We start from the raw sequence: 72,089 nt of genomic DNA, 5'->3' as shown, positions 1-72,089 counted from the left end.
AGTTTGGAATAGTTTTGAGAGTTTGGAATAGTTTTAGATTTTTTGAATAGTTTTAGATTTTTAGAGTTTTTGAATAGTTTTGAGAGATGGGAATAGTTTTAGAGTTTTGTAATAGTTTTAGAGTATGAGTTTTGTAATAGTTTCAGAGTTAGAGTTTTAGAGTTTTGATGACTGATGACGACTTCATGTCCTGTCCTTGTAACTTGATAATAAGACAAAATGTTTTCATCTTGAACTCAGATCTGATTGGGAGATTTAAACATTGACAGTCTGGTTGCTGTAACACGTGATGTTGTTCAGAGTTTAGTTTATTACTTCAGCTGCTAGCCACGTTACACAACGCTGAACAAAGACACAAGTTGTATAAGTAATCTCAATGGAATGATTCACAGAAAACAAAACTGAAAGTGTGTTTTAGTTCAGGAGCTTTAGTTAAAAAATATTTTATTTTAGGGGATTTTCCTCAGTCATTCTGCAGTTTGAAGAAAAACTCTGACTATAAAGAAGGTGAAGCAGGAAAGAGGAAGCAGCAGCCATCTTCACTGATCAGACAAACACACAGACAGAGAGAGAGAGCACTGACTGACCTCAGTCTACTTTATGAACTCTTTCTTCTCTGCACCGACTATTTGTTCACTATTTGTTCTCTTGTTAAGTTACAGAAACACTTTGACTTGTATAGGCACGTTCTATGTGTCATAAACACTGTACATATACATGTACACGCTGTATTTGTCACTAATATTTATACAGTATATATATTTATTTGTTGGTCATTGTTACTATTCATATAGTGTATGTATATGCAGCTATATTTGGTTCCTAATAGTTAACCCTCCTGTTATCCTCAAAAATACTAACATCCGTTATCCTTGGGGTCAATTTGACCCCAGGATTTTAAACCTCCAGAAAATGTTGGTAATTAAAAGACTTTTACAAAATTTTTATGTTGATAGCCTAAACTGGCAACTAGAAAATGTTGACTATTTCATATGTTTCAACGTGACTATTGAAACATATGAAAATCACTACAAAATCTCCCTGATTAAACATAAATTGAAAAGAAATGCAACCAGACCTTCATCCACAGTCACATGGGTGCCTGTATTGTAGAGAAAGGGTAATCGCTGCGCCCACTTGTCCAATACATCCTGTATTGCTGCCAATTTGACACAAATACATTGAATGTTTTCAGAGACATAATGGCTGGAAATATTGCCCTTCCAGTTTCAGCATTCCAAAGGCTTGCTGTTGCTTCACTTTTTGACTTGTATACTCCTGCCAAAATGAGCAACCCAATGTAGGCATGGAGGTCTGTCACATCCACATCTTTCCAACTGTCCACATACACATGACTTCCCTCTAAATTTGTCATCTCAAGTATATCTTTTTCAACTGATGGTGTCATGTAAAGCTCAAATGCTGATTTTATGTCGTGGACATGGCTGACAACATATCTGGTAGGGCCTGGAATCATTTTTATCACATTAGCATCACTAAGTCTACCCTGTCGTTCAAGTGGGGAGAGGGACAATAATAATTTCCAGTTTTTGGAAGGTAACGTGTCTGCTGGTGGTTGAGAGACAAGAGAAGGGTCAACCCCAAGAGTCTCATTGTCTTCAGAGGAGGATGCCTCATAATCAGGGTCCTCCTCAACATTATTCTCAGTCTCGGACACATTCTCCTCTGCCACTTTCAGTGTCAAAGAGCTGTGACAAAACTTTGCTGACAGAAAACCTTTTCTTGCAGGCCATTTTCAAATGAAAGTGAGTGTACAGAGAGAGCACATCGCACACCAAGAGAAATGGTTTAGAAGGCAGCGATGCCTGCGTGTGAGCTTTTATATGTTCGCCCCTCCCCTGTGTATCATGTGATACAAACCATCCCTGCGAGAACCATATTTTCCCTCCCTCAGAGTGCGGGAACAATATCTTCCCTCTCTCAGAGTGCAGGAACAATATTTTTCCTCCCTTACAAAAGGTGGGTGGGTGCGTGTGTGCGTGTGTGGGGTGGGGGTAGGGGAATTGAAGATTGTGAAATTGCAACAAGATGCATGTGAAAGTGACCTCAATATCAGCCAAAACAATCTCAGCAAATTTGTGTAAAATGTTCATATTTTCTATGTTTTTTACAGCTAAAACAGCCTGGGGTCAAATTGACCCCAAGGAACACTGTTGCGTACGAAATGCATACAGGACATTGAAAATATATCATCATGTTAATTTTATGTTTACCCAGTTGTCCCCATTAAATTAGGAAAAGTCATTCAATATGAAGCAAAAAAATGATGTCAAGCACTTTTTTAGAGATGTTAAACATTGAATGGGGTCAAATTGACCCCAAGGATAACAGGAGGGTTAAATGTGTATGTAGATGTCTCTGTGTTCAGCTTTATGTCTGATTCTGACTTCCTGAAAACCCATTTTTGTAGGATGGTGAAGACATGTCCCACCGTACTCTGTCTCTGATTGGCTTACCCTGGTATTCTCACCCTAACCCTAACCAATCTCCCTCCTCATGCCTAAACCTAACCAATCCAACTGACGAAGGGAACGAGAACTTGCCAATCAAGAGGCCGAGTGGGGCCGGACATTCCTTCACCATCCTGGGAAACCAAAACCAAGGAAGAGGAACCTAAATGTATTCCTGTGTGAGTCTGTCTATGTGCGTTCACATATTTGGGATTCTGACTGCTACACTCAGTGAGCCACTCTGCTGCCTGTCTTCATTCATTTGTAATTTCAAATGTAAAGCATAAAGTTGTGTTTTATGACACGGTATAACCCATAGTTAAAGTGTCGGAAATAAAAAATGAAATAAAAGTCAGATCAGGTCAAAAAGATAATGATGTTATAATGGATTTTACAAATGCTATTGGACATTGTAGGAGCCATTTACTGAGTTTATCATATATTTTACATTTACATTATTGCTTTACCAAATCTTTGATTAGATTAGATTCAACTTTATTGTCATTGTGCAGAGTACAAAGACAATGAAATGCAGTTTGTTAAGGATAACAGGGGGGTTCAGATGGATGTTACCTTTTTAACACTGGGGTTACGGTTAGGGTGCTGATGCACACATACACACACACACACACACACACACACACACAAACAGACAAAGACACACACACACACACACACACATACACACACAGTGTTAATAAATGCAGATGCCAATCATGCAGTCAGACAGCCAGCAGGGGGCAGCACAATAGCTTCTCTCTGTTCTCCAGAGGATCAATTTACGGGAAAGCCTTTCACTTCCAGGAAGTCTGAAGGAAGATCAGCTCAGACACTGAGAGGTACAACAGGTCCAGTGGACGGACAGAAACATGGAACTGTATTCATCATCAAGCTGGGAAAAGAGTTCATTTTTATCTGACAAACAAAATAATGCATTAAAGCAACCAGACTGTCATTGTTGAATCTCCTCATTAGCTCTGTGTTCAGGTTGAAATACTTTGACTCAAAACATGTTCAAACAGGTTAATTATTTTTTTATTTTTTTATTATATTGAGACATTGGAAATCCCCCAAAAACCCAACAATGCAGGCGTGGAAACTCCCCATGAGTGAGACAGCATCAAATGAGTTTATGTTGGCTAGCAGCCAGGGACACTGGGGATCTGGGATTACTTCATGGTCCACCTGACTAACTAGTAGCCTGATTATGAGATTGTAATCAGATTTATTTTTTTATGCCATATTTATCTAATTTACATGTATTTTGTTTGACTGTTTTATTTAACTAATACTACTGTACTTTTTGTCTGATCAGCTTGTACATTTTTCATTTTTCACATTACTTGGCACCAGGATAACTTATGCTTTGACTGAAATGTTATTTCACTATCTGACCTCGTCTTATTTGGCTTCTGTAAGCTGTACCATATGTACCATATGTTGTTGCAAATAAAAATTTAAATTACAAAAAAAATGTGATCAAAACAGTGTTGTCATTGAGTCCCAGGGATAAGACATGCAGTATTTATCAGTGAGGCAGGAGGAGTTTAGAGCTCAGGGCTCTCAGGTATTTTAATTAGCAGCTTATCACTTCTCAGAAAGTATACGGGCAAATGTCAATCATGTTTTATGGTCTGGTGGACATCTTTGGTTCCAAGTTATAAACAGCTGAGGTTTCTTATTAACACCTGGTGTAAAATGACCTCAGAACATTTACTTTTTTACTGTACCTAAGCAGGATTATCAGGAATTTTACTTGAGTATTTCTATTTCATGTTACTTAATACTGCAACACATTAATCTAAAGAAAAAAACCTATTGGGTTAGAATCTCTATACATTTCACTCATGCTATGTCTTATAAAACACCATATGGACATGTTAATAAGGTAAAAAAGACTTTATTCAAAGATAAACATTTATATTTTGTACAAATTTGAGAACATCTGAAATCCTCACATCATTACATTACTCATTGCTAACATTTCAAATCATGTTACCTCAGTGGGCGATTGTTAGTCAAGTAATATTCTAGTCAGTGACTTTAACTTCTACTAAAGTTATTTTCTGGTAAGATACTTGTACTTTTACTCATTGCTGTGAGCTGAACTGAGCATGTGTAAAGAAAGAGAAGGTGCTGTGCTGCCACCTGCTGGCTGTCTGACTCAACTGACTTGATGCCTTCATTCAAAGACATTTTTACAATGTGCATCTCACTCACACTTGTTTTTTAAGGCCCCGGCGTATTTGGCCGACATTTTAACCCTTGCACATTGCACATTCATATTTTGACTGCACCAAAACCTCAAGGCAAATGCCTTCACATGGAAACCTGCTTGGCAATAAAGCTGGTTGGTTTTTGGTATGCAGCTACACAGTCTAGTTTAGTCCATTTCTTAGGGATGGCTGACGCGAAACTGACGTTTCAAAGCTTTGTTGAGATCCCGAAGCGCAGATGTTTCGAAACACTGATCCGAAGCGTGATTCAAAACACCCATGTCACGTGACTATGGCTAAATGAAGCATCGGAGTGTTTCACGAGGGTTTCGACAGGTGGCATGGTCCGCCGAATCACAGTTTGATTGACAGGGTCTGGAACAGACCACACAATCTCTTGGGGTTTTGTGAGAGGAGTTTGATTTTGAGATAGCGGATTTTTGGTGATATAGTGACAGTTATAGTGCGATTTGTTTAGTTATATTTAGGCTTACATTTAAATTTACACATTGCCTGATAGGCTAGAGACAGACAGAGTATACATACAGTGACACATTAGTAAATGGATACATATATAGCTAGCTAGCTAGATTAAGATATATATATATATATATATATATATATATATATATATATATAGATAGATAGATAGATAGATAGATAGATAGACAGATTAAGATAGATAGATAGAAATGGAAGCTCCGTTTTCATTCAGAGCCACAAATGTCAACATCAGGCCCATCATAATCAACATCAACACCAGTAGAAGCACAGGACAGTTTATGGGAACGTTTTGATGATCGTATCCGTGAAACCAAGATGATACACGATGCTACAGCTGATGCCACAGTGGAAGTGAAGAAATACCTCAACTATGCGTTTTTGCCCAGAACTCATGATCCTCTAACTTACTCGAAAGAGAGAGCAGTAATCTTTCCTCATTTGTATGTCCTTGCTAAAAAATATCTTTGCATGTCAGCAACAAGTGTCCCTTGTAAGAGGATTTTTTCGAAGGCTGGAGAAATTATCTGTAAAAAAAGAAGTAGACTAAGTCCTTCCACAGCAGAGAAATTAATATTTTGGAATAAAAATCTATAAAAAAGTGAGACATTGTGGCTTGATTTCTTTTATTAATATTCATTTATTTCCATGACCAAAATAACATTATGCACAGTGAGGAGCCTACAAGCTTCACATATTTTTTTTAATGGCTCGTTGTCATGGTTGTTTCAGAGCAACACCTGCAAGTGACCACTAGGTGTCATCGTTGAGACGGGTGTCGGATTGTTTCGAAGCCTCGACACAATATGGCACATTTGCTTCAACTGTTTCATTGTTTCACGAAGCCTCGATCTGCCCACCACTACCATTTCTGACCACATTTCAGTGGTTACACAGAGGCAAGGTGTTGTTGTGTTCACTTCACCCCCCACACCTTGGGTAGTTGGGAGGACGCTGCACCTACAAAGAGATGGCTCGTTTGTTTCAAGATTAAAAGAAGCTGCCTAGGCCAAGATTTAAATTTACTTGCACATCTTCAGTTCTAATCCGTACTTATGCACACATCCCTCATGCTCACGTTATGTTATATGATGTGTACGTATGTATGAATGCATGAGAGTATGCATGCATGTGCAACTGAAGAATTCAACTTTGGCCGAGGCGGCTTCTCATCAACCACACTGTAGGTCACATAGGAAGAAGGAGGGGGGCTTAGTTGATGCGACTATAAAGTGAACAAAGTGCAGACATCATTTGGCCAAATGTCAGGATGGAGGAAACATCTCTGCTGCGGCTGATTTGTAAGAAAACTATCTGTGCATTTATAATAACAAAAAATAAAACATATTAAATGAAATGCAAGAAAACTGATGAATTTAAATTCTAGGTTATACAGCAATGTTTGACTTAAAACAATGCTTCTGGACCGTTAACATTATGAGAATTTTGAAAGGTTGTGTAAATGTTTCATAGGGTTATTTTTATTATTTAAACTTTGAACCGAACCAAACTCCAACTAACCTGAATGTCTTATCTCTTCAGTTCTGATCTCACTGCTGAGCTGCCCAACAGACCAAGGTCAGTACACTTCTTCTCTAGATACAAAGTCCTGTTCAGAGCACTTTTAAAATGTGTAGAGGGTTATTGTGTGTATTCAAATTACAGATTTGTTTATTTTTGAAAGGTTTATGACTGAGAAGCCAGAGGCCTCATTTATCAAAGGATGAGTAAAACAATATGTCAGTGTGTGTGTTTGTACAAACAATAAGTTTGGTATTTATCAAACCTGAACGTGACCAACGATACATCACACATACATCTACATCCGCTGGCTTGTTCACACTTTGAAATCCCCCAGAATACCAGATATAGTTAACCACATCCCTTTGAAACTCTGAGTAGCTTCAATGTAGAGATACATGTTATGGTCAAAAGTAGAATATGCGAAAGATAAAGATGAAAAACATCACACACAATTAGATTAAGATAAGCAAACTTGAAGGAAGGTTTCCCAGCTTAGATCAATTATTGCATGTGTAAAGAAATGAGCTGATTCCTAGGTATTCCTCATGGTTTGGTTTGAAATGTGCGGGACAAAGAGACGCATTTGGCATTGCGCCAGTCAAGTGCTAGGTACAATGACATATTCATTTATTTTTTTTTCTTTTGCGCAGGTCTTGTTTTGAAAGACGCTGTCCTGTAGCTTACTAATGTAAATTAATGAAATGTATTCAAAAATGTGATGTCGTCCGATACGTTTTATGAAGAAGAAGCCTTAAGTTTTCAAAAACCATTAGACAGGCATTCTAAAACATGGTTTAATGCAGGGTGCGAACTACGGGGGAGCTAGGGGGAGCGCGGCTCCCCTTAATAAGACACGGGCTGCCCTAAAACGTGATTTGTGAAATTTTTGGGGGTCTCTAAAAATATTGACAATGTGTCATTTTGACGTTCAATCTGAGTTTTGTGTAATGTGATCATCGTGGATTTTTAAGTGTAACATTGCAAAAATATTCATTCGTGCATGATGGCGATTTAAACCTAATCCACAAGCTATTCGTGTCATGAGCATCAAGGCGTGCAAACTCATGTTTATTACATGTTAACTCAAAGATTCATAGGAAAAATATAAACGTTGGAGGACATTAATTAGGACGCAAAGTCTTTGAAATCCATTCTTCAGTAGGCATCATATAACCAAGGCAAAAAGAAAACAAGGCAGTTTAATTAATTTTGTTTTTACTAAAAATTGTGTAGCGATGACATTAATAGCACAACCAATTCACTTGCTGCAAGCCCTGTTAGCACACCTCTCGCAAGAAGAAGCTGAAGAAATAATGTCCTCTCTGGCTGAAGATGGTGGTGGTAACAGCTCGTCAGAGGCCGGTCCATCCTAACACCTCTTGCTCCTCTCTCTCCCGTTAAATTGGAACAGCCAGCAGTGGAGAGACTGGAAGAGCCCATATACATGGCTCTGACATTAAGCGTTTCTGCTTCACATTTTCAGCAGGGCAGCAGAGCGGCTGTGGGTTGACTCCCCACGGTTCTCATATGTCCTATAAGGTCAGCAGCAGGGTCTGTCTGTTCCTGTCCTGTGGGGATAGAGCTTTATGTGGATTTGTTGGCATCTGTCGCTCAAGAATTATATGTGTTATGAACTTTATTTTTTTAACTAAATTGTGATCGAGGTTTTAAAAAAAAAGTGGTGGGTACAAAATGACTCATGACGAAATGTGGTGGGGACGCGTACCCACTGTCCCCACCGAAATCGACGCCTATGAGTGTCCTAGAGAATCAATGTGAAGTATCAGAGGCCAGTCACGCTTTGTCCAAAGCAGCGATTGTCACAGTAGCAGTAATAATCAACTAGTTTTCACTAAACCCTCCTCCCTTCAGCCTCTCTGACTGTGAGTCCCAGCAGCTCTCAGATGTTTGAAGGACAGTCTGTCTCTCTGAGCTGTGAGGAGGACGACAGCTCTGCTGGATGGACTCTGAGGAAGAACACAAACAGAGAAACCAGGACTCAGTGTGGAGATGACTGGGCAACAACTACTGGTTCCTTGTGTACAATCAGCTACTGTACATGGCCCTGTGGTGGCTGGTGTCTGTATGACTCATTAGTTATTAGTTAATTAGTTATTATTGGCTGATGACTCAGCTCAAACTCTTTTTCAGTTGGCTAAAAAAATTAATGGAAAACAAAGTAGACAGCTCAGAGGTAGACGTGTCTCCTCACCACCATTTGAAATAATCCTTACAGCGCCAGAAGTTAAAAGTAACAATTAGGCTACATTTACTCACTTTACTGTAAATGTCGACATTAAACAGTAAATGTTTCCATCTGGACGACTCACACTATCAAGAGTCTCTGCAATAACTGTCTGCTTTCTGTTTCTTCTTGTTCAGACACAAAGAATATCACAGCAGGAATGTAGCCCTGCTCCTCACAATTTGGCTTATGTGCACTGCTGCGCCAGTGGTGCCGATTGAAGTCAGGTGTGGTCAGATTGGACGAATTGGTCAATTGGACCAGGTGGTCCAGATTGGTCAGGGTGGACGGGTGGTCAGAATTGGACGGGTGGTCAGATTGGATCACCCACCAGAACCTGTCTGCTGTCTGTGGTGGTGTGTGTGCAGCCTGTTAAAAAGCTGTAAAGCCCAGTTTATATACATGGCCACAGCTCACATGGTAAACTAGGTTGCAGCATTGCTCCTTTAAAGAGCTTTCCATGAATTGCAAAAGTTCTGGTTCGGAGAATGATTTATTTCCCTATATATATATGCATATACATTTCAAATGTGAGTATAATGTTTCAGCTAATTGAAAACCGCCTGCCTCATCGGCAGCAGGCTGCTCTGGTTATGGTTCATAGATCTTTGGTCCAAAGAGATAATCCATGGTTTCCCTGCTCTTGGCTAAACTTCATGTCATACGTCAGTGAAAATGTTGTTACAGTTTGCTTTGGTCCAGGAGTGTCCTGCTGTGACCAGCTTCAATGTCAGTAAAATGATTATTTACATTTCTTTGGTCGGGGTGATGAGTGTGTCCTGCTGTCGGCAACTTCTTCATCAACAGAATTATTATTCTGAGGGTCTTTTGCATGTACCAGAGGATAAAAGAAACTAAAACAGTTATTACAACCATAAATACTTTAGCTGCTATCAGTCCATAATGTCGTTGGTGTTTTTCCTCCATCCTTGTCCTCCATCCTTGTCTCCTTCATCCTTGTCTCCTTCATGTCTCCAGCTGAGTGACCTGCAGAGCAGAAAGAGTTGAGAGGAATCAGCTGTTAGGAGAAGACTGAAGAACCCAACAGAATCTGTTTCCTCTTCAGTCTGATGTCAGACATTATCTGCTGACTCACAGCAGCTGTTCTCTACAAAGTCTCATCAGAAACATATTCAGAGAACACAAATGATGCATAAACACAGAGACTCAACTCTACACACTCACCTGAGACTGGGACGGTCAGCTTATTGGTGCTGTAGACTTTAGGTTCTTCTCCCTTCTTGATTCCAACTCGACATTCATATGTTCCGGTGTCGTTGACGCTGACGTTCTTCAGAACAACAGAAACATCTCCATCCTTCATCTCTGGGTCACTCAGGGTCACTCGACCACGATATGAGGGGAGCTGGTAGATCCCATTTGTGTGGTTTCCATTGCGGGCGAAGACATATTTGTTTGACTTCAGGTCATTTCTGATCCACACTATCGCTTTGATGTCAGCACCTCTGGGAGCCTGACAGTGAAGAAGGACGTCCTCTCCAGGCTTTGCTGTGACATTCTTTATGTCTGAACAAGAAGAAACAGAAAGCAGACAGTTCTTACAGAGACTCTTGAGTGTGTGAGTCGTCCAGATGGAAACATTTACTGTTTAATGTCGACATTTAGAATAAAGTGAGTAAATGTAGCCTAATTGTTACTTCTGGCGCTGTAAGAATTATTTCAAATGGTGGTGAGGAGACACGCCTATTTCAGAGCCGTCTACTTTGTTTTTTTCCCCTCCTTTTCTAGCCAAATGAAAAACCCTGAGTCATCAACCGATACCAGCCGCGCGCTTAATGGCTTTCCATTCCCACCACACCCACACTCTGTTACGTTTTTTGTAAAACCCATTAATACTTCCTCATCATCAGAGGGTGTAAGCAGGATTGGCCAGTACACGTTGCATGACATGAGGAGGAGGGACATTGGTTGAGGTTAGGTAAGCCAGAAGCAGAGTAAGGTGGGACATTTTAAGAAGGAAGGGACGAGGGGCGAGCCACAGACGGACACTAACAGACACGGAGTATCTGGTTTTCCTCTTTTACCTGCTGACTGTGTTCTTAGTTAGTTCCTGGACTTAACTTATCTGAGCTCTGCTTTAACTTATTTGTAAAAACAATTTGTGTGTTTTTTTCTTCCATTTGTAACTAATCTACATTTACAATAAAATATATATTTTTTTTAAATAATTTAAGCTGTCGTCTTTTGAAAGCCTGAACTACTCTGACATGGATTATCATCGTTCCCTTTGACGTTTTTTGTTTTTTTTCTGGTTTGTCAGAGAGACCATGAACTGTCCCTGCAGTTTGAGTATTTATACAGCATAACCTTTTAGATAAATTTTAGGCTGTTGGTGGACGTGAAAGAGCTGAAATGATTATTGGTATCGGTAGAAGTTAGCCAGGAAAAACTGAGGATATCAACTTAAATGTATCTTGCTGAAATCGGTTGATTAAATGTTATTTTGTTGTTGTTGTAAAGTGTTTGAAACGCTCTCCATTGATCAGAGTTTTGATGACGAGCTGAGAATATGTACATTCTCCCTCTGATTCATAACTAGGTAAATATTCTTTAACAAACCATCAGATGTAGTGCTGGCAGCCACTGCCCAGAGCAGCACGAGACACACAACTGCTGCAGCTGATGCCATGGCAACAATGAACAAGGAACCCGGAAGACGGCCTCCATATAAAGAAAATTTCGGTTACACTTTACTTGGAAATTTCGGTTACAGTTTACCTGAAAAGTTCGGTTACACTTTACTTTAATATTTCGGTTACACTTTACTTAAAGAAGAGTTTGGAATAGTTTTAGAGTTTTGATGACTGATGACGACTGCATGTCTGTCCCTGTAACTCCATAATAAGACAAAATGTTTTCATCTATAACTCAGATCTGATCAGGAGATTACAACATTGACGGTCTGGTTGCTGTAACACGTGATGTTGTTCACAGTTTAGTTTATTACTTTGGGGTGTGTCTCGCCAAGCAAGCGGTGCTACACAACGCTGAACAAAGGAAACGCATCTTACTTTAATAAATAATCTCTCTGGAATGATTTGTAGAAAACTAAAACTGTGAATGTGTAGCAGGGAAAGAGGAAGCAGCAGCCATCTTTACTGATCACACACACACACACACACACACACACACAGAGCACTGACTGACCTCAGTCTACTTTACTAACTCTTTCCTCTCTGCACCGTCACACTATTTATACTCTTGTTAGGTTACAGAAACACTTTGACTTTTATAGGCACGCTCCATGTGTCATTATATATATATATATATATATATATATATATATATATATATATATATATATACACACCTTTATTTGTTTCATAATAGTTAAATGTGTATGTAGATCTCTCTCTGTGTTCAGCTTCATGTCTGATTCTGTCTCCCTGTAAGAGTTTGGGTTTCCTAAAATGGTGAGGTCATCCCATGTGTTTCGGGATGTTGTTTTTTTTATCTCAGAATCATGTTCATCTCAGCAACAAATATTAGAGAATGAGAACTTGTTAAAGCCAGAAGCTCCAAAGTTTAAATGTACATAAAAGACTCAAAATCACATCTTTATTTTTCAACGGTCCTGTTGTGTTTCTTTACCCTGAATACCCACCACAATCTATGTCTGTGTTCTCAGAGGAAGCGTCTCTAACCATGTTTACTAGTTTCATGATCAATAACTGCTGCATATCAGGATCTAACTCATCTGATGTGTAAATAAAGTCTTAGTTCCTGAACAGGGACATCAGAGACCTTTAAGACACAGAAACAGAACACATTCAGAGAAGACATCATTCAAGACATTGAACTTTCTTTTATATCAACGGCCTTTTAATTTATAAAGCTCTTTTCATAACACATCATGCTTTACATTAAAAGGGACGAAATATATTGTAAAAATCTATTAGCAAAAACAATGTAAACACACACAGTGTGTTTGTACATTACATACATACATTCAAGAGTCTCAATGAATCAATTTAGAAAATAGTTTCACATATATCTTCTATGTAACATCCTTCACAAAATAAAATCCTTTTACATTACATTCAAAATTTAAATATTTAAAAATATTTGTCCGAACTCTGACACACACATTCATTAAGACAAGTAATGATTCATCAAAAGTTGATCGGGCATCTCTTGATCTTATACAGGGAAAATCATGACATCAATAAACACCATGATACACAGGGAACATATCAGACTCCCTAAGCCTCATATTCGCTTCAGATAGACTTTAAAATTCACTTTTGCGTGGAAAGACAGCTGTGCATTCGGTCTTCCATTACATACTGCATTAAGTGCATTAAAAAGGGATCTTTTAATAGGCAGTATAAATCATCCACTGTTAGAAAAGTCTGTAAAAATACAGGCTAATATACTGTCTGTTGTAAAGAGCTCTGTGAGTTGTCAGACTAGCGTATCGCCCAATGCTTCATCATCATCATCATCAGCAGCAGGTTGTCCTGATCTCTTGTTCTTATGTCTTTTATACATCAGGACACCAACCACTGCAACAGCTACAAGAATCAGTCCAACTGGAACACCTGCTGCCAGTCCATGGTATCGGCCTACAGGAGAGGAGTTTTGAACCTGCAGACGGATGGTTCTGATTGGCTCAGAGTCGATGATGGCTCTCTTTTTCCGTCTTGAACTATCTAGTTTAACTCGACACTCGTATGTCCCATTGTCGTTGCTGCTCACATTCTTCAGAATTAAAGACACGTCTCCGTCCTTCAGATCTCTGTCCACCAGGTCCACCCTGTCCTTAAAGGATGGATGCTGGTGGGTTGGATCACAGTGTCCATCGCTGCAATAGAGGACGTACTTTGGTGGCTCCAGGTCAGGTCTGGTCCACTCTACAGCTATGATGGAGGAATCATTGGCCTGACATGGCAGAATGACATCATCTCCAGGATGCGCTGTTACCACAGTCAGGTCTGAAAAACAATAATAATAAATCTTCTTGTTATTTCAAAAGACCTCAACAGCCAGGACTGTGTAAAAAAAATAATTTCACAAAAGCAATAGTTTGAAAACTCATTGAGTTGTAAAATGTCATCACTTTTCACAATTCTATTCAAGGCTAGACTTAATTCAAAGCCACATTGTGCCCTATTTATCTAAAAGTATTAAATAGTCACACTGTGTCTAGTCTATGTCCTCGACGTTTCACTTCTGGGATTGTTCCGGTCCCGCAGGAAGTTCCACCAGATTACCTTTTAGATTTAGGCTACATGTTTGGATGTTGGTGGACGTGTGAGAGCTGAAATTACTACCGGTATCGGTAAAAGTTGGCAAGGAAAAACCGAGTAGGCCATCAACTTAAATGTATGTTGCTTAAATCAGTTGATTAAATGTTATTTTGTTATCGCCATGGATCCGTAGATCTGACGTGGACCTTTGAGTGATACGTTGAGTTGTAAAGTGTTTGAAACGGTCTCCATTGATCAGAGTTTTGATGATGAGTTGAGAATTTGTGCATTCTCCCTCTGATTCATAACTAGGTAAATATTCTTTAACAAACCACATCTAAGGGTATTACAAATGAAGTCAATTCATTCATAAATGAGGAGGGAGAGAGAGAGAGACAGAGAGATAAAGACTGAGAGAGAGTTTACCATCAGCTGCAGTGCCTGAGGCCACTGGCCAGAGCAGCAGGAGACACACTGCTGCTGTTGATGGCATGGTGAGAATGAACATGGAACCCAGAAGGCAACCTCTAGAAAAGAAATTTCAAAATGAGAGTTTGGAATAGTGAATGAACAGGGAACCCATTAGGCAGCCTTTATATAGAAAGAAATTTCGGTCTTAACTGAAAGAGGGAAAGCCCAGTCAGCTGATGACGCACACAAGTGTTATCCCTCTCTCTTTCTCACTACCCAATCAGCTGCATCATCATCAGCTGCAGGCTATATATATAAATAACTGCCAACAAAAAAAATGTGAAGCGTATAAATCTAACTGAATGAAGGTACGTTACGCTTCCTAACAACCTGCCATTTAGGATGACAGCTTCTACCTTTGTGGTACATTTTAATGTAAATGACTGTGTACTTTTGCTTAAAGTACGTCAACCTCAGGACTTTTCCTAGAGAAGAGGTGGTTTTATATAGAGGTAATGTTGCTATTTCAAAGGTGGATTCTGTGATTCTGCAGAAAGATGGCTGATATTTCAACTCAACACCCAAACATATGTAAAAGAAAAAAAAAAGTATCGGGTGAGAATGTCAGAAAAATACATTCTCGGCCATAGCACTGACTGCCTATTACACTCTTTATGATATGTCTTATAAAACACCATATAGACATTTTAATAAGGTACAAAACTTTATTTAAATACATATATATATATTTACATTTTGTACAAATTTGAGAACAACTGAGATCATCATTATCAATGAGTGAGACCTCAAAGAATTCTGAGATTTCAAAATAAAGGTTCAATTTCCTCAGCAATGGGATTAGGAATGTAGCCCTGCTCCTCTGGTGGCTTATGTGCACTGCTCCGCCAGTGGTCGGTGGTCAGGTGGTCAGGTGGTCATGTGGTCAGGTGGTCAGGTGGTCAGGTGGTCAGGTGGTCATGTGGTCAGGTGGTCAGGTGGTCAGGTGGATCACCCACCAGAACCTGTCTGCTGTCTGTGGTGGTGTGTGCAGCCTGTTAAAAGCTGTATCGCCCAGTTTATATACATGGCCACAGCTCACATGGTAAACTAGGTTACTGGATGTATTGCTCCTTTAAAAGCATTTCAACGGGTAAAAAGTTCTGGTTGGAGAATGATTTATTTCTCTCTATATATATATGCATATACATTTCTTATGAAATGTACATGGTATAATGTTTCAGCTAATCTTGTTAACCTGCCTCATCAGCAGCAGGCTGCTCTGAGTTATGGTTCATAGATCTTTGGTCCAAGATGTAAATGGAGGTTTCCTGCTGTGGGCCAGCTTCATTGTCAGTAAAATGATTATTTACATTTCTTTGGTCCAGGAAGATGATGCGTGTGTCCTGCTGTCGGCCAGCTTCTTCATCAGCAGAATTATTATTCTGAGGTCTTTTATGTACCCAGAGGATAAAAACTAAAACAGTTATTACAACAAATAGCACAGCTGCTATCAGTCCATAATGTCTGTTGGTGTTTCCTCCATCCTTGTCTCCTCCATCCTTGTCTCCTTCATCCTTGTCTCCTTCATCTCCATCTGTGTGACCTGCAGAGCAGAAAGAGTTGAGAGGAATCAGCTGTCAGGAGAAGACTGAAGAACCCAACAGAATCTGTTTCCTCTTCAGTCTGATGTCAGACATTATCTGCTGACTCACAGCAGCTGTTCTCTACAAAGTCTCATCAGAAACATATTCAGAGAACACAAATGATGCCTAAACACAGAGACTCAACTCTACACACTCACCTGAGACTGAGACATTTAGCTGGATGGTGCTGTAGACTTTAGGTTCTTCTCCCTTCTTGATTCCAACTCGACATTCATATGTTCCGGTGTCGTTGATGCTGACGTTCTTCAGAACAACAGAAACATCTCCATCCTTCATCTCCGGATCACTCAGGGTCACTCGACCACGATATGAGGGGAGCTGGTAGTTCCCATTTGTGTGGTTTCCATTGCGAGAGAAGACATATTTGTTTGACTTCAGGTCAGGTCTGCTCCACTTTACCAGTGTGATGTCAGCACCTCTGGGAGCCTGACAGTGAAGAAGGACGTCCTCTCCAGGCTTTGCTGTGATATTCTTTGTGTCTGAACAAGAAGAAACAGAAAGCAGACAGTTCTTGCAGAGACTCTTGATAGTGTGAGTCGTCCAGATGGAAACATTTACTGTTTAATGTCGACATTTACAGTAAAGTGAGTAAATGTAGCCTAATTGTTACTTTTACTTCTATCGCTGTAAGGATTATTTCAGATGGTGGTGAGGAGACACGTCTACCTCCGAGCCGTCTACTTTGTTTTCCGTTAATTTTTTTAGCCAACTGAAAAACCCTGAGTCATCAACTTTTTTTTTTTTTTTCGATAAAAAAAAAAAAAAAAAAAAAAAAAAAAAAACGTTGCATGACATGAGGAGGAGGGACATTGGTTGAGGTTAGGTAAGCCCAAAGCAGAGTAAGGGGGGACATATTAAGAAGGAAGGGACGAGGGGCGAGCCACAGACGGACACTAACAGACACGGAGTATCTGGTTTTCCTCTTTTACCTGCTGACTGTGTTCTTAGTTAGTTCCTGGACTTAACTTATCTGAGCTCTGCTTTAACTTATTTGTAAAAACAATTTGTGTGTTTTTTTCTTCCATTTGTAACTAATCTACATTTACAATAAAATATATGTTTTTTTTAAATAATTTAAGCTGTCGTCTTTTGAAAGCCTGAACTACTCTGACATGGATTATCATCGTTCCCTTTGACGTTTTTGGTTTTTTTCTGGTTTGTCGAGAGACCATGAACTGTCCCTGCAGTTTGAGTATTTATACAGCATAACCTTTTAGATAAATTTTAGGCTGTTGGTGGACGGTAAGAGCTGAAATGATTATTGGTATCGGTAGAAGTTAGCCAGGAAAAACTGAGGATATCAACTTAAATGTATCTTGCTGAAATCGGTTGATTAAATGTTATTTTGTTGTTGTTGTAAAGTGTTTGAAACGCTCTCCATTGATCAGAGTTTTGATGACGAGCTGAGAATATGTACATTCTCCCTCTGATTCATAACTAGGTAAATATTCTTTAACAAACCATCAGATGTAGTGCTGGCAGCCACTGCCCAGAGCAGCACGAGACACACAACTGCTGCTGCTGATGCCATGGCAACAATGAACAAGGAACCCGGAAGACGGCCTCCATATAAAGAAAATTTCGGTTACACTTTACTTGGAAATTTCGGTTACAGTTTACCTGAAAAGTTCGGTTACACTTTACTTTAATATTTCGGTTACACTTTACTTAAAGAAGAGTTTGGAATAGTTTTAGAGTTTTGATGACTGATGACGACTGCATGTCTGTCCCTGTAACTCCATAATAAGACAAAATGTTTTCATCTATAACTCAGATCTGATCAGGAGATTACAACATTGACGGTCTGGTTGCTGTAACACGTGATGTTGTTCACAGTTTAGTTTATTACTTTGGGGTGTGTCTGGCTGCGAGCCAAGTTACACAACGCTGAACAAAGGAAACGCATCTTACTTTAATAAATAATCTCTCTGGAATGATTTGTAGAAAACTAAAACTGTGAATGTGTTAGTCAGGGCTTTTAACTAAAAACTGATAAAAGAAGGTGCAGCAGCCATCTTTACTGATCACACACACACACACACACACACACACACACACACACACACACACACACACTACACACACACACACACACACTACAGAAACACTTTGACTTTTTATATATAAATAGTAACATATACAAATACACACTATATTTGGTTCCTAATAGTTAAATGTGTATGTAGATCTTCTCTGTGTTCAGCTTCATGTCTGATTCTGTCTTCCTGTAAGAGTTTGGGTTTCCTAGAATGGTGAAGAAATGTCCCTCCTTACTCTGCCTCTGATTGGCTTATCCGGTATGTTACCCTAACCATAATCAATCTCTACCTCATGTCTAAATCTAACCAATCCTACCGAAGGGGAACGAGTACTAGCCAATCAAGAGGCCGAGGGAGCGGGACGTTCCTTCACCTTCCTGGGAAACCAAACCAAGGAAGAACAACCTAAATGCATTCCTTAAAGTGTTCTGTGTGTGAGTCAGCGTCTTTCTATGTGCACACACACAAACACACACACACACACACACACACACACGCACACATCGTTAATTACTAAAGATGCCAATCATGCAGTCAGACAGCCAGCAGGGGCAGCACACAGCTTCTCTGTTCTCCAGAGGATCAATTTACTGGAAAGCCTTTCACTTCCAGGAAGTCTGAAGGAAGATCAGCTCAGACACTGAGAGGTACAAAAGGTCCAGTGGACGGACAGAAACATGGAACTGTATTCATCATCAACAAGCTGTGAAAAGAGTTCAATTTTATCTGATAAACAAAATAATGCTTTAAAGCAACCAGGCTGTCATTGTTGAATCTCCTCATTAGCTCTGAGTTCAATCTGAAATACTTTGACTCAAAACATGTCCAAACAGGTTGGGATAGCCTCTGCTGCCAGAGTTATATTGTGACATTGGAATCCTCCATAAACCCAACAACAGGAGTGGAAACTCCCCATGAGTGAGACAGCATCATATGAGGTTATGCTGGCTAGCAGCCAGGTACACTGGGGATCTGGGATTACTTCATGGTCCACCTGACTAACTAGTAGCCTGATTATGAGATTGTAATCAGATTTTTTTTATGCCATATTTATCTAATTTACATGTATTTTGTTTGACTGTTTTATTTAACTAATACTACTGTACTTTTGTCTGATCAGCTTGTACATTTTTCATTTTCACATTACTTGGCACCAGGATAACTTATGCTTTGACTGAAATGTTATTTCACTATATGTACCATATGTTGTTGCAAATAAAAATTTAAATTACAAAAATAATGTGACAAAACAGTGTTGTCATTGAGTCCCAGGGATAAGACATGCAGTGTTTATCAGTGAGGCAGGAGGAGTTTAGGCCAGGGCCTCGGTATTTAATTAGCAGCTTATCACTTCTCAGAAAGTATACGGGCAAATGTCAATCATGTTTTATGGTCTGGTGGACATCTTTGGTTCCAAGTTATAAACAGCTGAGGTTTCTGATAAACACCTGGTGTAAAATGACTCTTTACTGACCTAAGCAGGGTTATCAGGAACTTTACTTGAGTATTTCTATTTCACGTTACTTAATACTGAGACATTACTAAAGAAAAACCTATTGGGTTAGAATCTCTATACATTTCACTCATGCTGTGTCTTATAAAACACCATATGGACAAAAAACTTTATTTAAAGAAAATTTATATTTTGTACAAATTTGAGAACACTGAGATCCTCACATCATTACATTACTCATTGCTGACATTTCAAATTATGTTACCAATTGTTTTCGTTTATACAATGTTACACTTACGGTTTGATTTAACACCTATAGGCCAGACACTGGCAATGACAAGGCCATCATACGTTAAGCACAGCAAAATATAAGTTAGAATCAATCTGTATTCATATTGTGGGGCAATTCCTTCTCAAAATAACAAATAAGCAACAACAGAGACTTGTAGCCCCCCCGTATACAGCCTCAAGCTAACGTTAGCGGAGGGATCGCAACTCCTACACTGAGTAGATATTGGATGTAGAAACACAACCTGGCCTTGCAAGCCCTATCTAGTTATAACTAAGCCCCGTCGTCTGGAAATCACATCTAGCAGCAATGTTTAACAAGATTCAACCGCGCATGTAGTGATATTTTCAAATCATGGCTCTGGGTGTGCTGTCAAGTTGATTTGAGTCTCGTTGACCAAGATTCAAGATTCAAAATTCTTTATTAATCCAACAATGGGGAAATTCACACTGTTGCAGCAGCATGGGATGAGAGCAAAAGTAGAAGACACGTTAACACACAGTAATAAATATAATTAAAGAAAGTAAAATTAAATAGTTAATAGTAAAATGTATTTACAGTAATTGCACAGTCACATGTTTTATTGTATGTCTTATGTTTGTGGTCTACTGGGGTCAGTGCTGATTGTAGCGTCTGACAGCAGCATGCAGGAAAAGACCTGCGGTATCTCTGCGTGACGCAGCCTGTCACTGAAGGGGCGGTTCAGTACTGACAGAGTGTCCTGCATGGGGTGGGAGGGGTCATCCATCATGGAGGATAATTTGGCAACTATCCTCCTGCCTCCCACCACATCCACGCGGCGTCAAGGGGCAACCAAGAACAGAGCTGGCCTTCTTAATCAGCCTGTCCAGTCTTTTTCTGTCTGCCACCACAATGCCACTGCCCCAGCAGACCACTCCATAGAGTATGGCTGATGCCACCACAGAGTCATAGAATGTCCTCAGGAGTGCCCCCTGCACCCCAAAGGACCTGAGTCTCCTCAGCAGATACGGTCTGCTCTGGCCTTTTGTAAAGTGATGTGGTGTTGTCAGTCCAGTCCAGTTTATTGTTCAGGTGAACACCCAGGTACTTATATGATTTTAAACCATATCGATGTCCGTATCCAGGACGTTCACCGGCAGAGGTGGAGAGTGTTTGCTCCTGCGAAATCCACCACCAGCTCCTTGGTTTTCCCAGCATTGATGTGGAGGTGGCTCCGCTGGCACCAGTCCACAAAGTCTTTGTTAAGTTCTCTGTAACCCCTGTCGTCCCCATCTGTGGGTGAGGCTAACAGCCGGAGTCATCAGAGAACAATCAGATTGCCTAGTCGGATCTAATAGTACAGTGTTGTGTAATGAGTATTATGTATTTGTTTTGTGTTTGATTTGTTTCTCGCATCTTTGCATCATTAAAAACGAGTGAGACCTCAATGATTTCTGAGATTTCAAAATAAAGGTTAAATTTACTCAGCAATGGGATTGGGAATGTAGCCCATGTAGCCCTGCTACTCTGGTGGAGAGGGTACCAGCAGCCAGAACCTGTCTGCCGTCTGTGGTGCGTATGTGCAGCCTGTAGCTTCCAGCGTCAGTAAAATTATTATTTATAGGTCTTTGGTCCGAGGAGTGTGTCCTGCTGTGGGCCAGATTCTTCATCAGCAGGATTAGTATTTTGAGGTCTTTTACGCACAGAGAATGAACAAAACTATCATCCCAACAACAACAACAACAACTGCTGCTATCAGTCCATAATGTCTGTTAATGTCTCCTCCATCCTTGTCTCCTTTGTCTCCAGCTGTGTGACAGAGTTTTTGTGAGGAATCAGGAGAAGACTGAAGAACCCAACAGAATCTGTTTCCTCTTCAGTCTCACGTCAGACATTATCTGCCGACTCACAGCAGCTGTTCTCTACAAAGTTCTCTACAAATGTCGCATAAACACAGAGACTCAACGCTACGAACTCACCTGAGACTGGGACATTTAGCTGGATGGTGCTGTAGAGTTTAGGTACCCTTCCCCATCTCATTATAACTCGACACTCATATGTTCCGGTGTCGTTGACGCTGACGTTCTTCAGAACAACGTCTCCATCCTTCATCTCCGGATCACTCAGGGTCACTCGACCACGATATGAGGGGAGCAGGTACTTTTCATTCAGGCGGTTTTCTCGGAGGAAGAAGACATATTTCCTTGACTCCAGGTCAGGTCTGCTCCACTCTATCAGTCCGATGTCAGCACCTCTGGGAGCCTGACAGTGAAGAAGGACGTCTTCTCCAGGCTTTGCTGTGATATTCTTTGTGTCTGAACAAGAAGAAGCAGAAAGCAGACAGTTATACAGAAACTCTGTCAGTGTGAGTCGTCCTCATGCTTTCCAAAAACAGCTGACATCTTGGAGCTTAGAGCTGTAAAGCCTACCCTAAAATATTGACAAAGGATTACAGGTATTTATGATGGTGGCGATGGGACATCCCTGGCTTCTAACTGTCTACCTCAAAGCGTCTGCTATGCAGCTAATCCATCTGATTTAGAAGAGGGCGAGAGTAGAGTCTATTTGGCCTGACTCTATTTGACTCTATTAAGTGAGCCCACCTTTGAGCTAAAAGACTGAGTCTTCGAAGAAAACGTACGACCCTCATACAATGTCCCGAATGATCCCAGAGCAGAGCCTGTATATTTTGTTCCAAATATCACAATGAAAACTACGGCTGCACAATATATTTTTAATATGTTTTTATATCGTCATCGCAATATCAACTGGCAAGAAAATATCCAGAAAACTGCACTTTAAAATGTAACTTCATTCTTTTAGTGCTGCTTTTATGTTCAATTCAATGTTGAATTTGTTAAAAAAAAAAATTGTAAATTATTTCCTTTCATTTGTTTTAAACTCCACAATCAGTTTGTTGTATTTTAGCAGAATACTGAAAGCCGGAGAACTGAGAACACTTTAATGTTTATTTATGTCAAGTTATATCGTTACCAAGATATTCAACAGCATCAGCATATTTTCCTTACATTGTGCAGAACTAATGAAAATACAACAATCCTTTGACATCAGCAAGGAAAAATGAGATTAAGTCAGCTTAGACTCTCAGAAACCCAAAAACGTGATAAAGATGGAGATTAGAGCTGGACTGTGGCACAAAGTCCCTGAACGCCTCAAACTGTCTGCTCCTTTAAATCAGGCCTGAAAACATTAGTGTTTATAAATTAATTCATTCTAGTCCTTAAATGGAATTCGCTGGCTTATTTGAATGATTTAAACAGAATACTTCGTTGATCCCCTCAGGAACCATGTTTAGTTGCAGATGCTCACGGTCATATTTAAGAGCGAGTCAAGAAGTGTATAAAAGTAACATGAAGTAACATCACTACGATAAGAAATAGACGAGTCAAGTAGAAGGTTGGAAAGATTGTTAGATACTTAGTGCAGTGTGAACATGAATAACTACAGTGATTAATATATATTTAATATCTATATATTTTTTTTATATATTGTTTTAATTTGAACTATATTGTTCCTCTTGTTGTAATTGTCCTTTTGTCTCCTGGATTTACATGTATTCTTTATGATTACAATGTGTTTCTATGCCTCTGAAAGCACGTTAACTTGCCCTGTGTATGAGTTGTGCTATCCAAATAAACTTGCCTTGCCTTCCCATTCGCACCACCCCCCCCACTCTGTTTGTAAAGCCCATTACTACTTCCTCATCAGAGGGGAGCTGGCTGCTACACGTCAACTTCTTTGGTTGGATTGAACAGGTTTAGATATGAGGAGGAGGGACATAGGGTGAGGTTAGGTAAGCCAATCAGACGCAGAGTAGGGCGGGACATGCAAAGTGGTGACGTGTCCAACTCTTCTGCTCATGTGTGCAACGGATCCTCTCTATAAGGAGGCTACCCTGGGAAGCTTTCGGAGTTCACATTCGCACGGGGTAAAATAGAGTTTTATGGAGGAATTTTCTGTCGAGTCATGGACACAACACGGGGGAAGACACAAACTACGGGACTCTAGAAACTTCTACCAAGACCTCGGGTGGGACACTAATGTCTGTTTTCCCCTCTTTTACCTGCTTCCTGTGTTCTTATTTAGTTCCCTGGACTTAATCTTATCTGAGCTCTGCCTGATTTTAATTGTAAAAACGATTTGTGTGTGTTTTTGAAACCATTTTTACCTAGGCCTACATTTACAATAAAAACCTATTTTTGAATAATTTAAGCTGTTGTTTTGAAAGCCGAATGAAATGGATTATCATCATTCCCTTTCATGGTTTGGGATTTTTTGCTGATTTGTTATAGAATCTGTCCCTTCAGTTGAGTATTGAGGAGTTTATAATAGTATATTCACTTTGTAGATATATTTTAGGCTGGTTGTGGACGTGTGAGAGCTGAAATTACTACCTACAAAAAGTTGACCAGGAAAACCGAGTAGGCTATTAACTTAAATGTATGTTGCTGAAAAGTAAAAACAGTTGATAAAATGTTATTTTGTTATCGCCATGGAGCCGTACATGATGTGGACCTTTGCAGTGATACGTTGAGTCTCCATTGATCAGAGTTTTGATGGCGAGCTGAGAATTTATACATTCTCCCTTTAATTCATGACTAGGTAAATGTTCTTTAGCAAACCACATCTAGTCATTCAAAAATAAATAAAGACAAAGAGATAGTTTACCGTTAGATGCGGTGGCGGTGGTCAGTGCCCAGAGCAGCAGGAGAGACCCAGCTGGTGCCATGGTGATGAACAGGGAAGCCGGCCTGCACCATCTTGTAAGGGCACGAAGTGCGGGATCTCTCCCGGAGTGCGGGACATGTCCTCGGTACCAAACGGCGGCGGTGAGACTCTCGGTCTTTTTCACCGACATCCTTCATTCTGCCGTGAGCCCAGCTCCTTCAACTGTCCCTTAACAATCCCGCGTTTAGTTTTTACACGTTTAGTGACATGAATTCATCCCTTTTTTATGATTGATTTAGTGATTCAATGTGTCATTTTTAACTTCTTTTCTGTATCAGTTTGACACTCTTTTTCCAACGTTTTTGTCGCTTTATTTGACTTTATTGTCACCTTTTATTTTCCTTTTTCTTTTTTGGACATTATTGTCACTTTTTTTTAATATTTTTGGACATTATTGTCACTTTTTTTTTACGTTATTTACAGTAAAATGTACCACAAAGGTAAAAGCTGTCATCCAACATGATCGCATTCAGGTTGTTAAGAAGCTTATTCATTTAGATTCATTCTCTCTCTTTCTCTCTCTCTCTCTCTCTCTCTCTCTCTCTCTCTCTCTCTCTGAAGTGAGTCAAACATGAACTTATCTTTTAAATATTTGTCCAGTGCAAAGTCCAGCCCTGAACAGGTTGTATAACCCAACCCCAAACACAGTTTGAGCTCTTAGATAGATAGATAGATAGATAGATAGATAGATAGATAGATAGATAGATAGATAGATAGATAATTTATTGATGCCAAAGGCGAAATTCAAGGTCACCGTAGCTTACAGACATCACACACAACATACACACATTACAGCCGGTGAGACACTCAGAATTTTTATGTTAGTTGAAGGAATCAGCAGAAACTGCACATTAAAATGTAACTGTCATTCCTTTTAGTGCTGCCTTTATATTTAATTAAATGTTCAATTTGTTCAGTAAAAGAAAGTTGGAAATTATTTCCTTTCATTTCTTTTAAACTCAACAAGCAGTTAGTCAGAATAGTGAGAGCAGCAGAACTGACAACACTTTAATATCTGTTTATTTATCGCAAGTTATATCGTTATCACATATTTCCCTTACATCGTGCAGCCCTAATGAAAATACAACAATCCTTGTACATCATCAAGGAAAATAAGATAGTCAGCTCAAAGTCTCAGAAACTCCAAAATGTAATAAAGATGGAGATTAGAGCTGGACTGTGGCACAAAGTCCCTGAACGCCTCAAACTGTCTGCTCCTTTAAATCAGGCCTGAAAACATTAGTGTTTATAAATTAATTCATTCTAGTCCTTAAATGGAATTCGCTGGCTTATTTGAATGATTTAAACAGAATACTTCGTTGATCCCCTCAGGGAAATTCAAGGTCCCAGTAGCTTACAGACATCACACACAACATACACATACATCTTAAACAGGATGATAATATAACAATTAACAACAAAAAACTAATCCACATGAATAATATGGACAATAAAAGAAAAGATACTAAATAAATATGGATATGAGCCTTTGCTCTAATAGTATGAGACGGCCTACCTACATTAAGAGTGTCATTATTTAGATACATATTTAGGTTCTTTAACTCCCTTGATTATTTTTGTTGACACCCCCTAGTTTATTATTTCCAGCATTTGTCATGTCTTGTAGCAGGGAAGGGTGGGGGTGGGGTAGCTATACCAGTTTAACCACTGGCACTGACACAGTTATTTTGCATCGCTGTACCTGAAATGGAAATAAATGGACTTTTAAAATGGATTTTCGTTTCGGACTTGTTTTTTCTTGTGTTGAAATCATACAGCTATCTTGGTAAGTGACTCTGGGAGGATTTTAATGTAAGTGTAGATCAGATTGATTAGTGGATATATCTAACTGTATAATGTCTCTGATTAAGTTGAGTCAAAGAGGACCTTTAAGTGTGAAAGAGGCCCAGAAGCAGGAGGTGAAGGTGGATGTTGAGAGGTGGTGTTTGAGCGCCACCTGCTGCTCACTGATCAGACAGGACAGACAGTCAGAGAGCAGCTCTCCTCTCCTCTCCTCTCCTCTCCTCTCCTCTCCTCTCTCTCTCCTCTCATCTCCTCTCTCTCCTCTCCTCTCATCTCCTCTCCTCTCTTCTCTTCTCATTCTTTCTCTCCTTCTCCTCTCCTCTCCTCTCCCTCCTCTCTGGATGTTACATCATCAACCTGTCTTCAGTTCTCAGAGGAACAACTGCTGCCCAGATTACACTAAATTAATACACAATAAATATCTTAGAACACAACAGCAAAAAGTGTCAAATAAAATGACTGGAATAGAAACTAGGACATGGGAGTCACTACAACATGTATTTGAAATCAAGGTCATTTAAATTACTAAAAACCATGGGCGTCGGAAGCACAAAAAGGGTCATTCCTAGCTAGTCAGTGAAGATTACTATACTGTAGCAGCTTGGCTTTAATATCAACACACAGCACCGGTACAACAACTAGCTTCTGTCATTGAACAGGATTCAAAGAGCTGCTGACACTTGGTCGATTGATGTTAACATTACTGTACCTAGCAAACATGTCGGATCACTTTTAGCTTTTCTAACAACATGTGGAAGTGTACTGTCATTCAACTCTGCAACAAAGACTACATGATGCCTTTATCACATTCGACCACAAAGTCCAGTTCATTTGATTAGTATGAACAGTATGAACAAGTGATGGTGAGTTCATGTCCAGGAAAACTGAAACACACAAAGCAGAAGAAGTGCTTAGGTTTTTTTTTTATCTCAGAATCATGTTCATCTCAGCAACAAATATTAGAGAATGAGAACTTGTTAAAGCCAGAAGCTCCAAAGTTTAAATCTACATAAAAGACGTAAAATCACATCTTTATTTTCAACGCTCCTGTTGTGTTTCTTTACCCGGCATCCCCACCGAAATCTAGGTCTATTTCTCAGAGGAAGCGTCTGTAACCATGTTTACTAGTTTCATGATCAATAACTGCTGCATATCAGGATTTCTGTTCATTTTCTCCCCCCCCTTTTCCTCCCCCCGATCTAACTCATCTGATGTGTAAATAAAGTCTTAGTTCCTGAACAGGGACATCAGAGACCTTTAAGACAAAAGACACTTTCAGAGAAGACATCATTCAAGACATTGAACTTTTTTTTATGGCAATGGCCCTTTTATTTATGAAGCTCTTTTCATAACACATCATGCTATACATTAAAAGGGATGAAATATATTTTAAAAATTCTATTAGCAAAACAATGTAAACACACACAGTGTGTTTGTACATTACATACATACATTCAAGAGTCTCAATGAATCGATTTAGAAAATAGTTTCACATATGGCTTCTATGTAACATCCTTCACAAAATAAAATCCATTTACATTACATTCAAAATTTAAATATTTAAAAATATTTCTCCAAACTCTGACACACACACATTCATTAACACAGGATACAATTCGTCAAAAGTTGATCGAGCATCTCTTGATCTTATAGAGGGGAAATCATGACATCAATAAACAACGTAATACACAGGAAACATATCAGACTCCCTAAGCCTCATATTAGTTTCAGATAGACAGGACAGCTGTGGAATTGGTCCTCCATTACGTACTGCATTAAGTGCATTAAAAAGGGATCTTTTAATAGGCAGTATAAATCATCCACTGGTAGAAAAGTCTGTAGAAATACGAGCTAATATACTGTCTGTTGTAAAGAGCTCTGTGAGTTGTCAGACTAGTGTATCGCCCAATGCTTCATCATCATCATCATCATCAGCAGCAGGTTGTCCTGATCTCTTGTTCTTTTGTCTTTTATACATCAGGACACCAACCACTGCAACAACAGCTACAAGAATCAGTCCACGTGGAACACCTGCTGCCAGTCCATAGTATCGGCCTACAGGAGAGGAGGTTCCATCCTCAGGGACAACATTCATTGCGTTTTCATCCTTGGAGTTTCCACTGTTTGAACCTGAAGATAGAAAACAAACATGAGTCAGTAAATGTGTGATAGTGGAGCAGCTTTCATCCTCTCTGATGTTAGAAACTGCAGCTACAACCTGATACTCAGAAAAACTCACTAAGAGAGACTCACTCACCTGCTGGCTCTGGAACCTGCAGACGGATGGTTCTGATTGGCTCAGAGTCGATGATGGCTCTCTTTTTCCGTCTTGAACTATCTAGTTTAACTCGACACTCGTATGTCCCATTGTCGATGCTGCTCACATTCTTCAGAATTAAAGACACGTCTCCGTCCTTCAGATCTCTGTCCACCAGCTCCACCCTGTCCTTAAAGGATGGATGCTGGTGGGTTGGATCACAGTGTCCATCGCTGCAATAGAGGACGTACACTTGGGTGCTCCAGGTCAGGTCTGGTCCACTCTACAGCTATGATGGAGGAATCATTGGCCTGACATGGCAGAATGACATCATCTCCAGGATGTGCTGTTACCACAGTCAGGTCTGAAAAACAACAATTATAAAACTTCATGTTATTTCAAAAGACCTCAACAGACAGGACACTGTAGGAAAACTAATTTCACAAAATCAATAGTTTCAAAACTAACCGATCTGTAAAATGTCTTCTATTCAAGGCAAGACTTAATTCAGAGCAGCATTGTGCCCTATTTATCTAAAAGCATTAAATAGTCACACTGTGTCTAGTCTATGTCCTCGACGTTTCACTTCTGGGATTGTTCCGGTCCCGCAGGAAGTTCCGACAGATTATTAGGCTACATGAATTTTCCGTTTCTTCCGCTTTCTTTGTGTTGGAGTTTTAAATTTGGTGGATTTCTGAGGACTATGGATAACTGCTCCTCAGATCTCTGCAGGGTAAATCCAGACAGCTAGCTAGACTATCTGTCCAATCTGAGTTTTCTCGCGCACAACTATTTTGCAGCAGCTCGTGCGGAGCTTTGCACTGAAGAGGGACGTCCTCTCCAGGCTCTGCTGTGACACGCTTTGTGTCTGAACAAGAAGAAACAGAAAAAGCTGAAAGTTCTTAGAGAAACTATGTCAGTGTGAGTCCAAAACAGCCAACATCTTGGAGCTTAGAGCTGCAAAGCCTAACCTAAAATATTGACAAAGGATGACTGGTATTTATGATGGTTCCAAATATCACCGTGAAAACTAGGGCTGCAGAGTAAATCGAGTTTTAGACATGAGGAGGAGGGAACATGGGGTGAGGTTAGGTAAGCCAGAGGCGTAACGTAGGGAGAGGGACATGCAAAGTACACGTCCAACTGTACTGAGCATGTGTGCAACGGATCATGACTATGAGAAGAGTCCCTGGGAAGCTTTTCGGTGTTCCTAAATCGAAAACTAACTACAACTACAGTGACTAATATATATTTAATGTCTATGTTTGTTAATATAATGGTTTCCTTTGAACTATATTGTTCTCTTGATGTAATGGTCCTTTTTCTCCAGGATTTACATTTATTGTTGATTCCAATGTCTTTCTATGCCTCTGCAGAGCAAATTAACTTGCTTTGTGTATGAGTTGGCATAAGCTTGCCTTCCCTTTCCATTCGCACCACCACCAAAAACAGTAATACTTCCTCATGAGTGGTTTAGACATGAGGAGGAGGGAACATAGGGTAAGCCAATCAGAAGCAGAGTAGGGCGGGGCAACGCATCCTCAGTATAAGTAGCATGCAAGTCCATGCGATTCGAAATATCGGCGATCTCCAACGACAAAAAGAGAACGGCTCAGATGGACGGAGTTTTTCGCCGTCGAGTCCAGGGACGGACGAAGTTTACCTTTAAATGCAGTGTCCGCGATTAATGCCGAGAGCAGGAGAGGGAGCAGGGGACACACAACCTGTGCTGCTGATGCCATGGAGAGAAGAACAGAGGCCGCTAGTCGGCCTATTTATGAACATTTTTCGTGAACGTTTTTCGTTGACAATATGTCCCTGGTTTTTTCTGACGTTCAAAGTCGCGGGACTCACAGCTGCATCACCTTTCACTTACCAATCCTGTATTTAGTGTCCTGAAGGTTTTGTGGCTTAAAATCCGGTCACTACTTTATTTTATAATCTCCATTAAAAAATGACTCCCTGTGTGTGTGTGTGTGTTCCCATGTCTGAATTGTAGCCTACATTTTAATAAAACATATATAATACTAACGATAATATTATTCAATGTGTGAATGGATCCGTTATCATTTTCTCCCTCTACTCTAAATATTGTACTTTAGTTGCTCCACTACATTCATCTGTTAAAGCTTTAGTTACTAGTTATTTTACACATTAAGATTTTTGAAATATATATATATATATAAAATATATGAATAGTGACAATGGCTAACAAAAAAATATATATATATATAAAAAAAAAAACAATGGCCAACATATATATATATATATATATATATAAAAAAAAAAAATATATATATATATATATATATATATATATATTGATGACACATAGACGTGCCTATAAAAGTCAATGTGTTTCTGTAACCTAACAAGAGTATAAATAGTGTGACGGTGCATAGAGGAAAGAGATAATAAAGTAGACTGAGGTCAGTCAGTGCTCTGTGTGTGTGTGTGTGTGATCAGTAAAGATGGCTGCTGCTTCCTCTTTCCTGCTTCACCTTCTTTATAGTCCTAGTTTTTATTCACACTGCAGAATAACTTTGAATAAAATCCCCTGAAATGAAATCATTTTAAACTAAAGCTCCTGAACTAAAACACATTCACAGTTTTTGTTTTCTACAAATCATTCCAGAGAATTATTTAATAATAAGTACGTTTTTTTTCTTGTTCAGCGTTGTGTAACTTGGCTCGCAGCCAGACACGCCCCAAAGTAATAAACTAAACTCTGAACAACATCACGTGTTACAGCAACCAGACCGTCAATGTTGTAATCTCCTGATCAGATCTGAGTTATAGATGAAAACATTTTGTCTTATTATGGAGTTACAGGGACAGACATGCAGTCCTCATCAGTCATCAAACTCTAAAACTATTCCAAACTCTTCTTTAAGTAAAGTGTAACCGAAATATTAAAGTAAAGTGTAACACGAACTTTTCAGGTAAACTGTAACCGAAAGTAAAGTGTAACCCGAAAATTTTCTTTATATGGAGGCCGTCTTCCGGGTTCCTTGTTCATTGTTGCCATGGCATCAGCAGCAGCTGTTGTGTGTCTCGTGCTGCTCTGGGCAGTGGCTGCCAGCACTACATCTGATGGTTTGTTGAAGAATATTTACCTAGTTATGAATCAGAGGGAGAATGTACATATTCTCAGCGCTCTCATCAAAACTCTGATCAATGGAGAGCTTTTCAAACACTTTACAACAACAACAAAATAACATTTAATCAACCGATTTCAGCAAGATACATTTAAGTTGATATCCTCAGTTTTTCCTGGCTAACTTCTACCGATACCAATAATCATTTCACCTTCTTTACGTCCACCAACAGCCTAAAATTTATCTAAAAGGTTATGCTGTATAAATACTCAAACTGCAGGGACAGTTCATGGTCTCTCTGACAAACCAGAAAAAAAACAAAAACGTCAAAGAGGAACGATGATAATCCGTCAGAGTAGTTCAGGCTTTCAAAAGACGACAGCTTAAATTATTTAAAAAAAATATATATTTTATTGTAAATGTAGATTAGTTAAAAATGGAAGAAAAAAAACACACAAATTGTTTTTACAAAAATAAGTTAAAGCAGAGCTCAGATAAGTTAAGTCCAGGAACTAACTAAGAACACAGTCAGCAGGTAAAAGAGGAAAACCAGATACTCCGTGTCTGTTAGTGTCCGTCTGTGCCGCGCCCTCGTCCCTTCCTTCTTAAAATGTCCCACCTTACTCTGCTTCATATCGGTGGTCGAGGTGACCCTGGGTGATCCGGAAGGATGGAAATGTTTCTGTTGTTCTGAAGAACGTCAGCATCAACGACACCGGAACATATGAGTGTCGAGTTGGAATCAAGAAGGGAGAAGAACCTAAAGTCTACAGCACCATCCAGCTAAATGTCTCAGTCTCAGGTGAGTGTGTAGAGTTGAGTCTCTGTGTTTAGGCATCATTTGTGTTCTCTGAATATGTTTCTGATGAGACTTTGTAGAGAACAGCTGCTGTGAGTCAGCAGATAATGTCTGACATCAGACTGAAGAGGAAACAGATTCTGTTGGGTTCTTCAGTCTTCTCCTGACAGCTGATTCCTCTCAACTCTTTCTGCTCTGCAGGTCACACAGATGGAGACGAAGGAGACAAGGATGGAGGAGACAAGGATGGAGGAGACAAGGATGGAGGAGACATCAACAGACATTATGGACTGATAGCAGCTCTGCTGCTTTTTGTTGTTGTAATAACTGTTTTAGTTTTTATCCTCTGGGTACATAAAAGACCTCAGAATAATAATTCTGCTGATGAAGAAGCTGGCCCACAGCAGGACACACGCATCATCTTCCTGGACCAAAGAACTATAAATAATCATTTTACTGACAATGAAGCTGGCCCACAGCAGGAAACCCCCACGAACATCTTGGACCAAAGATCTATGAACCATAACTCAGAGCAGCCTGCTGCTGATGAGGCAGGTTAACAAGATTAGCTGAAACATTATACCATGTACATTTCATATGAACATTTCAAATATTGACTTCATAAACTGACTTCAAATATCACTACATCATTTCCATGTCACTTCACAGGTTTGAATCTGGGTAAACACTGCTGCTAGATGTGAATTTTGTAGACGTGCTGTACAGGGGCTTAGTTATAACAAGATAGGGCAGTTTGTGTTTCTACGTGCACCATTTAATCCGTGTAGGAGATCCTAAGAAGCTAACGTTAGCTTGAGATGGCTGGCTGACTACTCTGGGAGGGACTACAAACCATTCTGTTGCTTATTTATCTCTTTTGAGAGTGAATTGCCGACAATATGAATACAGTTTGATTCTAACTTATTTTGCTGGTAGCTGTTGTGACTTAACATGATATTGCCAGTGATGCTTGTGGACCTATAGGCGATATATAAACCCTCGAGTGTAACATTGTATAAATGAAAACAATCGCCACTGAGGTAAATGACTTGAAATGTCAGCGATGAGTAATGTATTGATGTGAGGATCTCAGTTGTTCTCAAATTTGTACAAAATGTAAATATGTATATGTAAATAAAGTTTGTAATTTATTAACATGTCTATATGGTGTTTTATAAACGTATATGAGTGAAATAAGCAGTCAGCTGGATATATTTCTCCCAATTCTAACCCTATACATATGTTTGGGTGTTGAGTTGAAATATCAGCCATCTTTCTGCAGAATCACAGACTCCACCTTTAAAATAGCAACATTACCTCTATATAAAACCACAGTTTTACTGGGAAAAGTCCTGAGGTTTACCTAATGTAAAAGTACACAGTTATTAAGAGTAAAATGTACTACAAAGTCAAAGCTGTCATCCAAAATGGCCGCATTCAGCTTGTTAGGACGCTCATTCAGTTAGATTTATACACTACATTCTTTTTCTCTTCTCCCTCTTTTTTTTTTCTCTCTCCTCTTTTTTTTCTTTCTCTCTCTCTCCTCTTTCTCTCACCCTCTCTCTCTGTCTCTCCCCCCCATCCTTTCTCTCTCTCTCCATCTTTTTCTCCCTCTTCTCTCTCCCTCTCTCTCTCCCTCTCCCTTCCTCCCTCTCGCTGCCCCTCCTCTTCTCTCTGTCTCTCTGTCCTCTCTCCTCCCTCTCTCTCCGTTTTCTCTCCCTCTCTCTACCCCTTTCTCTCTCCCTCTCTCTCCTCCCTCTCTCTCCCTCCTCTGTCTCCCTCTCCCCTCTCTCTCTCGTCTCTCTGGCTCTCTCTCTCTGTCTGTCTTTCTCTCCTCTGCAGTAGGGTAGGTATTTGCTTTTCTCCAAAGCAAATATTCAAGGTTTTAGAATTTAAAAAGTTTGCAAAACACAAATGAACGTTATCTCGGCTGACCAAAGATGGCTGAGCGTGGAAGAGGAAGATTGATGAAGAGCTGGGCCATATGGAAAAAATCTATCACCACATTGTTGACAAAATACCTCGATATCGATATTGCTGTGATATTGTAGGGTTGACAAGTGCTTACAAAAAAGTATTTACACAATGAGATTTGTGATAAATAATCATCATTAATGTGTATATAATAAATAAGTGGGGTAAAGGCAAATAATAGAAAAGCCAGTTCAAAGTTCACAAAATGACATCACTTTACTGTTATGTAGCCTTTAAAACCAGGGACAGATAACACTTGTGTCACATCAGGACATTACGTTATCCAAAATCTAAGACGATATCCAGTCTCATATCACAATATCGATATAATATTGAGATATTGCCCAGCCCTAGATTGATGTAAAATGACTGTTTGATAGGATGGTGGAAAGGTCAGAATAAGGATGGATTTGAACTATTATATCAAAAGAGGGATGTGGATATGGTGATGTGTTGTGCTCTGTAAAAGAAAACCAACCTTTTTATTCTCAGGAGTTGATGTCATGTAGAGATCTTTTTGAGTGTTTACGTATGTATGTATTGGTCGGTGTAAATAACTTCATAAAGAGTAAAAGTCGTGAGATCATTTGACACCAGGTGTTTATCAGAAACCTGAGCTGTTTATGCCTGTAGGAATAAAAGGACCAACACACCTGAGCTTTGTTCCAGGCAAACACCCATAATAATCTTTCATGATAAAAACCTGACCAACAGGTTTTGGGGTAGGACGCCATTTGACTGTTTATCCCGACTTTAGGCATCAGCAGTCAGACCAGACCTGTCTCTGAGCAGCAGCAGCAGCATGATACTCTCCTCCTCCCTCACTGATAATCACTACAGGTCCTCTCCCTCTAACATGAGAACAGGACTGAGTCAATGGAATTTCATATATTGAGACCAGGTTTTTCATCTTGAACTCAGATCTGACATTCAAACATTGACAGTCTGGTTGCTTTAAGACAGAAAAGATGTTGTTCCTAGTTTAGTGTTGATTCAGGTTATTTTCTGGCTGCGAGCCGAGTTACACAACACTGAACTATTAAACGAGGTTCATAAATAATCTCACTGGAATGATTAACAGAAAACAAAACTGACAGTGTTTAAGTTCAGGGGTTTTTACTCAAAGCCATTCTGTAGTTTAAAGAAGAACTGACAGTAAGAGTTCAGTTAGAGCAGCAGAGGAAGCAGCAGCCATCTTTACAAACACACACACACACACACACACACACACACACACACACACACACACAGAGCACTGACTGACCTCAGTCTACTTTATTAACTCTTTTGTCTCTGCACCGTCACACTATTTATACTCTTGTTAAGCTACAGAAACACTTTGACTTGTTTAATTTTTATATATATATATTAATATGTAATATGTAGTTCGTGTAATTCAATTCAATGCATGGATGGACGTAGCAGGAAGCTGCAGGGTTCAGCAGGAAGCAGCATGACATTGCAGAGCACCGCAGAGCTCAGCAGGGAGTGCAGCGGGCCCATGGCAACAAGGCAAAGGCAGCTTTATTTGTATAGCACATTTCAGCAACAGGGCAATTCAAAGTGCTTTACATAAAACATAACAAATTAAAAACATTAAAAGACAAGAATAAAATTGATAGTGCAGTATAAGAATAAAAGTTACAGTGCAGTATAAGAAATTAAAGTTAATAAAATAGATTATTTAAAGAAAAGCAACATCAAAAAGATAGGTCTTTAGCTTAGATTTAAAAGAACTGAGAGTTGCAGCGGACCTACAGGTTTCTGGGAGTTTGTTCCAAATATGTGGAGCATAAAGGCCGCTCACAGCTGGAACCAGGATCTTCGTGCCAACGTTCTCCAAGGAAATACGCTGGGGAAAAACATAAGGACTCCGGGGAGTAAACTGCCCAGAAGCTAGGATTAATAACAAGCATTTCTGGGACGGGATACACACAAATTGTAATAGAAAGGGAGAGGAGAGAGCAGCTCAGTGTGTCATGTCCCGCCTTACTCTGTCTCTGATTGGCTTACCCTGGTATTCTCACCCCAACCCTAACCAATCCCACTCCTCATGCCTAAACTCAACTAATCCTACTGAGAAAGGCAACGAGTGCTAGCCAATCATAGGCGGGCAGTGGTGGCTAGGAAACCAAACCAAGGAGATACACCGGTAAGAGCCAATGAGGTTGAACCACGTATGCCCATGAACCACAAAGGATGGCTCCCATTTCACCTGCCCGTCCTGTATATATCTATGACTGTCCTGTAGCTGTTTCATTGTTAACCTTTTCTCTGTTCATGATGTAACACTGAAATACAGAAAACAAATATACAGACGTGCTCAAATTTGTTGGTACCCCTCCACAAAAATGAAGAATGCACAATTTTCTCTGAAATAACTTGAAACTGACAAAAGTAATTGGCATCCACCATTGTTTATTACATATTTAATAGAAATTAGACTTTGCTTTTGATTTTTATTTCAACATAATATTGTAAATAAGAAAACAAATGAAAATGGCATGGACAAAAATGATGGGACCGCTAATCTAATATTTTGTTGCACAACCTTTAGAGGCAATCACTGCAATCAAACGTTTTCTGTAGCTCTCAATGAGACTTCTGCACCTGTTAACAGGTAGTTTGGCCCACTCTTCCTGAGCAAACTGCTCCAGCTGTCTCAGGTTTGATGGGTGCCTTCTCCAGACGGCAAGTTTCAGCTCTTTCCATAGATGTTCGATAGGATTCAGATCAGGACTCATAGAAGGCCACTTCAGAATAGTCCAATGTTTTGTTCTTATCCATTCTTGGGGCTTTTAGCTGTGTGTTTTGGGTCATTATCCTGTTGGAGGACCCATGACCTGCGACTGAGACCGAGCTTTCTGACACTGGGCAGGACGTTTTTCTCAGAATGCCTTGATAGTCTTGAGATTTCATTGTGCCCTGCACCGATCCAAGGCACCCTGTGCCAGGCGCGGCAAAGCAGTCCCAAATCATAACCAAGCCTCCTCTTTATGTTTCACTGTAGGTATGGTGTTCTTTTCTTTGAAAGCTTCATTTTTTTCGTCTGTGAACATAGAGCTGATGTGACTTGCCAAAAGCTCCAGTTTTGACTCATCTGTCCAAAGGACATTCTCCCAGAAGGATTGTGGCTTGTTAATATGCATTTTAGCAAATTCCAGTCTGGCTTTTTTATGTTTTTTCTTCAATAGTGGAGTCCTCCTGGGTCTTCTTCCATGGAGCCCACTTTCGCTCAAGAAGCGACAGATGGTGCGATCAGAAACTGACGTATCTTTCACCTTGGAGTTCAGCTTGCATCTCTTTGGCAGTTATCCTTGGTTCTTTTTCTACCATTCGCACTATCCTTCTGTTCAATCTGGGGTCGATTTTCCTCTTGCGGCGCTAGGGAGGTTGGCTACAGTTCCATGGACCTTAAACTTCTTAATAATATTTGCAACTGTTGTCACAGGAACATCAAGCTGCTTGGAGATGGTCTTGTAGCCTTTACCTTTACCATGCTTGTCTATTATTTTCTTTCTGATCTCCTCAGACAACTCTCTCCTTTGCTTTCTCTGGTCCATGTTCAGTGTGGTGCACACAATCATACCAAACAGCACAGTGACTACTTTCTCCATTTAAATAGGCTGAATGACTGATTACAAGATTGGAGAAATGTGTGATACCAATTAAAGAAACTAATTAGTTTGAAATATCACAATAATCCAGTTATTTATTATCTTTTCTAAGGGGTACCAACAAATGTGTCCAGGCCATTTTAGAATATCTTTGTAGAATAAGCAATAATTCATCTCTTTTCACAGCTTCTTTGCTTTATTCTATGACATACCAAAGGCATGCAAGTATACATGATAAAATAGCTTTCAATTTCATCACTTTTCAGGAGGAATGAAGCATTATTTCAATGAGCTGTAAGGGTACCAACAAATTTGAGCACGCCTGTATCTGTCTAGTTTCCTGCTTCCGGACCAGTGGCGGCGCCAGAGATTTTCTTTTCTTTGCTGGTGCTTTGGGGTTGCTGGACGTTTCAGTGAGGGTGCTCTGAAATTTTGAGTTTCCCTTGACACAAATAGGCTAACGTTACACACACTCGCGCAGATGCCCACCCACCTCCGCCGGCGGTTTACTAAACGAGCGAACGAGAGATTGACTTAAAGTTGCCGATACAACAGCACCATAGAACTCTGATTAGCCCACCAAACATATTTCAAATACCAGCCAACAAGTCTGGTTCAAACATTCATTACTGCAGCTCTCACACAGTGGCTCAGAAGAGTAATGCAGCAGGCCAAATACACCACATAGCCAAGCACACACGCATGTATCCTCACAGTTTTCACATTTGCACGTATGGTCAAAATACTGTAGTCATATCTAAATATATCTAAATAAGCTACGCGCGGCGTAACACGTTTTCTTGTGACTAAAAATAAACCGATGTCCAGTGCGGCTGTATAACTTTAGATTCGGTGATAAATGTATTCACATTTCTGTAAAACGTGTTTATTAATGTAATGTTCTTCTACGAGACAGAGATAAGAGTAAAGTTCTTATATGGACCCCTATCAGCTGACTCACCCACTGTGACCTGGCTGTGTGATCCCCTGGTCTATGTACAGCAGGGTGACGTTAAGCATCCTCAGCAGTAGCCTAATCGCGACCAAGGCGCGGTCAGCTCATTTTCCTTTCCCCCGGCTGCTTTTCGTTCCGGTTGGTGACAGGTTCACCATATCTCCAGTCTCATTTACAGGTTGTGATAAAGTTCCCCACACCTTGACGTTAAGGGAGTAAAAACTATCCATTGCTAGCGTAAACTCACTTCTCTAATCCTAACGGCTCCAAATATTGAACTCTTCTTCTTCTGTGTGAATAACGCTATCGCGCGAAATAAGGTCAAAAGTTATATAGCCTACTGTCTATGGTGCTGCGGTGCTGCACCCTTTGGCGAATATCGATCACCTGTGTTTTTTAGCCTAAAAATAACCGGTTTGTTTTATTAATGTATTTATTCATTTTCCAAATCTAAATTATACTATTTACACATTATTGATTTTAATTTATTTATAAATAAACCACAGCAATTTCTTGGGGGTGCTAAGGGGTGCTATGGCAATCCTAGGGGTAGCTAAAGCACACCCTAGCCCCTCCCTGGCCGCCTCTGTTCAGGACTTCTCTCTCTATCTGGGAGCAAATAAATTCCATCCATCCATCCATCCATCTTCGTCCCGCTTATCCGGTGTCGGGTTGCGGGGGAGCAGCTCCAGCAGGGGGCCCCAAACTTCCCTTTTCCGAGCAACATTAACCAGCTCCGACTGGGGATCCCGAGGCGTTCCCAGGCCAGGTTGGAGATATAATCCCTCCACCTAGTCCTGGGTCTTCCCCGAGGCCTCCGCCCAGCTGGACGTGCCTGGAACACCTCCCTAGGGGCGGGCCCAGGGGGCATCCTTACCAGATGCCCGAACCACCTCAACTGGCTCCTTTCGGACGCAGCGAGCAGCGGCTCTACTCCCAGCTCCTCACGGATGACTGAGCTTCTCACCCTATCTCTAAGGGAGACGCCAGCCACCCTCCTGAGGAAACCCATTTCGCCGCTTGTACCCTGGATCTTCGTTCTTTCCGGTCATGACCCAGCCTTCATGACCATAGGTGAGGGTAGGAACGAAAACTGACCGGTAGATCGAGAGCTTTGCCGTCTGGCTCAGCTCTCTTTCGTCACAACGGTGCGATAGATGGAATGTAATACCGCACTCCGCCTACCGATTCTCCGACCAATCTCCGCGCTCCATTGTCCCCTCACTTCGCGAACAAAACCCCAAGGTAACTTGAACTCCTTCACTTGGGGTAAGGACTCATTCCCTACCTGGAGAAGGCATTCCATCAGTTTCCTGCTGAGAAGCATGGCCTCCGATTTAGAGGTGCTGATCCTCATCCCAACCGCTTCACACTCGGCTGCGAACCGATCCAGTGAGTGCTGAAGGTCACAGGCCGATGATGCCATCAGGACCACATCATCTGCAAAGAGCAGCGATGAGATCCCCAGCCCAACCGACTGCAACCCTCCCCACCCCGACTACGATATCCTGTCCATAAATATTACAAACAGGATTGGTGACAAAGCGAGCCCTGGCGGAGGCCAACCCTCACCAAACGAAGTCCGACTTACTGCCGAGAACCCGGACACAGCTCTCACTTTGGTCGTATAGAGATTGGATGGCCCTGAGTAGAGACCCCCTCACCCCATACCCCGCAGCACCTCCCATAGTACTCTCCGGGGGACCCGGTCATACGCTTCATCCAAAAACCACATATAGACCGGTTGAGCATACCCCAGGCCCCCTCCAGGATCCTTTGCGAGTAAAGAGCTGGTCCGTTGTTCCACGACCAGGACGGAATCCGCATTGTTCCTCTTCAACCCGAGGTTCGACTATCGGCCGAACCCTCCTTTCCAGCACCTTGGAGTAGATTTTACCAGGGAGGCTGAGAAGTGTGATACCCCTGTAATGGCACACACCCTCTGGTCCCCTTTTTAAAAGGGGAACCACCACCCAAGTCTGCCACTCCTTTGGCACTGTTCCAGACCTCCACGCAATGTTGAAGAGACGTGTCAACCAGGAAACCCTCCACACCCAGAGCCTTGAGCATTTCCGGACGGATCTCATCAATCCCGGGGGCTTTGCCACTGTGTAGTTGTTTGACTACATCAGTGACCTCCGCCTTGGGAAATCGCGACAATCCCCCGTCATCCTCCAGCTCTGCCTCTAACATAGAGGGCGTATTAGTCGGATTCAGGAGTTCCTCAAAGTGCTCCTTCCACCGCCCTATTACCTCCTCAGTTGAGGTCAACAGTGTCCCATCCTTACTGTACACAGCTTGGATGGTTCCCCCCCCCTCCTGAGGTGGCGAACAGTTTTCCAGAAGCACTTTGGTGCCGACCGAAAGTCCTTCTCCATGTCTTCCTCGAACTTCTCCCACACCCGCTGCTTTGCCTCTTTCACGGCAGAGGCTGCAGCCCTTCGGGCCCTTCGCCGTACCCTGCAACTGCCTCCTCGAGTCCTCTGGGATAACATATCCCGGAAAGACTCTTTCTTCAGTCGGACGGCTTCCCTGACCACCGGTGTCCACCACGGTGTTCGTGGGTTACCGCCCTTGAGGCACCTAAGACCCTAAGACCACAGCTCCTCGCCGCAGCTTCAGCAATGGAAACTTTGAACATTGTCCACTTTCGGTTCAATGCCCCGAGCCTCCACAGGGATGCGAAAAGCTCCGCTGGAGGTGCGAGTTGAAAGTCCGTTGGACAGGGGCCTCCTCCAGACGTTCCCAATTTACCCGCACTACACGTTTGGGCTTACCAGGTCTGTCCAGAGTCTTCCCCACCCCCTGACCCAACTCACCACCAGATGGTGATCGGTTGACAGCTCTGCCCTCTCTTCACCCGAGTGTCCAAAACATACGGCCTCAGATCAGATGAAACGATTATAAAATCGATCATTGACCCTCGGCCTAGGGTGCTCTGGTACCAGGTACACTTATGAGCATCCCTATGTTCGAACATGGTGTTCGTATAGACAATCCATGACTAGCACAGAAGTCCAACAACAAACAACCACTCTGGTTTGGATCAGGGAGGCCGTTCCTCCCAATCACGCCTCTCCATGTGTCTCCATCATTGCCCACGCGTGCGTTGAAGTCCCTCCAGCAGAACAATGGAGTCCCCCACTGGCCCCCATGCAGGACTCCACTCAAGGTCTCCAAGAAGGCCGAATACTCCGAACTCCTGTTTGGTGCATATGCACAAACAACAGTCAGAGTTTTCCCCCACCACCCGCAGGCGAGGGAGGCGAACCCTCGTCCACCGGGGTAAACTCCAACGTAGGGCGCTTAGCCAGGGGCTTGTTAGTATCCCCACACCCGCCCGTGGGCGCCGCACACCCTGAGCAACTCCGGAGAAGAAAAGAGTCCAACCCCTATCCAGGAGTACGGTTCCAGAACCGAGACTATGCGTGAGGTAAGCCCCACCAGATCTAACCGGTAGCGCCTCCACCTCCCGCACCAACGTTCCGCCTCCCCACAGAGAGGTGACGTTCCACGTCCCCAGAGCCAGCGTCTGCTGCCCGGGTCTGGTCCGTCGAGGCCCCTGACCTTCACTGCCACCCATGTGCCAGCGCACCCGACCCCAGCGGTTCCTCCCACAGGTGGTGGGCCCATGGGAAAATAAATTAAGTGTATTAATAATCTCTCGGAATCCCAGAGAACTGAAGTTACACTGTGTTAAACACAGGGGCTTTTACTTGATGATTAATGTGTGATACGCTGCTAATAAAACTACCTGAGAGCTGATGATGACTTCATTTCCTGTCCCTGTAACTCCATAATAAGACAAAGTTTTTCTGATCGGGAGATTCAAACATTGCCAGTCTGGTTGCTGTAACACGTGATGTTCTTCAGAGTTTAGTGTATCACTTCAGGGCGTCTCTGAACAACGCTGAAAAAAGGAAATGCAACATACTTTGATAAATAATCTCTCTGGAATGATTCACAGAAAACAAAACTGTGAATGTGCTTCCGGTTCAGGAGCTTTAGTTGAAAATGATTTTATTTTTAGGGGATTTTACTCAAACTCATTCTGCAGTTTGAATAAACGGACTATAAAGAGATGAAGCAGGGAAAGAGATAACTCAGATCTGATCAGGAGATTACAACACTGAGAGTCTGGTTACATAAGGACGTCTCTGGCTGTGTGCCAAGTTACACAACGCTGAACAAAGGAAACACAACTTACGTTAAATCTCTCTGGAGTGGTTTGTAGAAAACTGTGAATGTGTTTTAGCTCAGGAGCTTTAGTTTAAAATTATTTCACTTCAGGGATTTTATTCAAAGTTATTCTGCAGTGTGAACTGATAAAACAGTTGGAATCAGCTCTCAGATTGTTAATTTAACAACACTGGATACCTAATTATGTAGGCTAAAGGTTTGACGAAATGGTTGTGTATGTGTTAACACATTTGTCTTGCTATTGAAACTCAGTTCAGCTTCATGGGTGTGTCTTTGTCCACGAAACACAGAAACATGTTTACTTGCAGACAAACTGATCTGATAGAAAATAGATGCACTGACCTGTATATAACATATAAATTAACTATTTTCAGATATTGATGCATTAATGCAGTTCTGTTTCTGTCTGTCCACTGGACCTTTTGTCCCTCCAGTGGTGGAGCTGATTACCCTGCTGACTTCCCGTAAATGAAAGCCTTTCCAGTGAAATGCTCCTCTGGAGAACTACTCCAATTACTCCAACAGAGTGAAAGCTGCCTCCTGCTGGCTGTCTGACTGCATTACATCATGCTTTCTTTCTTCTCAAAGCCTCAGCACATGATTGGCTCAATGTGCACATCATCAGTCAGTGACTATAAACAGCATATCTCCCCAAAATAATGATTCAAACATGATAAATCACAGATGTTATTGTTGCATATTTCAAACAAGTAATGGCTTCTTCTTTTAAAAAATTTTTTTTTTTTGAAATACTGTGGTGGCAAATTTTATTTTAACCATTTGTTTAATGATATTAACCATTCCTTTAAAGATTGTTTTAAACCTCCACAAAAACCCTGCTCCTTCCTGTAGACTTTTAAAGCACCAGCGAGGGAAACAGCTACAGCCGTCAACTATAGCCCAGTAGAATTATTTAGTTTTACTAGTTTGAACCTTCTCACATTGTTGTCTTTTGCTTAGATAGAAGTGGAGAAGGCCGATGACTGTTTACGACAGTGAGAACTACGTAGGCTTCTGTCTCCTGAGATAAACTATAAAATAGTAATCTCTCTGAATCCCAGATAATCAAAGTTACACAGTGTTTTAATTCACTTGCTCTAACACGTGATGTTGTTCAGAGTTTAGTTTGTTACTTCAGGGCTTTAATAATCTCTCTGCAATGATTTACAGAAAGAAAAAACTGTGAATGTGTTTTAGTTCAGGAGCTTTAGTTAAAAATGATTTCATTTTAGAGGATTTTTACTCCAAGTCATTCGGCAGTTTGAATACAAACTGTGACTATAAAGAAGGTAAGCAGGAAAGAGGAAGCAGCAGCCATCTTTACTGATCACACACACACACACACACACACACACACACACACAGAGCACTGACCTCAGTCTACTTTATTAACTCTTTCCTCTCTGCAATCCCACACACTATTTGTTCTCTTAGTTCTAAGTTACAGAAACACTTTGATTACAGGCTCTTTGTATGTGTCATATACACACACACACACACAATATATATATATATATATATATATATATATATATATATATATATATATATATATATACAGTGAAGTACATTTACTCCAGTACTGTACTTCAGTCCAAATGTTGAGTTACTTGTACTTTACTTGAGTCTTTTTCTTTTCATGCCACTTTCTACTTTTAATCCGCTACATTTCAGCTTTAGTTACTAGTTACTTTAGTTACCGCCACTTCATCTGTTCCAGCTTTAGTTACTAGTTACTTTAGTTACTCTGCTACATTCATCTGTTCCAGCTTTAGTTACTAGTTACTTTAGTTACTCGCTACATTCATCTGTTCCAGCTTTAGTTACTAGTTACTTTAGTTACTCACTACATTCATCTGTTCCAGCTTTAGTTACTAGTTACTTTAGTTAATCTGCTACATTCATCTGTTCCAGCTTTAGTTACTAGTTACTTTAGTTACTCTGCTACATTCATCTGTTCCAGCTTTAGTTACTAGTTACTTTAGTTATTCACCTTACATTCATCTGTTACAGCTTTAGTTACTAGTTACTTTAGTTAATTCTACATTCATTTGTTACAGCTTTAGTTACTAGTTACTTTAGTTAATCTCCCATTCATCTGTTACAGCTTTAGTTACTAGTTACTTTAGTTAACTAACTACATTCATCTGTTACAGCTTTAGTTACTAGTTACTTTAGTTACTCCATTACATTCATCTGTTACAGCTTTAGTTACTAGTTACTTTAGGTAATCCTACATTCATCTGTTACAGCTTTAGTTACTAGTTACTTTAGTTACTCCTCTACATTCATCTGTTCCAGCTTTAGTTACTAGTTACTTTAGTTACTCCAACTACATTCATCTGTTACAGCTTTAGTTACTAGTTACTTTAGGTAATCAACTACATTCATCTGTTACAGCTTTAGTTACTAGTTACTTTAGTTACTCCACTACATTCATCTGTTACAGCTTTAGTTACTAGTTACTTTAGGTACTCAACTACATTCATCTGTTAGCAGCTTTAGTTACTAGTTACTTTAGTTAATCTGCTACATTCATCTGTTACAGCTTTAGTTACTAGTTACTTTAGTTAATTCTACATTCATCTGTTCAGCTTTAGTTACTAGTTACTTTAGTTAATCCTACATTATCTGTTAGAGACTAGCTTTAGTTACTAGTTACTTTAGTTATCTCGCTACATTCATCTGTTACAGCTTTAGTTACTAGTTACTTTAGTTACTGCTTACATTCATCTGTTACAGCTTTACTTACTAGTTACCTTAGTTACTTCCACATTCATCTGTTACAGCTTTAGTTACTAGTTACTTAGAATTCACATATCTGTACATTTAGTTACTAGTTACTTTAGTTACTTCACACATTCATCTGTTCAGCTTTAGTTACTAGTTACTTTAGTTAATTCCACATCATCTGTTCCAGCTTTAGTTACTAGTTACTTTAGTTAATTCACATTCATCTGTTACGCTTAGTTATTAGTTACTTTAGTTAATTCTACATTCATCTGTTCCAGCTTTAGTTACTAGTTACTTTAGTTACTTCACACATTCATCTGTTACAGCTTTAGTTACTAGTTACTTTAGTTACTCCTACTTACATCTTTCAGCTTTAGTTACTAGTATACTTTAGTTAATTCACACATTCATCTGTTACGTTTAGTTACTAGTTACTTTAGTTAATTCACATTATCTGTTACAGCTTTAGTTACTAGTTACTTTAGTTAATACACTCTATCTGTTACAGCTTTAGTTACTAGTTACTTTAGTATTCACTTACATTCATCTGTTCCAGCTTTAGTTACTAGTTACTTTAGTTACCTGCTACATTCATCTGTTCCAGCTTTAGTTACTAGTTACTTTAGTTAATTCACTTACATTCATCTGTTCCAGCTTTAGTTACTAGTTACTTTAGTTACCCTTACATTCATCTGTTCCAGCTTTAGTTACTAGTTACTTTAGTTATCTGCTACATTCATCTGTTCAGCTTTAGTTACTAGTTACTTTAGTTAACTGCTACATTCATCTGTTACAGCTTTAGTTACTAGTTACTTTAGTTACTCCTCTACATTCATCTGTTACAGCTTTAGTTACTAGTTACTTTAGTTAATCCACATTCATCTGTTACAGCTTTAGTTACTAGTTACTTTAGTTACTCCTCATACATTCATCTGTTACAGCTTTAGTTACTAGTTACTTTAGTTACTCCACTACATTCATCTGTTACAGCTTTAGTTACATTAGTTACTTTAGTTAATTCCATTACATTCATCTGTTACAGCTTTAGTTACTAGTTACTTTAGTACTCTAACTACATTATCTGTTACAGCTTCTTTCGCTTCACTTATCCACTGTCCTAGCGTCTACTCTGTTGTGTAGTTACTTATCCCCTTGTTAACTAGATGTTACTTTAGTTACTCCACTTACATTCATCTGTTACAGCTTTAGTTACTAGTTACTTTAGTTACTCCACTACATTCATCTGTTACAGCTTTGATTACTAGTTACTTTAGTTACTCCACTTACATTCATCTGTTACAGCTTTAGTTACTAGTTACTTTAGTTACTCCGCTTACATTCATCTGTTACAGCTTTAGTTACTAGTTACTTTAGTTACTCCACTACATATTACAGCTTTAGTTACTAGTTACTTTAGTTACTCCGCTACATTCATCTGTTACAGCTTTAGTTACTAGTTACTTTAGTTACTCCACATCCATCTGTTACAGCTTTAGTTACTAGTTACTTTAGTTACTCCACTTACATTCATCTGTTACAGCTTTAGTTACTAGTTACTTTAGTTACTCTCACATTCATCTGTTCCAGCTTTAGTTACTAGTTACTTTAGTTACTCCGCTTACATTCATCTGTTACAGCTTTAGTTACTAGTTACTTTAGTTACCCACTACATTCATCTGTTACGAGTTTTTAGTTACTAGTTACTTTAGTTACTCGCTTACATTCATCTGTTACAGCTTTAGTTACTAGTTACTTTAGTTAACCTACTACATCCATCTGTTCCAGCTTTAGTTACTAGTTACTTTAGTTACCTCACCTAATCATCTGTTACAGCTTTAGTTACTAGTTACTTTAGTTACTCTACATTCATCTGTTACAGCTTTAGTTACTAGTTACTTTAGTTATCTTCTGTTACAGCTTTAGTACTAGTTACTATTAACTCATTACATATCTGTTACAGTTAGTTAGTTACTTTAGTTATTCCCAATTATCTGTTCAGCTTTAGTTACTAGTTACTTTAGTTACTCCTACATTCATCTGTTACAGCTTTAGTTACTAGTTACTTTAGTTACTCCTACAACATTCATCTGTCCAGCTTTAGTTACTAGTTACTTTAGTTACTCCGCTACATTCATCTGTTACAGCTTTAGTTACTAGTTACTTTAGTTACTCCGCTACATTCATCTGTTCCAGCTTTAGTTACTAGTTACTTTAGTTACTCCGCTACATTCATCTGTTCCAGCTGAGATGATTAGACACAACTGGTTGGATCCTTTACTCTTTCTACAATGTTTTAATACTTTAACTACATTCTCCTGATGATACTTACACAATTTTACTGATGTTACATTTTCAATGCAGGACTGTTACTGTAACAGAGTATTTTTTACTTAATTAGTACTTTCATTTTAAGTAAGTGTAGATCAGATTGATTAGTGGATATATCTAACTGTATAATGTCTCTGATTAAGTTGAGTCAAAGAGGACCTTTAAGTGTGAAAGAGGCCCAGAAGCAGGAGGTGAAGGTGGATGTTGAGAGGTGGTGTTTGAGCGCCACCTGCTGCTCACTGATCAGAGAGAGAGCAGCTCTCCCCTCCTCTCCTTTTTTTTCTCCTCTCCTCTTTTTTTTTTTCTCTTTTCGCTTCTTCTCTTTTCTCTTCTCCTCTCTTTTTGTGAGGAGTGGTGGTGGGAGGTGCCAGTGGCGCGGGTTTTCAAACTGTTTCTGTCCCTGTTTTTCGGATTTGACTGTGTCTTCAATCTGTCTTTTGGTGCATGATCAGGTAAGTTTCTTAGACTTTTTGTGGAGTGTCTGCTGAGGAATCGGGGTTTCGGTCGAGTCATTTTTCGAGGAATGGCGTCCTTTGAGACGCTCCCCGAGTCTCCGGGCCGGAGGATAGCCCCCCGGAGAGTAATGTTACTGTGGAGGAGGTGCTGTTGGCGGTTGGTGAACAGGTAGGCTATGACAATTTGTCTTTGCATCCAGAATGAACAAAGCAGTGGTGGTGTTTCTGAAGGATGAGCAGCTGGAGCATCAGCTGATTGAGAGCGGTGTGTTTATTAGAGACAGCTTTGTGCAGGTTTCTCCTTTATCGGTCCCTCCACGCGGATCACCGTATCTGGTGTTCCTCCGCCTATATCCGGCAAGTTGTTGGGGAATGAACTTCAGGAGGTTTGGGAAGTTTGCAAGTGGATTTAAAACAGTGACTTTAGGATGTAAAGATCCCAAACGCGCTCATGTGCAGCTCTCTGAGGCGGGTAGGTGTTCATGTTCCTGGACTCCCCCACACAGATGCTAGAGGTGTCCTTCAGAGTGAAGCATGGTCACGGCTCTTATATGGTGTATGCAAGCTCTGGACAGTTGAAATGTTTTGAGTGTGGAGAGGTGGGACAAGCGCTTTGCATGTCCACACAGACGGCAGGCGCCGACTGATGGCGTGCGGCGCCAGAAACCCCGGCCGGATAAAGCCGGCGTGGGGCGGCGGCCGGATGATGCTGCGCCCGGGACGGTCCGATGTAGCTGGAACAGCTGATGCGGGGCGTGTGTGGCAGATCGCGGCGTTGCAGATGCAGCCGGCGGTATGCTGTTGAGGAAGGTGATGAAGGTGATGTGGAGAAGCAGAGCCAGTCTGAGGAGCAGCAGGTTCCCGCGCCAGTAGAGATAAATTGTGTGTGTAGGTGCTAAAGCGCAGTCACAGTCAGGGATTACTGAGGAAGTAGCTTCCACAAGTATTACCAGAGATCCCATTGGGATCACCTCTGCTGGACAGGGTGGAGGCCTGTTCACCAGTCAGGCATCATGTGCTAGTGAAGACATGGAGTATGATTCAGAGTCTGATACTGTGTCTATTAGAGAAATTAATCTGAGCACAGATTTGTATTCATTAGAGGAAATAGATCGTTTTTCTGAATGAAACTTTTAAAAGATCTGTGAAAGTGACTGATTATTTCAAAGACACAGAAAAGTTTATCAGGTCTGTTGCTGTGCTGAAAAGACTGGTTGGTTTTGACCTGTTGGATAAAAAGAAACGCCTAATTCGCCAGCACATACTTAATTTTAAGAAAGGAAAAGGACGTAGAACCTCAAAAAGAATAAGACCTTCCAATGATCATGACACTTAAACTTTATTTCTTTTTATATTGTTCTCTCGCTTGTCCCAACTTGTCTGTTTCTTTTTCTGACTTTTCTATGAGGAGCCTAAAAATAGGATCTCTTAATATCAATGGTGGGAGAGACGGGCAGAAGAGGGCTTTAATTCTGGAGGTTTCTAGTCAGAAAAGGATTGATGTGCTGTTTTTGCAGGAAACACATTCTGATCCAGCAGTAGAGACAGATTGGGGTTTATGGGGGGAGGGTCCCTATGCTCTTAGCCATGGTACTAATGTTAGCGCAGGGGTTGCTGTCCTGTTTTACAGCGCAGCGTTAATGCAACCATCATATCCTCCACCAAGTGGTAAAGGGACGCTTGCTGGTGGTCAGGGCAGAGATAGAGGGTTCCTTGTGTTTTATTTTTTTTTAATATATACCCCAAATCAGGGGAGCAGAAAGAGTGATATTTTTCACTCAGTTAAAAATGAATTAAATAAGTACCGGCCAGGATCAGCTGATTGTTGGTGGCGGATTTTAACTGTACTCCTGATTTCACGGGTGGACAGGATAGGCGGAGAAACCTCACCCAAATTCAGCTCAGAGTCTGAATAGCACCATTAACCAGCTGGATTTTGTAGACACATGGAGGGTGAAAACATCCACAGTCCCGACAATACATTTGGGTGAGGGTGATTAATAATAGGGTGAGTGCAGCCAGACTCGACAGGATTTATATTTCACTAAACCTTAGCTCTAGACTGGTCCACAGTAGAATAACCCCTGTTGGCCTTAATGGATCATCACTTTTGTTTTATAGATTTGATTGTCTCGCCAGGTGAGAGGACTAAGTCCTACTGGCATTTTAATAAACAAACTTTTACAAGACAGCGAAAGTTCTGTATAACTTTTGAGCATTTTAAAAGTGCGGAAAAAAAAAAAAGCAGATTTTAAGTCTTTGACGAGTGGTGGGACGTTGGCAAGGCCCAAGTTCGGGCTTTTTGTCAACAGTACATCTCCCATTCCACTGCTAAGATTAATGCAGAGGTCATGAAACTTGAAGCCAGCATCAGCAGTATTGAGGAGGTTTTAAATAGGGACTCTGACCCTTCTTTAGGGCAGGTGTTGAAAAAGAAAAAACTGGAATTGGAGCTCTTTTCTGAATGAGAGAGTGAAGGGAGCCCTTATCAGGTGTCGCTTCCTCCAGTTAAAGGACATGGATGCCCCAAGCTCCTCTTCTTTAATCTGGAAAGATCTGTGGCTCAGAGGAAGCAAATGACTTGCCTTCAGCTTCCAGGAGGTAGAGTAACTACCAGTCCGGGGAGATGAGGAGCCATGCGATGGTGTTCTATGCTGACCTCTTTGGGGCCCAACAGTGCAGCATGCAGAGTCGCGGAGGAGCTGCTGGAGGGTCTTCCTCAGCTCAGTCTGGTCTGAAGAAAGCTGCTTTGGACTGCGAGCTAACTCTGGAGGAGCTGAAAGCTGCAGTCAACCAGATGGCTACAGGAAAGGCCCCCGGGATAGATGGTCTCTCCACAGATTTTTATAAACACTTCTGGAATACCATTGACCAGACCTTCATGAGGTTTTTATTGAGGGGATTACAACAGGTTTCTCTTCCTGTTTCTTGTCAGCGGCAGCAGTGTTGTCATTGCTGCCCAAAAAGGTGATCTGCTGCTACTTAAGAACTGGCGCCCAGTTTCCTCCCTCGTACCGGATTATAAGGTAACTTTCCAGAGCATTATCAAACCGGTTGGAAGGTTGTCCCGGAACAATTATACACTCGACCAAACCTATTGTGTTCCAGATAGATCGATCATGGACAATATTTTCTGTGTTCGGACCTTCTACGTGTGTAAAGTGTATGATCTTGATGTTGGTATTGTCTCCTTGGACCAGAGAAAAAGCTTGGATAAGGTGGATCACTCTTATTTGTTTTCTGCACTTAAAGCTTTTGGTTTTGGTGATGGGTTTCTGTCTTGGGTTGGTTTGTTGTACAATGGTGCACAGTGTTTGGTGAAGACGGGGCTGGGCTGAGTCGGCCCGCTTCTGTGCAGAGGGGATAAGACAGTGTTGCCCTATTTCTCGGGACAGCTATATACCTTAGCAATCGAACCCCTACTGTGCAGGGTGAGGGCCTCGACTTAGTGGTCTTCTCCTGCCTGGGTCCTTGAGCGTTGAGCTGCCCTATTGTTGTTTCAGCCTATGCAGATGATGTCAATATTTTTGTCTGCAGCCAGAAAGATGTTCAGTGTTTACAGGGATGCTTCCTATCCCTGTATGAGGGAGGGCCACATCTGCACGGGTGAACTGGGCCAAGAGTGAGGCCTTGTTAGTAGGGCAGTGGAGAGGTAAAGCCGGGCCCAGTCTGCAGGGACTTGAGTGGGGAAGGAAGGGGTTGAAGGTTTGGGAGTGTTTTTGGGATCTGAGGGTTTTGTTAAAAAGAACTGGGAGGGAGTGAAGAAGAAGGTGTGCCGGTTGTCTAGATGGACATGGTTGCTACCCCAGCTGTCGAATAGGGGAAGAGTTCTGGTTGCCAATAATTGGCTGCCTCGACCCTTTGGCATAAGCTTATTGCCATCGTGCCACCAAGAGGCCTGATGGAGGACGTTCAGAGAACCATCGTGGATTTCTTCTGGTCGGGGCTTACACTGGGTTCGGGCATCAGTTTTATATTTGCCTGTAGCTGAAGGGGGTAGCAGGCTGGTGGATATTCAATCAAGAATTGCCTCCTTTAGACTTCTCAGACTGCTCCAAAAACTATTGTACAAGTGTGGCCCCAGCTGGTTGGACACAGCCCGACTGCCGCTGAGGAGAGCTGCGCTGCCGATACATAAGCAAGAGCTTTTCTCCTCTTAAGAACTGAGGATGTGGACCTTTAATGGGTTGACACGCTTGGCTCTACAACTCTGTGCTGCAGGCGTGCAGGTACTCCAATATTCTCGTGATGTAAAGGAAACTCCAGGAATGTGGCTTTTTGAAGAACCGTTGTTTTTCTAAAACTAACTCCTGGGGACTCAACATTGCAGTCAGCCAGCCTGAGGGCCAGTCTCAGAGAGGCTGGCTGTACTAAATTGGGTCACCTGATGAAGATGACTGCAATCTCTGTTGATGTGCTAAGAGTGAGGAGCAACATCACCTCTAGTAGGTTGATCGACAGGGGTGGTGAAAGAAGTTTGTGCTGCCCTGGGACCACCCCAGCTAACTCTGGTAGAGAATCGGTCACTGTGTGAGCAGTGGAGTGACGGATGGGAGTATAGTTTCCTCTCTGACCATCACCCCATCTGTGGGGAATGGCAGGAGGAGGGAGGCCAGCTACTGTCTTTCTCAACCCCTCAATTGGGCAAGTTTCAAGATGCAGGGAAGAAAGAGTTATATTATACCTGCATAAAGGTTCTGAACATACGGTTTTGGGCTGAGCTTGAAGGAGTCGAGGTGAGACAGAGTTTTGGTCCCGATGCTCCCCGAAAGGCAGTTGGCGTTCCCTCGTACAAGTTGCCCGTTGAAAAGCTGGCAGCCGACTCCAATGGAGGATTGTGCACGGGGCTATAGCTACTAACAGATACAGAGCGCACATCGATCCCGAGCTAGGGAGGGATGTATTTTTGTCATGAGGTGGAAACACTAGCACATTTGTTTGTACAATGTCCCTCGGTTGGCAGATCTGTTGGGTGTTCTTAAAAGGTGGGTTCAGGGTTTGGAGAGGTTTTTTCTTTGGACTTGTTCATTTTGGTCCAAAATACACAAAGCACAAAAAGACAGTTCACATTTTATTAAATTTTTGTTTGCAACGGCAAAATTGGCCATCTGGCTTACGCGCAGAAACCGGACTCAGGGAGCTGGAAGTGTGGAGCCAGTACCGGTGCTGGAAGGACTGGTCCAGGCCCGGTTGAGGGTGGAACATGCTTACTACAAGATGATGGACAATCTGCTGTTTTTTAGTGGTTTGTGGGCTGTGAGGGGAGTGTTATGCTCTGTGGGGGAGGAGGGCGGAGTTGGTGGTTAGTTTTTGATTGGAAAAAGCACAAAGTTTGTATTGATAGTATTTTTGTTTGTTTAGTTTTTCCGTTTTCTTTTGTTTGTGTCTGTTGATTTTCTGTGACTGTGAATCTTATCTGAAATGGTCCAATAAAGGGACTTTAAAACCAAAACCTCTCCTCTCCTCTCCTCTCCTCTCTCTGGATGTTACATCATCAACCTGTCTTGAGTTCTCAGAGGAATAACTGCTGCCCCCAGATTACACTAAATTAATACACAGTAATATCTTAGAACACAACAGTAAAAAAGTGTCAAATACAATGACTGGAATAGAAACTAGGACATTTGAGTAACTAAAACATGCATGTGACATCAAGAACATTAATCAAAATAAATAATAAAAAGATATTTCAAACAGGGACATTTAAATTTCTATAAACATTCATAACCAGAAACAGAACTAACAAACTACTTAACGCCTCGGCTCTAAACCGCCCAGATGTCTGTGAGATGACGAAGTATGAAGAGAGACAACGGCGAGTAGGTTTTCCACCCAGGAGAAATAAAGACGGGGACATCAGAGACGTTTATGAACACTTTGAGAGAAGAAATAATTCAAGACATTACACTTTATTTTATGTCAATGGCCGTTTAATTTATAAAGCTCCTTTAATTAACACAAGATGTCCGTCAACAAAAGTAGACAATAACAACACACCAACATGGCACATACTTTAAATATATACCCACTTTCATAAAGCCAAATGCGGTTATTGTACCCATTTTCAGCTATCCACGTATGATACACGAACAGCGATATAAACAGACCCACCACGTGCCTCGCTACGCGGCGTTATCGCGAGAACGCAACGTACTATCGCGAGAACGCCACACCGTTAAGAAAAAAAATGGTTGAGTTTAGGAAAAGAACACAGGGAAAGGCTTTAGTAACAGTGAGAAAAACACAGAAAATAACGACAAAACACGCATACAACAACAAAAGGGTTGGGTTTAGGAAAGAAACATTGGGTAAGGCTTATTAAAAAAAAACTTAAAAAAAAAAACGGCAAAAAACGGGAAAACCCCATTTCACCCGTGTTTATACTACCCTACGGCGAAATGGACTCGCAATGTGGCGATGTGATATGCACGCAAAATGCGATAGCGCTTGATAATACAAAAAACGAATACAAATTGGCGTTCATACATACCAATTCATAGATTAGTCTGCACACACAGAGTGTGTTAATTACCAAAAGAACACAATGCTGATAGAGTGTAAAAATAACAAAATAGCCAGGGGTGTATCACAGCACACTTTAATATCATGAAACAGGCAGATTCAAGAGTCTTGATTGGTCACATTAGGAAGTGGTTTCAAATATTGCTAAAATACAATCCTTGACCAAAAGTTTTTTTATTTACATTCATGAATCAAATTATCAAAAATATGTGTCTGAACTCACACACAAATTCATGATGATGTTCTTTTCTTTAGTGAGACGGAATATCATTCATCAAAAGTTTTTAACTGCTAACTGGTCGTGAACAAATGTTCGTAGCAGCAAATCTACAGAAATTTAATGTACGCTTCACTGAGGGGTAGAAGGTAACTTTTGGATGAATTTTCATAAATAACATTTTGTCATCCAATGCTAACCTTTTAATGAAAAGGTATAAAAATCCAACTGTATGTAGAATAACCAGGATCATTACATACTTTTATTTCAGAATGTCTTAACCGTGCATTAATAATGTGACTGTGAAATCATGTTAATACCATTTACTATAAAATTTATTATTCTTATACATTTATTAGAGCCGGGACTTTAACGCGTTAATTAAGATTAATTAATTACAGACTTTAATGCGTTAATTAATTACACAAAAAAATAACACGTTAAACATTTTTTACGCATTTTAATCGCACTTATTTTCGCACCGCGGGACATTTCTCACTGGATGAGTTTGGGCGGACCGATTATACTGGAGCACCAACTAGCGTTCATGACTTCAGACAACAACAAACCACAGAGAACATGAACCAAGAAGCCGACCAGACCGCTTTGGTTGGCCCCGTGGATGGGAAATTTTGTTATAAAAAACCAACAGATGGAAGCGTCGATAAGAGCGCGGTTGTGTGCGAGCTATGCAACGAGGAATTCACATATCACCGCAGCACATCGAGCCTCAAGGATCACCTCAACGCAAAACATTTAGCAGCTAGCGTGGACGTTAGCCCGACTCCGAGTACAAGGACCCACACCCAACCTACACTCCACCAGATGACTTGTTTAAGGACCAGGGTAACTAAGTCTGAATGGACTTGAAAGTATTGTGTTTTACTTTAAAAAAAAAAACATAGTTTACAGAAGGTCTACCTACCTATAGGCTACCTGAATTTCTGAAATGTACTATATTTCTAAATATGCTATTGCTACACTTAATGGCAAAAATTGCACTGGTCTGCTGGTTTTGGTTGAACAAAAATAAACAATATTTTGTTGCTTAAACTTATGTATTCATTCATTCAATGGTATACTAAAAATCCATGTGAAAAGAATTACTTCTCACTGTTCTCAGGTCAAATGTTTATGCAATTAAAATGCGATTAATTTCGATTAATTAATTACAAAGCCTGTAATTAAATTAGATTAATTTTTTTAATCGAGTCCCGGCCCTAATATCTATCTACTGCTTATAATTTGTTTATCTCAAAGTGTCATTTTGTACTTTCCCCCTATCCCTTGCTGTTGCAACGCTGTCAATTGCCCCGTTGGGGGATTAATAAAAGGTGTTGAATCTTGAAAAAGTATATTTTTTTCATTTTCAGCAGCAACAGGCTTCTCTGAGCTCTTCTTAAAGGCAACGAACAGAGCAATAAAAATCACAATAATAACTGGAAGAAGAAAAGGTCTAAGGATGCCTCCTACATCCTTGTCCCCTCCATCAGTGCCTCCAGCTGCGTGACCTGCCGAGCAGAAAGAGTTGTGAGGAATCAGCTGTCAGGAGAAGACAAGAAAAACAACAGAATCTCAAACTCACCTGAGTCGGTCACGTTCAGCGTGATGGTGTTGATTACTTCAGGTTCAGGTCTCCCGCTGATTATAACTCCACATTCGTATGTTCCGGTGTCATTGACGCTGACGTTCTTCAGAACAACAGAAACGTCTCCGTCCTTCATCTCCGGATCACTCAGCTCCACTCGACCACGATATGAGGGGAGCTGGTACTTCTCATGTGTGCGGTTCTCTTTGTATAGTAAAACATATTTCTGTGACTCCTGGTCAGGTCTGCTCCACACTATCACTGCGATGACACCATCTCTGGGAACCTGACAGTGAAGAAGGACGTCCTCTCCAGGCTTTAATGTGAGCTTGTGTGGGTCTGGACAAGAAGAAGCAGAAAGCACACAGTTCATTTTACCAAACGATGATATGTACTAACAGAGATCACTGCAGTGCAAATTCTCAAATGTCATCTGTTGCCTACTGTACGTCTAACTTTTTGGCATTTTAGAGACAAGGCCAGTCAGCCTTTATTGTTGTCACTTTTTCTGACTTTGTATCGGCGGAGCGGCACGTGTCCACATCTTCTACTTCTACGTCCCTTATAGCCGACTGCGAGAGTGAAACTAATGGTGTGCGCCTCCGACTCCACGGTGATTAAGATTTTTATACATTTGCTGAAAAGAGTGCTAATGCATATTTCTGCCTCTGTCTCAAAAAAAAAAACACACTAAACCGTATTGACAGGAAAGAGGCAGAGGCAGCTGGAGCAGTGGGGCTTGGGCATAAAGATGGCCGCAGGGCATATCGTTTGTTAAGGCAGTGATTCCCAACCAGTGCAACGAGTACCCCAGGGGGTACTTCTGCTGTTGTCAGGGGGTACGTGGAAAGATTGTTGAGAAGCTAAACTGATTTGAATAAAGTGCAAGCAAGCACAGAAGTTTAAAAAGGTAGCTAAAAGTACTGACTAAACAATTGGAATAGTCAAAAATACAGACTAAACATATGGAATAGTTAAAAGTTCTGACTAAATTGTTGATATACTGAAGCTGAAAAATACTGACTAAGAAGCTGAACCTACAGTGAAATAGTTAGCTGAAAGTACTGCCTAAACAGTTAAAATACTGTAGCTAAAAGTACTGACTAAATTCATGAAATACTGTATCTAAAAGTACTGACTAAATACATGAAATACTGTATCTAAAAGTACTGACTAAATACATGAAACACTGTATCTAAAAGTACTGACTAAATTCATGAAACACTATCTAAAAGTACTGACTAAATTCATGAAACACTATCTAAAAGTACTGACTAAATTCATGAATTAGCTAAAAGTACTGACTAAACAGTTGAAATACTGTGGTTAAAAGTCATGAAAATACTCATGAAATAGTTCAGCACGGTCTCACGGCAGTTTGTGTAATGGTCACGTTATTTTTATTCTATAGATACGTGTTCACGGGGACGTTTTTGTCGTTTGTTTTGTGGTGGCCAGGACGAAATGGTCTATACGGAGATTAATGGGTAAAGCAAACGCCATACCCCGGGAAAGGACGCCTTACATGCTCCCCCGGAAGAAAATTTTAAATATTCCATATTTTAAAGCATCAATCTGATGCATTTTTTTGCCAACCAACAGTATAATATTTCAATATGCACTCATTAAAATTTGACTGGCAAAACAATAATAAAAGTCATAATTTTTAAAGACTAAAAAGTTTTGGATCAATTTTTACTTCTTCCAACCATATGTTAAATAAAGAGTCAATGTGGATTTACATATTGCAATAATATCATAATCCTACAATAAATCATTGTGAAAACTAAAATGTACTACTTTGGCCAGGTCATCATCAAAAAAGCAAATTAGTACATCCATGATTTTGTCCATGTTGATATTAGCTGCTTTATTTACATTTATTAAAAACGTGGCATTGTATAGCTTTTCATATAGCTAGAAGTCTAGACTCTGGGTCAAGACCGTTATGTTTAATACCTGCCATGCTGATTCCAAACAGACAGCTTTGATAAGGCAGTTTGGGCTTCAGATAGCTTTTACAAATCGTGTTCCGATATGAACGTGCACACACGTATTGTTGTATCACGGTCGGTCAGTAAAGGAACAGTCGCAGTCTTAACGGTAGCGGTCGTTGCCGGTAACGTACTCGTATGACAGAGAGCACGGACCGAAGCTTTGTGACTAGCATGTAATGACTAGCCAGCACCGTCTTACCGCTGCTGCCGTCCAAAACATGCGCTGCAGAAGCACCCGGCTCCCTCAAAGTTCTAAACGGCTTCCCGTCTCCACCCTTTTCCTCTTGTCCTCTATTCCTGCCCAGCGCCATTTATTTTAACTACTTTCTCAACTAAAGCTGTATCTACATGCTCCAAGTTTGATAAACTTTGCCTCAATTTTTTAGCCGCGTTAACATTTCGGCAAAGACCCGCCCTACTATGCATCCGATTGGCTAGAACTCATTTCATTGGTTGGTGGAACTCGTTTCATTGGTTGGTGGAACTCGTTTCATTGGTTGGTGAAACTCATTTCATTGGTTGGTGGAACTCGTTTCATTGGTTGGTGGAAGTTCGATGATTGGTCAAATCCATAGACAGTATGGTTAAATCCAGCGCATCAAAACAAATCCCATGTGGACTTTTTAATTTATTTATTTTTCTAAAATAGTCATACGCCAGAAATCGGGCACCAGGCCCTTCTTATATACTTAGACCCCGAGTGCCCAACTCTCCCCTTAAACATTTTCTCATCGAATCTACACGACTCACGTAGGGCACCTATTTTGGTTTCAAAACGGAGAATTTCGCCGAAAGGGGAGTGATTTTCATGTCTGATCTATTACTTATAATTTGTTTATCTTAAAGTGTCATTTTGTACTTTTCCACTATCACTATCCCTTGCTGTTGCAACACTGTCAATTTCCCCGTTGGGGGGGATTGATAAAGGGTGTTGAATCTTGAAAAAGTAATTTTTTTTTCATTTTCAGCAGCAACAGGCATCTCTGCACTCTTCTTACAGCCAAAGAACAGACCAATAAAAATCGCAACAATAACTGGAATAACTATAAGAAAAATCGCAACAATAACTGGAATAACTATAAGAAAAATCGCAACAATAACTGGAATAACTGTAAGAAAAATCGCAACAATAACTGGAATAACTGTAAGAAAAATCGCAACAATAACTGGAATAACTGTAAGAAAAATCGCAACAATAACTGGAATAACTGTAAGAAAAATCACAACAATAACTGGAATAGTAAAAAAAAAAAATAAAAATAAAAAAAAAAAAAAAAAAATAAGGAATAATGTAAAAAACGAAATAATGGAATAATGTAAAAAAAAAAAATAAAATAAGAATAATAAATAACTGTAAGAAAAATCGCAACAATAACTGGAATAACTGTAAGAAAAATCGCAACAATAACTGGAATAACTATAAGAAAAATCGCAACAATAACTGGAATAACTGTAAGAAAAATCGCAACAATAACTGGAATAACTGTAAGAAAAATCACAACAATAACTGGAATAACTATAAGAGGTCTGAGGATGCCTCCTCCATCAGTGCCTCCAGCTGCGTGACCTGCCGAGCAGAAAGAGTTGTGAGGAATCAGCTGTCAGGAGAAGACAAGAAAAACAACAGAATCTCAAACTCACCTGAGTCGGTCACGTTCAGCGTGATGGTGTTGATTACTTCAGGTTCAGGTCTCCCGCTGATTATAACTCCACATTCGTATGTTCCGGTGTCGTTGACGCTGACGTTCTTCAGAACAACAGAAACGTCTCCGTCCTTCATCTCCGGATCACTCAGCTCCACTCGACCACGATATGAGGGGAGCTGGTACTTCTCATGTGTGCGGTTCTCTTTGTATAGTAAAACATATTTCTGTGACTCCTGGTCAGGTCTGCTCCACACTATCACTGCGATGTCACCATCTCTGGGAACCTGACAGTGAAGAAGGACGTCCTCTCCAGGCTTTAATGTGAGCTTGTGTGGGTCTGGACAAGAAGAAGCAGAAAGCACACAGTTCATTTTACCAAACGATGATTTGTCCACATCTTCTACTTCTACGTCCCTTATAGCCGACTGCGAGAGTGAAACTAATGGTGTGCACCTCCGACTCCACGGTGATTAAGATTTATAAAACAGAACCAGGTGTTTATGCGGCTTTATACATTTGCTGAAAAGAGTGCTAATGCATATTTCTGCCTCTGTCTAAACCGTATTGACAGGAAAGAGGCAGAGGCAGCTGGAGCAGTGGGGCTCGGGCATAAAGATGGCTGCATTTTTTAAGGCAGTGGGTTAGGTGTTAAGGGTTACACACACACAACACACACACACACACACACACACACACACACACACACACACACACACACACACACACACACACACACACACACACACCCTATGATGCAGCTTGACCTTTTCACCTACCCATGTCAAAACACATCTGGTGAACTCCGCTTACTGCCCTACACATTACACAAAGCTTTTTGTCTAAAAAAAAAAACACACCTTTTGATTTTATAGAATTTGTATCATGTTAATAAATGCTTTAAATATATAATACAGCTTAATTCAAAATATTAAAATAAATACAATTCCTTTTTGCAGCCCACATGGATCTTTTAAAAAGACGTTTAAATAAAAAACAAACTATGATTAACAAAGAAATATATCCTTCCTATGGCACAAGGCCTCTTTGGACAGAGAAACCACATTTTGTTACATACATTTAGTCGAGTGAATAAATCAAAAATGATTGACAGTTAGAGGAGATCACCAGATGTGTTTTGACATGGCTAGGTGAAAAGGTCAATAATTCATTTTTCTAACGTGTCGAATATCCAACGTCCAATATAAAACCAACTTTACCACCACGGTAGATGCTGCTTGTAAACGTTTCATGCACGCGCAGAAATGTCACTGCAGCGGATATAATAAATATATGAACGTCGGATATTTAAGCAGCAAACTAACTGTAAACGTAACAGTGGAAACAGTTAGACCTTTAGCGTCTGAAATAATCCTAATTAAGTTACCGGAAGTTTCTAAAAACTTTCAACACACTGCCGATAGCAGCTCTGCTATGTTCCCGTTATAGAGAACGTTAATAACATTTGTCTCGTTGATTGTGTATCGTTCAACCGGAAAAACAGGTGATTAAAAGCTAAAAAAAGTAAAAGCTTAACTCACAAACAATCAAAACTCACCGCCAGAGAAATCCAAAACAGGGACCGTCAACAGAATGAAGAAGAGCGCGAGAGGAACCATATTGGAATGAATGAACGAATCGACCGGAAACTCAAAAAAATTCTAATTCTTCTTCTTCTGCTTCTTCTTCAGTTGCTTGTTTAACGGCGGACTAACTTAGCGCACTACCGCCACCCTCCAGATAAATTGTGCATGATCATCACTATGGCTTACATCCTTGAGAATACTGTAGCCTGCAAGCAAACAAAAAATAAACAAACAAACAAACAAACAAACAAAAAAACCTACATTCTGTCAATGAGTCCAGTCCAAGCATATACTTTATTACTCTGTGATCGGATAAAACTTTCCCCACTGCCCTCTATTTTCCTTTTCATAAAAACCCTTTCTCTATTACATTTCCTACATATCATAAAGACATGTTCCACTGTTTCTGGCACGTTACAAATCTAAACAATTTTTTAAATGTAACTTTATTTAACCAGGTAGGCCGTTGAGAACACGTTCTCATTTGCAACGGCGACCTGGCCAAGAATAAAGCATAAACGTGCAAGACAACATACAGTTTCACATTCAATACAGTACAAAAATACAAAATACAATAGGTTAAATAAATACAGATTAAGTAGGCATTACAAGCCGGTGAAGACATGTCTCACCTTGTTTTCCTTTACATTGGCTAGATAAAGATATTTCCACCGTAAATTGGTGCATTAAAGTGTATCAGAATGCAGGAAATTAAGTCTTTGACGCTCAAAATTTCCCTGGTCACTTTGATATGTCCATTCTGGTCCATATATTTATATAGTACAGCAGTGATTTTCAACCACTGTGCCGCGGCGGCACACTAGTGTGCCGTGAGAGATCGTCCTGTGTGCCATGAGAAATCTGATTTTACTTAATTGGTCCAAAAGATTTTATTGAGCTACTGCAAATTATTTGCCATTGTTGCGCATCTGTGCCTGCAATATGACTGGCAGAGAAATAAAAAACTATTCTGTGTCAGTAGGTGGCAGTATAGCGCAATAATGACCTTGTTGATTTAAGACAATAGAATTACTGCCACCTTTTGCACGCATCCCTTAGTGACAGGATGTAAGCAGTAGGGCCGAGATCATCGATGTAAGCCTGCAAAAGCGATGGATACATTTTAAAAAGAAAAAAGCAGATTTTGATCTTATTAGGCTACAATGTGTAATTTTGTAACATTTTTGGTTGGTGGTGTGCCGCGGGATTTTTTTAATGTAAAAATGTGCTCAAAAAAGGTTGAAAAACACTGTAGTACAGTATACCCGCTAAAATACATTAACATTATAATAGTAGTAAGAATGATAGAGATATAAGAAAAACAGAATAAATATGGATATTCAGTATGAACCTTTGCTCTATTAGTATGAGACAGCCTACCTCCATTAAGAGTGGTATCATTATTTAGATACATATTTTGGTTGTTTACTCCCCCGATTATTTTTGTTGTTAGCTATACCAGATCAACTACTGGCACTGACCGTTATTTTGCATCTCTGTACCTGAAATGGAAATAAATGGACTTAAAAATGTATTTTGGTTTCGGACTTGTTTTTTGTTGTGCGTTGAAATCATACAGCTATCTTGGTAAGTGGCTCTGGAAGGATTTTAAGCCACTACAGACATAAAAATGTACAGTGTGAATGGTAGCAGCAGTAATCAAGTGGCTGGAACACATAAGACAGATATTGCACATGTCACTAATAGGTTATTGCACAAATTGCACATTTATTAATAATCTCTGATCCAAAGAAAACAAATTGTACAGTGTTTTAATTCAGGGGGCTTGGACTTGATGCTGGATGTTTAGTGGTTAAATGTAACTAAGTACATTTACTCCAGTACTGTACTTCAGTTCAAATGTTGAGGTACTTGTACTTTACTTGAGTCTTTTCTTTACATGCCATTTTCTACTTCTACTGCGCTACATTTCAGAAAGAAATATTGTACTTTTTACTCCGCTACATTTCAGAGAGAAATATTATACTTTTTACTCCACTACATTCATCTGTTACCACGTTAGTTACTAGTTACTTTAGTTACTAGTTACTTTAGTTACTCCACTACATTCATCTGTTACAGCTTTAGTTACCAGTTACTTTAGTTACTCCACTACATTCATCTGTTCCAGCTTTAGTTACTAGTTACTTTAGTTACTCCGCTACATTCATGTTACAGCTTTAGTTACTAGTTACTTTAGTTACTCCGCTACATTCAACTGTTACAGCTTTAGTTACTAGTTACTCCACTACATTCATCTGTTACAGCTTTAGTTACTAGTTACTTTAGTTACTCTGCTACATTCATCTGTTCCAGCTTTAGTTACTAGTTACTTTAGTTACTCCGCTACATTCAACTGTTACAGCTTTAGTTACTAGTTACTCCACTACATTCATCTGTTACAGCTTTAGTTACTAGTTACTTTAGTTACTCCGCTACATTCATCTGTTCCAGCTTTAGTTACTAGTTACTTTAGTTACTCCGCTACATTCATCTGTTACAGCTTTAGTTACTAGTTACTTTAGTTACTCCACTACATTCATCTGTTCCAGCTTTAGTTACTAGTTACTTTAGTTACTCCACTACATTCATCTGTTACAGCTTTAGTTACTAGTTACTTTAGTTACTCCACTACATTCATCTGTTACAGCTTTAGCTACTAGTTACTTTAGTTACTCCGCTACATTCATCTGTTCCAGCTTTAGTTACTAGTTACTTTAGTTACTCCACTACATTCATCTGTTACAGCTTTAGTTACTAGTTACTTGTCGCTACTTACATTCATCTGTTACAGCTTTAGCTACTAGTTACTTTAGTTACTCCGCTACATTCACCTGTTCCAGCTTTAGTTACTAGTTACTTTAGTTACTCCGCTACATTCATCTGTTACAGCTTTAGTTACTAGTTACTTTAGTTACTCTGCTACATTCATCTGACAGCTTTAGTTACTAGTTACTTTAGTTACTAGTTACTTTACACATTAAGATTCCTGCACACAAAACACAAGTAGTTTATAAAATCTGATGTTTTATAATAATGAAACTACAATAAATAAAAGCACCAAAAAATGTCGAAAAAAATGACTAAATACGTAAAAAAAAGTGTTCAGTTTTTTGACCCAGGGGGACAATAGTCGGCGGTAAGACAACACAAGGGTTAATGTAAGTGTGGATGAGATTTATTAATGGAGAAATCAACTGTATAATGTCTCTGACTGAGTTGGGTCAAAGTAAAAAGGAAGAGGCCCAGAAGCAGGAGGTGAAGGTGGATGTTGAGAGGTGGTGTTTGAGCGCCACCTGCTGCTCACTGATCAGACAGGACAGACAGTCAGAGAGCAGCTCTCCTCTCCTCTCCTCTCCTCTCCTCTCCTCTCCTCTCCTCTCCTCTCCTCTCATCTCCTCTCTCTGGATGTTACATCATCAACCTGTCTTCAGTTCTCAGAGGAATAACCGATGCCCAGATTACACTAAATTAATACACAGTAATATCTTAGAACACAACAGAGCAAAAAAGAGTCAAATACAATGACTGGAATAGAGACTAGGACATGGGAGTCACTGCAACATTGATGTAGAATCAAGGACATTCATCAAAGTAAATGATAAAAAATTAAGGACATTTATCCCTCTTGGTGTCCTCGGGGTCAAATTTGACCCATTTTCAAAAAGTTTCTATATCAGAAATTTAGGTTTCTTTCAACCACATTGTCAAAAAAAAAATAACGTGGATGGTTCCCTACAACTATTACTCTTCACGAGTAAAATAAATGATCAGTTCACTACTTTCATTGAATTTGGGTGTTTTATTCAGTTCTTTAGCTTTTGAAAAAGTGTTGAAAAAAGCTTAAAAAATGTTAAAACCGGGGGGGGTTAAAGAAACACAACAGGAGTATAAAAATAGTCTTTTATGTAGATTTAAACTTTGGAACTTTTGGCTATAACAAGTTCTCATTCTCTAATATTTGTTGCTGAGATGAACATGACTTCCCGAAAACATTTGTGATGATTTTAATCTGCAGAAAGTTTTAAACAATACAGGAGAATAATCATTCCCTTTACATCAATAAAGACCTTTGCACCATACATTGTTACAGAAAAAAATTAATCCCGAATGCAGGAAATTAAGTGTTTGATGCTCAAAATGTTATGGGGGAGGAAACCCCCCCCCCCCCCCGGTTATAATGGGTTGGTTACTGAACAGGGACATCAGAGAGACAATTTCAGAAAAGACATCATTCAAGACATTCTTTTATGGCAAAGGCACTTTAATTTATAAAGCTCCTTTCATAACACATTAACTTAAAATGCTTTACATTAAAAGGGACAAAATATATTTTTAAAAATCAATTAGAAAAAACTATGTAAACACACACATTCAAGAGTCTCAATGAGTCGATTTAGAAAACACATCACATACATATGGCTTCTATGTAACATCCTTCAACAAAACTAAATCCTTTTACATTACATTCATAATTTAATTACTTAAAAATATTTGTCCGAACTCTGACACAAACATTCATTTAGACGGGATATAATTTGTCAAAAGTTGGCATCTCTTGATCTTATATATATATATATATATATATATATATATATATATATATATATATATATATATATATACAGTACAGGCCAAAAGTTTGGACACACCTTCTCATTCAATGCATTTCCTTTTTATTTTCATGACTATTTACATTGTAGATTCTCACTGAAGGCATCAAAACTATGAATGAACACATATGGAATTATGTACTTAACAAAAAAGTGTGAAATAACTGAAAACATGTCTTATATTTTAGATTCCTCACATTCCACTAATTAACCCTGACAAAGCACACCTGTGAAGTGAAATATGTGTGTGTATATATATATATATATATATATATATATATATGTGTGTGTGTGTGTGTGGGTACGGAGGAGCCTGTGATATTGTCTTCCATGTTCTGCAAAGAGCCTTGTAATAACATAGTAAAGTGCTGCGATCATGTTGGAGGGATGACGTCTCTATTTGTCAAACATCAGTAATTCTATCGGCCGTCTATGTGGAGGGGGTCAAACTGCTGAAACTACTACTACTACTACTACTACTACTACTACTACTACTACTACTACTACTACTACTACTACTAGGCACAGAGTGAATTGGCTCCTTATCAAGTATCGAAAAATGGCCTCGTCATTCAATGCCCAGTTTTAATACCTAAAGGGGTGAATCTCAGCAGCGTCAGTGAGCCAATCAGCACGCAGCATGCTTCTAATAAGATCTAATCATGTCTGTGATTGGCTGTCCGTAGTTGCACGTCGTAGAGACAGGCAGGAGAAACTCTCCGTTACACAGAGACCGGCCCACATGTGTGTGTTGTGTTTTGAGAGACTGGACTACAGGGTGTGTCACATTGTTGGAAAGCAAATTGTACTGTAATTTGTAATGTAATTACATAATCTAATGTAAAATGAACTATCATACAACAGGGGCAAAAGGACCAGTGACCCCGTCTGCTCTTTCAGCCGGAACCTTGTTGTATGAATTACTCTTTTTGAGCCTGTTACGCCGTTTCAGAATGATACAACAACTTATAAAACAAACAATAGAAAGAGCAATCAGGCCACCTGCAACCGACAGACCGACTACGAGTCTGCGATATCCTTCCTTGTCTTCAGCTGCGGGATCTGCAGAGCAGAAAACAGTTGTGAGGAATCACAAAATCTCAACACTACAAACTAACCTGCATTTTACAAACTCACCTTCAACCTTCAGCTGGAAGGTGCTGTAGACTTTAGGTTCTTCTCCCTTCTTGATTCCAACTAGACATTCATATGTTCCGGTGTCGTTGGCGCTGACGTTCTTCAGAACAACAGAAACGTCTCCATCCTTCATCTCCGGATCACTCAGGGTCACTCGACCACTATATGAGGGGAGCTGGTAGTTCCCATTTGTGTGGTTTCCATTGCGAGAGAAGACATATTTGTCTGAACCCAGGTCAGGTCTGCTCCACACTATCAATGGGATGTCAGCACCTCTGGGACCCTGACAGTGAAGAAGGACGTCCTCTCCAGTCTTTGCTGTGATATTCTTTGTGTCTGAACAAGAAGAAACAGAAAGCAGACAGTTCTTTCAGAAACCCTGTCAGTGGGACTTGTCCAGATGTCAGAAGGTGTAAATGTCCACATTGGTATGGACATGAAGTTCATTTTACCCAGCGATAAGGGAAGGGCTTGTATTCGCTATAAAGACAGGCTCGCTCTTCTTTATCCTGCTTATTACACATCTTCTTACTTGATTAATAAACTATTGTGTTTTTGATTGCCTGTTATGCAGAATCAGCAGACCTCAGAATGCCGTAGTAGTCTACCTATCTATCTAATGGCAAGGCCAGTCCGCATTTGTATTAGCATACAATGTACATAATGTTAAAAAATAAACAATAAATAAGTACTGCAGCATAACATCCACACAATAACACATGACCCAATCATCACACTCTCTCACAATATATATATAGAATATAGACTTTAAAGTAGAGGTCGGCCGATTAATTGGCTGATTTCTTTTTTTTTTATATATTCAGAGCAGAAGTGAAGATCCACCACGATTTTTTGAGTTCAAGTGGTTTTTCTTCAGACCTAAAACAAAGAAATGCGGCTGGTTGCTACTGTGTGCAGCACTGCTATTGTTAACGTTAATTTATTTTATTTATGAAAGTTTGCAGATTTGTGTTCTCAGTTTGATAAATGCCGCTAAGGGCACTAAACTTTATTTTTTCATTGAAAATTGTATTTGACTAAGTTTATTTTCTTCTTACCTGTTTCGTTTGTTTAATATATTTTTCATACATTATTTATACAATATATGTGTTTACATTATACCTTTTTAATGTAAGTATACAAGTGCAGATTGGTGAAGTGTTCAATAACTGTTCTTCTTGAGAATTTTTGTGTATCTTAAGGTTCAAAAACAAGCAAATATCGGCCAAATATAAATCACCAGCATTTCTCGGCCATCGGCTGACCCTGATTTCTAAAGATCGGCATTGGCCACAGAAAAACCCATATCAGTCGACCCTTTTCTTTAAAGGCTATTTTAGTCTAAAACACTACAAATGTTTCTAAAGGAAAAAATATGAAGGCTATAGGCCTATATCACACACGCACTTACTAATGAGTGGATCGGTTCTTCATACACGTCCGCCTGTAAGCTTAACATCTTCCACTTTCCACCCACTTGAATGAATTATTTTCTCCGATTTAGAGACCCACGTGGACGTTTAACTGGCAGATTAGATATGCTGCTTGTAAACGTTTCATGCGCGCAGATATAGTCTGATTTTTAAGCAGCAAAACCAACTTTAAACTTGACACAGGAAATAGAACTAGACCTCTCTCTCTCTCTCTCTCTCTCTCTCTCTCTCTCTCTGATTTTAGGAATTGGGACGTCCTTCAACATGTCCCGTTGAGAATGATTTCTGGGTCACAAGCCAGAGGATCGAGGAGGTACACATTTGGGAATTGGGAAAGGCATCTGCCCATAGATTCCTGTCTTTGTCTGCCTCAACAACAACATACACTAAACCTGAATTGACAGGAAAGAGGCAGTTGAGAAAACGGCGAAAAGGGGGCCGCAGTAGCCTACATAAAGTTTTTTGAGAGGCATAATTAAAGCCAAACTGATCAGACTGTCATTAAAATGCTGCCCTGGCAACAGTTTTAATCAAATCCCTCGATACTTTGTCTCTCTATTTTCAAATTCTCATACATTTTCTTCTTCTCTATTTTCCTCTCTACCACAGCGCCGGAATGGGAAAACTTTGCGTCATCCTGGTAGCTCAGGTGTTACGGTGGGCAGTGACGCAGTTAACAGGGTCGCTCGTTCAACCGGAAAACAGGTGATTAGTAAAAGCTTAACTCATCTTAACAATCACACACACACATAATCCTTTTTCCACAGAAACAACTCACCGTCAGAGAAATCCAACACAGGGACCGTCAACAAGACGTAGAACAGCGAGAGAGGAACCATGATGGAATGAACGAATCAATGAACGCCTGCCGGTCTACCTGTTCTCAGTTGCGTTCAGGTGGACTGGGACAAACCGCCACTGTGTTGATGGGAAAGCGCTGACGTCAGAGTCTCGAGTGGCTACAGATGCACATGTTGAACTCAAATTCAATTCAAAGTTGCTTTATTGGCACGGGAAACAGTTTACATTTAGCCAAAGCCATTTGTGAAATAAAAACAAAAAGATCTGAATATCAGTCAGAAACACAACTGAAATGAAAGCATCATTATATATTCCGTCATATTCATAATAGCAGGAAATTACTTTAAGTTGAACACTTTGTAAATATGACGAGACGGTCCCTGATTCCTCCCTGGCCGGTTTAGTATAGCTGTGTCTCTGAGGGAGGGGGGGGGATACATACTTTGGGGGACTGCCAGAGCCCACGAAAACCACTCGTTTCAATTTTTTCCATTTTCAAGGGTCAGAAATTAAAGCTCTGACATCTGTTTGTGTCTTTCAGGCATTTGGATCTGTTGTACACTGTTTTGTCTGCGCCCCAACCAAATGCCATGGCTCTTGGAGTTGTCTGAAGATATTGAACCCTAAAAATGGCTTCCAGGGTGCAGAAGGGACCGCAGTCACAGTTTTTGTGTCAAAGAACATGAAACAATTATCTGACCATTTCACTTCAAAGACCCCTAAACTGGTACAAATTAGACCACACCTTATAATATTAATAATTTATACTTTATTAATCCCACAAGGGGAAATTCCAATGTTTTCACTCTGTTGTTATTGCACACAGGTCTCAATTACACACACATGCTCAGTACCTATACATGCACTAATGGAGAGATGTCAGAGTGAGGGAGCTGCCCATGGAAAGGCTCCGAGAAATTGGGTGTTCAGTGCCTGGCTCAAGGGCAACTTGGCTGTGCCCAGAAGGTGAACTGGCACCTCTCCAGCTACCAGTCCACCACCATACTGTGGTCCGATGGGGACTTGAACCAGCAACCCTCCGGTTACCCACCCAACTCCCTACAGACTGAGCTACTGTCACCCCAAATCTGCTGGGATTTTTGTTTTCACGTATTTACTTGTGATATCAGTGACCAAAACAGCCATACATTCTGCCATTGTGTTACTTAAAGCTTTAGTGCGTAACTTTTTGATATTAATGAATGTCTGTTACATTCAAGCCGTTGCCAAATGAGTTGCTCCACACAACTCTCTCTGTATTTGTCAGTATGGCTACGTTAAGAAGATTGTGTCGTCTGGTGACTTCCATGCGCAAAAACTCGAGGGAAGATAATTACCTCTTCTGAAGAGTCCATGTTTTTTTAAATCCTCCGTGTCCTCATTGGCTAATAGCAACTATGTGGATCACGGAAGGCTTGTTTGTATCATGTGGATGCAACAACAGTTGTGTTGTCATTACTTAGACTTCCTTATGGGGGCGAAAGAAACTATGCACCATAGCTTTAAGGGTGGGATTCTAGTGAAAAGAACAATTCCCCTTTTTGCTGGGGACCCATTTTCATTTTGTGCGACAGCAGCCCTGGACATGTTTAAATTCAGT

At 40.3% G+C, this 72,089-nt stretch overlaps 4 protein-coding genes and 1 long non-coding RNA gene across 5 annotated transcripts; 1 reads left to right on the top strand and 4 right to left on the bottom strand.

The window, feature by feature from the left end:
* The first annotated feature begins 6,463 nt into the window (after positions 1 to 6,463).
* Positions 6,464 to 8,714, top strand: LOC120573057. The gene is made up of 3 exons (XR_005641629.1): positions 6,464 to 6,489; positions 6,731 to 6,766; positions 8,585 to 8,714. It is a non-coding gene; the product is annotated as an uncharacterized LOC120573057 (long non-coding RNA).
* Positions 8,715 to 9,840: 1,126 nt separating this feature from the next.
* On the bottom strand, positions 9,841 to 12,625 carry LOC120572602 (butyrophilin subfamily 2 member A2-like). Its single transcript, XM_039821923.1, has 3 exons — positions 12,583 to 12,625; positions 10,143 to 10,562; positions 9,841 to 9,944 (listed from the first exon to the last, which is right to left on the bottom strand). Exons 1-3 carry the CDS (start codon positions 12,623 to 12,625, stop codon positions 9,841 to 9,843), a joined length of 567 nt encoding a protein of 188 aa, XP_039677857.1.
* A 724-nt stretch (positions 12,626 to 13,349) lies between these two features.
* LOC120572899 (coxsackievirus and adenovirus receptor homolog) lies at positions 13,350 to 14,699 on the bottom strand. Its single transcript, XM_039822415.1, has 2 exons — positions 14,594 to 14,699; positions 13,350 to 13,912 (listed from the first exon to the last, which is right to left on the bottom strand). Exons 1-2 carry the CDS (start codon positions 14,673 to 14,675, stop codon positions 13,383 to 13,385), a joined length of 612 nt encoding a protein of 203 aa, XP_039678349.1. The 5' UTR covers positions 14,676 to 14,699; the 3' UTR covers positions 13,350 to 13,382.
* Positions 14,700 to 55,534: 40,835 nt separating this feature from the next.
* Positions 55,535 to 62,600, bottom strand: LOC120572809 (CD226 antigen-like). Its single transcript, XM_039822264.1, has 4 exons — positions 62,478 to 62,600; positions 60,918 to 61,259; positions 57,277 to 57,618; positions 55,535 to 57,202 (listed from the first exon to the last, which is right to left on the bottom strand). Exons 1-4 carry the CDS (start codon positions 62,536 to 62,538, stop codon positions 56,946 to 56,948), a joined length of 1,002 nt encoding a protein of 333 aa, XP_039678198.1. The 5' UTR covers positions 62,539 to 62,600; the 3' UTR covers positions 55,535 to 56,945.
* A 4,756-nt stretch (positions 62,601 to 67,356) lies between these two features.
* On the bottom strand, positions 67,357 to 70,566 carry LOC120572903 (sodium channel subunit beta-2-like). Its single transcript, XM_039822420.1, has 3 exons — positions 70,467 to 70,566; positions 68,256 to 68,591; positions 67,357 to 68,180 (listed from the first exon to the last, which is right to left on the bottom strand). The coding sequence occupies exons 1-3, from the start codon at positions 70,525 to 70,527 to the stop codon at positions 67,972 to 67,974; spliced, it is 606 nt and encodes a 201-aa protein (XP_039678354.1). The 5' UTR covers positions 70,528 to 70,566; the 3' UTR covers positions 67,357 to 67,971.
* Positions 70,567 to 72,089: the final 1,523 nt, after the last annotated feature.

Source organism: Perca fluviatilis, chromosome 14 (assembly GCF_010015445.1).
Source record: "Perca fluviatilis chromosome 14, GENO_Pfluv_1.0, whole genome shotgun sequence".
Lineage (NCBI taxonomy): Eukaryota > Metazoa > Chordata > Actinopteri > Perciformes > Percidae > Perca > Perca fluviatilis.
Note: the sequence above shows the minus strand (reverse complement) of the source record. Positions and strands in the feature narration are given on the sequence as shown.

Bases quoted from the DNA above. Each gene is read 5' to 3' on its own strand.
- LOC120572809 (XM_039822264.1), bottom strand. From the start codon at position 62,538: ATGGTTCCTCTCGCGCTCTTCTTCATTCTGTTGACGGTCCCTGTTTTG. The intron at 57,619-60,917 runs GTGAGTTTGAGA...CTTCTTGTCCAG, and splicing joins GCTGAACGTGACCGACTCAG to ACCCACACAAGCTCACATTA. The intron at 57,203-57,276 runs GTGAGTTTGAGA...TCTGCTCGGCAG, and splicing joins GCTGAACGTGACCGACTCAG to GTCACGCAGCTGGAGGCACT.
- LOC120572903 (XM_039822420.1), bottom strand. From the start codon at position 70,527: ATGGTTCCTCTCTCGCTGTTCTACGTCTTGTTGACGGTCCCTGTGTTG. The intron at 68,592-70,466 runs GTGAGTTGTTTC...CTTCTTGTTCAG, and splicing joins TGTGTTGGATTTCTCTGACG to ACACAAAGAATATCACAGCA. The intron at 68,181-68,255 runs GTGAGTTTGTAA...TCTGCTCTGCAG, and splicing joins CTTCCAGCTGAAGGTTGAAG to ATCCCGCAGCTGAAGACAAG.
- LOC120572602 (XM_039821923.1), bottom strand. From the start codon at position 12,625: ATGGTTAGAGACGCTTCCTCTGAGAACACAGACATAGATTGTG. The intron at 10,563-12,582 runs GTGGGTATTCAG...GACATTAAACAG, and splicing joins GAACACAGACATAGATTGTG to TAAATGTTTCCATCTGGACG. The intron at 9,945-10,142 runs GTGAGTGTGTAG...TCTGCTCTGCAG, and splicing joins GCTGACCGTCCCAGTCTCAG to GTCACTCAGCTGGAGACATG.
- LOC120572899 (XM_039822415.1), bottom strand. From the start codon at position 14,675: ATGTTCATTCTCACCATGCCATCAACAGCAGCAGTGTGTCTCCTGCTG. The intron at 13,913-14,593 runs GTAAACTCTCTC...ATTGTTTTTCAG, and splicing joins CTCAGGCACTGCAGCTGATG to ACCTGACTGTGGTAACAGCG.